A 72,089-nucleotide genomic window follows, 5' to 3' on the forward strand; every position below is an offset into this window, starting at 1 on the left:
TTCCATTTCCTCAAAGTTGGTCACAACTCTCAAATAGAATCTAGGGTTAAGGTAACAGATTCATACCTCAATTCAATGCCCAAGACGAACTAGATGCTAGATCTAGTGTTTTCCCCTTGATACTTCTTCTTCAAGCTTGGAATTCTTTCCACAATCCCAAGATTTAAGCTCCCAAAGCTCTGACTTCACACACCCAAGTGTTTGCGGCCGTAAACGATCTCTTATGATGTTAAGGGAGGCTACAAAGGCGTATAATGTCGTTTATATAGGGGGCAAACCCCAAAATTTAGGGTTTTTCCTTAAACAGCTCGGACTCCATGAGTCGGTCCCGTCCCGCGTTCCATGACATCACGACCCTACTCGACGAGTTGATCTCCCAACTCGCCGAGTCCAAGCATAAAATCTTTCCAAATCAAACCAGGTGTTACAGTTCGGCTACCGACCCTCCACCAATCAAGGTAGTTGTGGGTGAGAGTGGACACCCACTCAACCGCCATTTTATAGACAGTTTCCTTATACCCCCTTATAGATCGGCTTCATGAATGAGGCCTACTAACGGTAAAACTGACTCATCTTATACGTATATATAAATTAAACTTTAAATATTATAATGGTATAAGGGTGTAATTTAAACTTTTAAAATACTAGGGTTTTAGGATTTAATATTTCAAAATTAAACTTTTAATTAAACTTTTAATTAAACTTTTAATTAAACTTTAAATTCCAAAACTTAAAGGGTGCAATTTGAAACTTTTCAAAACTACTAGATCAAATTTTAAATAATTAAATTAGTCACATAATTTTGTCATTATCTTGAAATTTAACCAAATCCATCTATTTTGATAAGGAAATCAGATTATCATTCAGCAAATTCAATTTAAGGTGATAAAAACGAATTATGGTAATTATCCTAATCCAAAATAGATCAAAAAATTGAAAAATCAGCTAACAGACAAGCCAACTCGTCGAGTCAGGGCATGGACTCGTCGAGTTCATCCAACTCGTCGAGATCATCATAGAACTCGTCGAGTTTTCCAAACAGAAAGCGATTTTTGTTTTGCCATCGATTTGGACAGATCACTATAGCATCAAATATAACAGAAAAACATCCTAGGGTCTGATACCACTAATGGATTTTGAGCATAACAACATTCCTATGTGATCATGCAACCCTAATTGCTTTGTATGTAAGTTTTTCTCTAGTTATACATGCAAATAGAAATTCCAAAGCAACAACCCTAATACTAGCATACAGTTCGAAATCAATATGAAAACTAGGGTTAGATAATTACCTTGCTTGCTATCTAGTAATAAGAAGATTTTCCTTGGATGATCTTGACTCTTGAAAGCTTTAGTGCCTCAAGTGCTGCACCTATAATGAGGTCACAAACACCAATAATAAAGGATGAAGGAAATATGTGATGAAACGCTATGAAAATCAGCTAGGGTTTCTTATTGAAGCATAGAGCCGAAAATCACATGCCAAGGGGGTCTTTAAATAGCTGAGGCTGCTAGGTTTTTCAGGTGAAACCCTAATTTCCTTGCTTAGGCCTTAAGAAGTCTATGGAACTCTCACTCATGAAGCCGTGGACAAAATTATGTAGGGCCTCCTATAGATTTCGTCCACTCCATAGACAAGGAGTCCATCAGCCCAACTCTACAACTATCATTGATTTGCATAACCAATCCCCATTCTTTTAATCAGTTCCTTTAATCCCAAAATTAATTCCAAATTAATTTCTGATTAATACTAATTAAATAATATGATTTCTAATTAATAGATTATTCTTATAATATATTAATAAATCATTAATTAACCTCTTTCTCCAAAAGTCATCATGTCAAGTTGTTATGTGAAGGCAACCCAAAACGACCATGCTACTATCAAATCAAGTACATACCAATTATAGTTATGGGCTTAGACACCTATCCAGCATTTAGTTCCCCAAGGCTTTTTGGGTCCTTGGATATTAGTGTGGAATGTCGTGTGTAATGCAAAACTTAAAATCCAACTACAAACTTTCGTTTTGATTTTGTCAATTCAATCAACATCATCAGATTTATGTACATAAATGTAATAATTCAATGGCGAAGATTTAAATTTGATTTTCTCTTTTTCAAATTTTTTCTCCGAAAAATCAACTTATTTTGGTTGAATTTCTTGCCATTTTGAAGGATTCGTTAATGATTCATGTGACGAAGTACTACCACTCATGGATTCATTGAAGTAATTCTCATAAGTCTTTTGGACTTGTGCTTGAGAATATACTTTATATTGAAATTTCTTTCATTTTTCTTTAAACCAATGATTAAAAATCTTTATCTCATTTTTTCCTTTGACAAAAGAAACATTCAATTTTTGCCTTGAATCGGGATTTGGAAAATGTGGGCCATCAGGTTTAAATGGTACATTTTTCGTCATAACATTTGTCATTTTAGTAAAACCCATTTGTGAAAAATGTTTTTGTGATCTTTGCTGAAAACGATTTTGGTATCGATTTTGATATCCAAAATGAGACTCCTTTTGAAAACTCCTATGGTTTTTGAAAAATACTTTTTACCGTTGCTTTGAACATGGTTTTGATCCTTTTGAACTTGTTTCATTTTTTTAACCTTGGTTAACATTAAACTTTTTAGAAAATCCACTTTGAAGCATTTGAGAAATGCTATTTTGACTCTTGTTCTCAAAATTTTTGTTAACCACTTCGGGAACAATTTTTGAAGGTTCTTTAGAAGTATGTGTCACAACTAGAAATTCTATGCTTTTGTAACAATAATGATGATAACATTTGTAACTAAAACTTGAAAGTATGCATGATGTTTATTCAATGACAACAAAATTCCATCAAACACTCTATACAAACACTTCAAATAGTCAACAAAGGATGGGAAACCCTGAAAATCCCGGTTTAAGTCCGATATGGACTATGATTTTCTTATTAGGCCTAATGGACCAATAAGTCTCCAATTTGACTAGTTTGGGCATAGAACTCTTAATTGGGCTCTAATTCAACCCAGCTTCATTAGATTTAACATTTTGGGCCACATTAGGCCTAAAATGGAATAAACTACTCCAATAAGCTTTGTTGGGCCATAACAAATCTAATAAGCCCTAATGGGCCATAAAATTCATTCTTTTATGCAAATTGGGTCGTAAACTACCCTAAAGGCCCAATGGGCCGAAAACTTCTTTATGGACCTCATGATTTCGAACCAAGATAAGAAGTGGGCCAAATCAAATTACCTCCTTCCTCCTAGCCCAAGAATTCGGCCCAAGATAAAAAAAAGAGAGAAATGGATGATTAACTAATGCCTTGACACCTCATCTTTGTTTGGGGGATAATTAGGAAACTACTCAACATATATCCATGCAATTTCTCATATCTCCATGTAACTATCACCTTAATCCTTCTCTCCCTTCCCTTCTTCTACCTTCGGCCGAGAGCATCAACACACACACACACACACACTTAATTCACTTCCAAAAACTTCCAAAATCCTCTCAAGAACACCTTCATTCTTCCATCAAAATTTTGAGATTTGCAAGCATTCCAAGAAGGTTCTTCACTCATATCACAAATCCTTGGTAAGTTTTTACTTAAATCCATGGATTAACTTCTATATCTTATCAAAAATCTTCTCTTAATTCATTCAAATTCATGATCATGCTTCTTAGAACCCATCTAAGCCCAAAGATTTCTCAAGAAGCTTGCTAGGGCCGAGAATCACCTCAACCTCTTCCATTTCTTCTTCAAAACTGTGAGCAACAAAGCAAAGTGAGTTCATACCCCCTTGTTTTCGGTTTTTACTTGTTTTTGGGGGAGAATACAAGTACTATGTGTTGATCTATGTGTGTATGCTTGTTATATGTGATTTCTTTGGTTTATGTTGTGAAAATATGATATTATTTGCTAAATCTTGAAATCTATGGCTAAAGTGTGAAGAATACATAAACAAATAACATAACAAACAACTTACTTCAAAGATCTAAGGATCTTTAGGCTCAAGAAGTGAAAACAAAGTCAAAATCCTTATAAGTGTCATTTTTGCAAAAATAACAAAGATTTGGGTAAAATATGATATTTTCGGTTTTATAATGATAAAATGGTATTATTTACATAAAAATCTGACTTTTATGAAAATAACACTTTTCTAGGGGTCAAAAACATAAATTTTAGCTTATTGGGCTTTAATTTGGGCCTCACGAGTTTTTGGGCACAAAGTTGCCAAAAAAATGAAATGTTGAGGGACTGAAATGGAAAACTTAACAAACTATGAGTCTAAAACGTGAATAAACTATTTTTAGGGGCTGAAAATGACTTTGATGCAAAATTTGGACTAAAAATGCAAAGTTTTTGATTTTGGGGTCAAAATTGTAAAACTTACGGAATTTGAGCCAAAAGTGTAAACTTTTTACAACTAAGGGCTGGAAATGGCAAATACAATAGTTTTGGGCTGAAATTATTATTTAAATAAAGTATGGGTCTAAAATGTCAAGAAAAACGGTTTAAGGACCAAAAATGTCAATTTTCATAAATGGGGACTAAAAGTGCCATTTTTATAGATAAAGGGGCTGCAATGGTCAATCTAAATGTTTTTGGGCCGAATAGACAAATATAAACTTTTGGGTTAAAAATATCAAGTTTATAACGCATGGTTTTTAAAAATATATATATGTATGTATAACCAAAGCTTCGTTATAAATCAAACGTCAAAGTATTTTAACACTTCGAACAAACATTTAGCTCACAACAAATACCTACATTACGAACTTAAGATCAATAAATTATAAATGATTCAATGGTTGGGCTCAAATATCTTCTATTCGTGCTATTGGGCCTTTGTGGCCCAATATCATGATTATTGGGCCCAATATATTCAAACATGTTTATTGGGCTTCCGGTGACCCAATTACATACCCAATGGGCATTTATCAGCTTTAACATGCTATTGGGCCTTAATGGTCCATTTGCATTGCTAATAAGACCCTAAACATTCATAATATGCTTAATGGGCTATAACGTGTCTGTAGCATACTCTACAGCCTGTAATAACATACAAAGTTAGTGGGCCTCCGTTGTCCTCTTCTCTTCATCTGTTAGGCTTACCTTTTATTCAAGTAAACATAAATCGGGTTGTAAAACAATGTTATTCAATTTCATTTGGATTTAGTAAGAAATAACGGGTGACACCAATAAGTGTCGGTCGTAGTCTGTAGTTATAATCAAAGTCTCCTGGAGGGAGAAGGAGAGTTTGTGTATAGATCTATACGGGGGTGACTCCCCCACACCTGAGCTGTTCGCTACAGTTAGACTCGGCCAGTCTAGGGTGACAAAATCTTAATTCAAGACCGACATTCGATACAATGCCAAGACAGGCGAATTAGTCAATATTATGCATGGTTATAACGACTCACATAGAGATCCATTACCACCTAAGTAATCATGGGAAATCATCTTCATATGTTGTGACGATACAATAATACAAAACTATCATACTATTTATATCGGAAAACATCGGGTTTTCCGGGGGAACAACATTATTCACTTTCACTTACAACAACTATAATACAAGAAACTATTATGAAAGGCATATCACTTTTACATGTTTTGAAATCATACACGCGCATACTTATGGATCATCACACTTTTTTTGTAAACACTTTTTGTTACAGAAAATATCGGATTTTCTGGGTTTCACAATCATTACAAAACATTTTCACATCAAACCTGCTTATGAACTCACCAACATTATATATGTTGACCGTTTTCAAAATAACTTGTGTTCTCAGGTAACCGTTAGAATGAAGAATTATCAAGCGTGTTTCTGAACGTCTTTTGTGTGATGTCAATCGATAAACAATTTATGTTTTGGATTATGTTATGTAAACAATGTACTTGATGTGAACAATGACGGTTGTAATGTATTAATGCATGGTGATGTTTATGTTATGTTTCATGTATATTCATTGTGATGATATTTCAATTTAAGTCACACGAGCCCTCGGACGTTTCCGCCGTCTGGTTCGGGGGTGTGACAGTATGAATTTTAGATTTTTGAGAAAACTTCTTTTCTTGCTCTTGTGATGATTTTTGTTTTAATTTCTTTCCTTTTTGAAAATATTTTCTTTTCTTCCAATAAGCTTTCTTTTGAGCTTTTGTTTTGGAAATTGCTTCTTGAAAAACAGTTTTTTTGCACCCTTTTTGAAAGATTGAGCCTTTGCCTTTTGATTATTTAAATCATTAGGTAAAGACTTCTCACCATTTTTCTCTACCTTGCATTCGCCATTAGGCTTAGTTGTTTTCACAACCCAAACACCATTTGTGTTCTTTTTATTTTCTTTAGGAAAAGATTTTTGACTATTTTGTCTTTGAAAAACTTTAGACCTTTGATTCAAATAATTTTCCACAACATTTTGGTTAGAGTAAAAGCCTTCATCAGTCACTTTTGCATTATCTTCTTTTAACAATTCATTCATCTAGGATCGACATTGTCCCTATTCCCTGTTGTAACAAAAACTTGGTTGGGAAGTCCTTTAATGATTGTTTTATATAAAACTGAAGTTTGTTCCATAAAATGTTTTCCTTGTTCTTTCAAAATCTTTGTGAATTCCTCTATGTCCTCAAATATTTGAGCTTGAACAACCCGTGGAATTTATTTTTCACAAGAATCGTCATCACTATCACTTTCATTGTTCATTATGTCCTCGACAATAACTGATTCTTGAGAATCATCAGTTTTGGTTGTTTAAGATGAATCATTGTTTCACTTCGTTGTTGAATCTACATTCTCTTTGACTTTAGCTAACAAAGTGACATTAATGATAGACAATTTTGAGCAATCAACACATTCCTTTTCCTTAATTTCACTAATATTCTCAGCATTATCTTCAATATCAACAAAATTTTGTTGAGTACTTTGAGTCAAATTCTCAATCATGTTCAAAATTTTAATTTGTTCATTTTGGTCAAAGTCTCTCTCACAATAGCAACCAATTCATCAGCATTCAAACAATCATTAATGTTCACAACACCATATGCATACAAATCATTAGGAATATTATCATAATCAACAACTTTACTTTTGCAATCATAAGTAGTCTCGTCCACTAGTTCACGTTCGAAAGTAATAAATAGGAGTTGCTTCATATGTTGTTCTTTACATATGTCCGCTGAATGATAAAGGTCCATACAGACGCTTAGCGGTATTACAATAGATATTTCTTTGTTTTACCAACATCTTATTGTCCTTACGAATATAGTCCCTATCAATCATAATGTTTATAATTTTTAACTCTAAGCCTTCACCTATCTATCATCTCCTCCTGTCTACCATCCCCTATCACTAACCAAGACATATTTGTAAGTGTATAATACTTATCTGATTAAATCAATTTAAATGTCATTTCAATTATTATATCTAACACATAACTTTTTCAGTACAGATAATAAGCACATAAAACATGTAATTATCTAGATACTTCATATCTATGTGTAATATGAAAGTAATTATGTGCTCACTTTACTTAGGTGGGTGACTGGAGAATTTGGAAGCGTTCTGCCAAGCTCGTTGACATTGTGTCTTACGTGACCTAGATATGAATGTTACTAAGTTTAGTCTAATACTCATGGAAACTAATGATAGTCTAGATTCCTCACTAATCCCAATGTTTACATCAAGATCTATCAAATAAGGAACAACCAGGTAGGATCATATTGCAGTTAGGGTTCGTTTGGTATACATAGTATACTGTTTGGAAATCCCACATTAAACACCTCACTAACTCCATCCTAGATATCACTCCAGTAAGTAGATCGATCAGTATAATGACTTAGAATCACTGAGAAATATTAATTATAGGTTCATACTAACGATTATGACTATAACTCGTACTCACTCATGGAACTTCCACCAACCCTACAGCCGTGTGAGCATGCTAATCATTCATAACACTGGATTCTATAAACAGTCGAATACTTCATTCTAACCTAAGCCCACAACCAGAAGAAGAATAGGAAATAAGGCTAATTAATTATTCTCAGGCTATAAAATCTTAGTTATGTACAACCATGACACACACACCAACCACTATAGTATGATGTCAATTCCATCCAGCATACAAGAGATTCTCCTAGTCTATTAGGCATCACATATAGGGAAATTCTATGACACGATTCCTGAAGATCCCTATCCTACAAACTAGCATGCAATTCTATCATAATCATCATAAGCAAATAATAGTGTGGGTATCTTGGGGAATACTTTCTTGCTCCGACAAATTGTACACATCGCATCCATCATTGGTTAGTTTGAATATAATTTGGAAAATTTCACTGATCCTTAGTTTGATTATGGATTCACACAAATGTTCATCCAATTCTCTCAAACTAGGGCTCTGATACCAACTTGTAACATCCCAAAAATCAAGGCAAAATTTTCATTTGTAAAAACCATACCAAAGTTCATAAGATTACAAAACAAGTTTCCAAAAATCATTATCATGAATCAAAGTAACCCAAAACCATAAAAACATATAAAATCCTGGATGATGCAGCATACAAGAGATTCTCCTAGTCTATTAGGCATCACATATAGGGAAATTCTATGACACGATTCCTGAAGATCCCTATCCTACAAACTAGCATGCAATTCTATCATAATCATCATAAGCAAATAATAGTGTGGGTATCTTGGGGAATACTTTCTTGCTCCGACAAATTGTACACATCGCATCCATCATTGGTTAGTTTGAATATAATTTGGAAAATTTCACTGATCCTTAGTTTGATTATGGATTCACACAAATGTTCATCCAATTCTCTCAAACTAGGGCTCTGATACCAACTTGTAACATCCCAAAAATCAAGGCAAAATTTTCATTTGTAAAAACCATACCAAAGTTCATAAGATTACAAAACAAGTTTCCAAAAATCATTATCATGAATCAAAGTAACCCAAAACCATAAAAACATATAAAATCCTGGATGATGCAGCATACAAGAGATTCTCCTAGTCTATTAGGCATCACATATAGGGAAATTCTATGACACGATTCCTGAAGATCCCTATCCTACAAACTAGCATGCAATTCTATCATAATCATCATAAGCAAATAATAGTGTGGGTATCTTGGGGAATACTTTCTTGCTCCGACAAATTGTACACATCGCATCCATCATTGGTTAGTTTGAATATAATTTGGAAAATTTCACTGATCCTTAGTTTGATTATGGATTCACACAAATGTTCATCCAATTCTCTCAAACTAGGGCTCTGATACCAACTTGTAACATCCCAAAAATCAAGGCAAAATTTTCATTTGTAAAAACCATACCAAAGTTCATAAGATTACAAAACAAGTTTCCAAAAATCATTATCATGAATCAAAGTAACCCAAAACCATAAAAACATATAAAATCCTGGATGATGTGAACGATCAAGCCTTCACCTTTCCCTTGTCCTCTAATGTACCTGAAACCATAAAATCAAATTGTAAGCCAAATCTTAGTGAGTTCCCCTAAAATACCACCATGCAACATATAATAGCTTGCATACTGGGTCCATAGTTATCAGATTGGATTACTGCTGAGCCCACAACATGAGTCTGGTTTTCCCATCTGGCCCACAGCTCATATATAGATTGCTCCTAAGCCCACAACATAAGTCTAGCTGCCTTTCTGGCCCACAGCTTATGTAGGGCTTGCTCCCAAGCCCACACCATAAGTTTAGATTTCCTTTCCGGACCACATGTTATGTCTGGATTGCTCCCAAGTATGGTGCCTTCCGTACAAAGCAATATTTCTTCAACCCAATCACACTATGTAGACATATACAACAGATAAACATATAACCAACAAACAGATAATCATACAAATCTAATAGATCGCTACTACATAGTCATCCTAAATACCAGGATGCAAGACCTAGTGGGCTGAAATTGGTGCCTTTGACCTACAAATACAGCGACGAAAACTCACCCCATGGTTTGAAAAATAGCTGAAAAGATCACTGCTCCAAATATTGTCTCTACAGATCACTTATATAAATAATAGGGGCCCAAATCTGAAACTACTATTCAAATTACCCAAAATTCCCTTAAGTCAAACTTACTCAAGTCCATGGTTAAAACTTCAGAGTCTAAAATTCAAGGAGTCAACACAGACTGAGTACACCCTACGCACTCCAAGTCTACACCTATCGTACTAGGGTGCCTTCCAGATTACGGGCCCTCAATTTAGTACGTGTTGTGTACACACAAGGTACGCCCAACATATTCGGTTAGCTCCCATTTTCCTATTAAGTTATTATCCCCTCAAGTCATTACGTCCAAAACTCATATCCAATCCTCAAATAACCTCCTTAATCATAAAGTTTCCAACTTCATGACATTGCATGGCTAGGAAGTGCTCCAAACCCTAACTCACTACCCAAAACCCAAGCTTCATAACTCTTGCATGGATGGAAGAAAGGGACCAAGATCACATTTTTATGACTACAAACACTCAAAAACATGTGAAAGGATAGATCATTTGGTCTAATGAAATATTCATCAAGTTCAGAACTTTATATCTTCTGGAGGTTGCTATAGATATGAATGTTCTAGATCCACAAAGCTTGAAGCTCCTCAAATGCTCTTTAATGGACTCCTTCTGCTCAAGAACACACAAGAAACACACTAATGCCTTAAACTCTTTCAAATGTGGCTAGGGTTTTGAAATGACTGCTTTGGGACGTTGAGAGTGAAGATAAGGTAGACCCCAATGACTTATGGTCCTTTAAATAGGGTCTAAACTTTAAAAATTAGGTTTTGAATGATGCGGCTCTATGCCATGCGTACTGCAGGTACGCCCATCATAGCTCATTAAATGCCTGCATCCCAATTCCCATGCTACACCATGTGTTTGAACAAGTTACATCCAACATACTCTCTATTTTCGGAATAGCAACCATGGATTCACATCAGAACACACATCATAACGGGTACCCTCGTTCGCATCAGAATACTCCTTTTATATCCGATCACTCTCGTTCGCATCTAATCGCATCCGAGTTACTTACTTTCGCATCCAAACATTCTTATTCACATCCAATCACATCCGAGGTACTTCCTTTTTCATCTAAACACTCTCATTCTTATCCAATTGCATCTGGGGTACTTACTTTCGCATCCAAAAACTCTCAAACTTTTTACTCTTTAATACCCTAGATCAATCAGTCTTGGATAATGGGTGTTACACCTGCCTCCCTCTATAGAACAATATCATTGAACCAACCAGCACCTCAGCAAGATACCCATGAAATTGCATCCTCTTTCTACTACAACCATATTTAGACCCCCATAAACCACCACCCTCAAACCGGGAACAAACACATTGCGACCAACACCCTCTTTACCCTTTATATGATCTCAAACCAATGGTGCTCACCCGCCTGTTTTTGAACACAACCACCATAAACCAAGAAAAAAATTGGCTTGAGTTTTCTTTTAGATGCAAAGAAAGGATAGCAAAAGAAATAAGGTACATGAGGGATTATTACTAGGGTAACTAAATTTTCAAGTGGTCTATTAAATTTTATTTGGGCTAAGCATTAAATGGGCTAATTGTATTATAGGTTTAGCTAAAATCTTTAGGGAGAGAAATTAGTCTTTTAGAGATTTGAGTTCATAAAATTTATGTTAAAGTCCGAATCTAATGTATTTGTTACTTCATACAATCTTTTTTGAAAGTCGTATACACAAAACACTAAAATTACGAATATGTGTAATTTCCTATTGTGTTAGTACAACATAGTAAAAAAACAACTATTAACAATTTACAAACATGCCTACGTCCTCTACAAAGCTAGGAGGGAACAATTTATAGTTAATAAAAATTTTAACATAATTTAATGGGAAATTTTCATATATATCGTTGCAAACATTAAGAATTACGTATACATCCTTTCAAAGTTTATAATTACTTATATATCTTTCTTAACTTTTTAAACTCTCATATATATATATATATATATATATATATATATATATATATATATATATATATATATGTATTCAATCTTACAATTTAATAACATATAAGTCAAATTAATATCAAAAATATATTTAAAAATCAAAAATACATATAAAGTTACCAAAATACCATTTTGCAAATAAAAGATTAAATTAAAATCATGGTTAACTATGATTAATATTGGCAACGTGATTCTCCTTATCATACTCGACAGCGTGATTCCTCCTAATCATAAATCGACTGTAGTTTGGGTCTTCTTCATCGCATCTGCTTCATCACATCTTCTTCACTAGTCAAGTTCATTTTTCTCATCACATGTATATTTATTACTGATTTAATTAATTTTGGTTGTACGTTTAATTAAGTTTTGGAATTTATTAACTATAATCTCATTTTTTCTTCTGTAAACATTGTTTGCCACATGGACTGTTTTTGTAATGAATTTCTACCACAAGGACTGATTCTGTAATGAATTTCTGCCACGGGGACCATTTTTCTAAGCATTTTTAGCCGAATGGACCATTTCTATAAGCATTGTCTGCCGAATGGAGTGATTCTTTACTGAATTTCAGCCACGAGGACCATTTTTGTAAGCATTTTCAGCCACATGGACTATTTTTGTAAACATTATATGCCATAGGGACTGATTTTGTAATGCATTTCTGCCAATGGGGCCATTTCTGTAAGCATTTTTAGCCACAAGGACTATTTTTGTAAACATTGTCTGCCATAGGGACTAATTCTATAATGCATTTTTTTACCACGAGGACCAATTCTGTAAGCATTTTCAGCCACATGGACTATTTCTATAAACATTGTCTGCCATGGGGACTGATTCTGTAATGAATTTCTGCCACGGGACCATTTCTGTAAGCATTTTCAGCCACATGGACCATTTTTGTATACATTTTCAACCGCACGCTAAACTATCGACATGTTACCAGATTATCATCGCCTCGGTAAATTATGAAATAACAACAAACTTTTATTTTTTCTAAATTGCTAAAACGCATTAAACATAAAAAATAGCATGATGCTGGGAATGTTACAATATAGAAAATAAAATATACATAACTTAAATGAACATAAAGAAAATCCACTAAAACTAGGTGGAAAAAAACTAATCTAAAAAAATAGCACTCTACATTGACAAAAGAACAACAACAACATCAAATCCTTAGCATCTTCATTTGAAATAAAAAACTTTTGCTTGGTTTTTTCTTGCTGAGAGTTTGGGTAGAAATAGCAATCTTTTTGTAGTGGTGTTTCTGTAATAGTACTCTACGTATAAGATACCTTGCTATCTTATAAGGTAGAAGAAATTGGCTCAACTTGGGAAGTGAATTGATCCCACCGAGAGAGGTATCCATTTTCATAAGAAATATGTCCATATGCAAGACTATGTCAATGTTCTTTGAATCTTTAATAAGTTATGTGGTAGTGTTAAGGGAGCCATGTTGAAATTGAGTGTATTCATTTGATCCACCAACCTTATCATACGTCATATGAATAAAAAAGAAAAGTTATAATTGACTTAATTTACCGTTGTTGTGGATACTGTTAGGGCCAGGATCCTTACGATATTCATGATCCTCAAATATCCAGGATCCTCAGCTACATCAGGATCCCGGCTAATTACCGTTATTTTTTTATTAATATTTATAACGGTTATATTTTGTCTATAACTAAAACGTGTGCAGAAGTAGTCAAGAGAATACCAATTCTCAGCGAAGAATCATCTCAACTATGCTAAAGACCCGTAATACTTGGTCAAAGAACGTTCATGAAGATGGTTATAGAGGATCCCGGAAATACCAGACATCTTGTTGGCTAGATTAGACTATAAATTGACACTTGTAATCTGCACACAAGACATTGTTCTTTAGTCTAAGCTCACTCTACGAATTTCTCTACTCATTCTTATTAAGAACTCACTATAATCTTTATTTTATATCAATAAAATCATCAAGGCAGGTGATCAGTATCACCTCCCAAGGTTTTATGTCGGAGATCCTAGCAAGGATCAAGGGCTTTCCTTGTAAACCATTGTGTCGCCTTCTTTTACCATTTGCTATTACACAATCTGAACATCATAGTCTCTCATTCAATTTGGTTGATTAGTACTTGTGTAATTTTTGACCAAAACAATTCGTCGCCCACCGTGGGGCCGTGGTGTTCAAAATCCTCGTAAAAATCATGTCTACACAACCGATCCTCTATTCGTCCTCTGCTCCTTCCATTCCAACCAAAAACCTACCACCTCCTCCGAGTGGACCCCCCCCCCACTCAGAGGAAAACGCCTGACACTTCCAAGAAAGGCACCCCCTCAATCACAAATCCAGGAAGTTTGGGATCCTTAGGGCTCCAGGATCCAACTGCCTTAGTCACTACTGTAGAACTTTTCTCTATGATGAGGAAAATGACGCAACAGGTGACCCAACAACAGAAGGAGAATAGAGCACTACTCAAAGAAGTGGAGAGGATGAAGGCGGAATTTCAGAAATCTCAGGAAAGTACGCCCACAGTTGTGCAACCAAGGATGCTGGACTTCAATAATGCAGGATCCTCAGAAATCGCCAGAAGGACATGATTCCTACCACTATGGCGTCAGCCTGGGGGGGGCAACTATGGACAACCGAGCATCCATGATCAATGATATCAATGAGCCTTTCAACACTCCTAGAAACCTTGATTCTAGTAACTTCTTAAACAGCAATACTATTAATACTAACTATTCTAATGTTGATGCAGGAATAAACCCAAACATGGCCAGGGAACTTCGGCAATTAAGACAAATGATCTCTGGTGTACCCGGAGTGGTCCAACCAATACCAGAAGCGTCTCCTACAAGCCACAGGATCTCGATATTTGCTCCTATGATAGCAGATACTGAAGTTCCTAAGCGCTTCCAAACTCCCAGCATGAAGCTATACGATGGAACTACAGATCCTGAAGAGCATATAGCCCAATACAGAGAAAGGATGGAGATCATCCCCATCCCAAGGCACTTGAAGGATGCTTCCCTATGCAAAGGGTTTGGTTCGACACTTACAGGATCAACCCTAAAATGGATGCTAAATGTTCCCCCATACTTTATTACTTCATTTGCACACTTAGTCAATATCTTTAATAACCCGTTTTCTTGCAGCAAAACCTTGGAGAAGATCACTAGCGATCTCTACCGGATGGTTCAGGATCCAAAGGAAAAACTTAGGGACTTTGTTAACAGGTTTGGCACGGAAGGTCTAAGCATCCCCAACATCGACATGGCCACCGTCATGGAAGCCTCTAAAATGGGACTAAGAAAGGATTCACCCTTCTATGAAGACCTTGTGATGAACCCATGCAAAAGATTGGATGAAGTAAGGTGTCGGGCGTTGAGGTTCATAAGGCTCGAAGAGGATTAAGAGATCCAGAAGAGAAGCAACCCTTCGGATGAATATAAGAACCCCAACAGGAAGGTCGAATCCTCGACTCAAAGATCCTACAAATCGAAGCCCTATTCCAAACCGGATCATCACATGGTTAATGCCCTTGAAGATGGAGGAGAAGAGGAAGAGCTTCCTAAAATCACTGACTATTGTTTTCTTGTGGATGTTTCAGGTGTAATTCATGCTATGCAGGATCTTGGAGATAAAGCAAGATGGCCAAAGAGAGACAGCAAGTCCACCACTTGGAAAGACAAGTCCAAATGGTGTGCTTACCACGAAGACTATGGCCACATGACGAAGGACTGCATAGCCCTACAAAAAGAAATCAGCTACCTCCTTAGTAAATGACACCTCAAAGAGATCCTTGGGAGAAAAAGAGAAAAATCCAAGGAGAACAGCCAGGATGATCATAGGATCCTGGAGAAACCAGGATCTCCACCCTCTGATGCTAAGATAATTAACATTATCTCAGGCGGATCTAACATCTGTGGTACCTCTTATTCTCAGGCTAAAAGACACGCCAAGGTCTCTAAAACAAAAAAAGAGGATAGACCACAGAAGAATACCATGATTAGCAGTGAAAAAGAAATCACATTTGACGAGATGGACATTGAAGGAATTCAGGATCCTCACCATGATGGACTCCTGATAACATTGTACATGGCCAACCATTTCATCATAAGGATCCTTCTTGACAGAGGATCCTCAGTCAATATCGTACTCCTAGACGCACTGAAAAGAATGAACATCCCAGAATCAGAAATAGTTAGAAGATCCTCAATCCTCATAGGATTTAGCGGGGAAACAAAACACACAATTGGAGAAATAAAGCTACCAATATACATAGAAGGGGTAAACTCTATACAAAATTTCTTTATTATTGACACCTTATCTTCTTATAATATGATACTAGGTAGACCATGGATTCACGAGATGAAAGCGGTTCCATCGACATACCATCAGTGTATGAAGTTACCCACTCCATGGGGAAGAGTGAAGATCATGGGAGATCAACAAGAATCGAAAGAATGCTACAAAACCTCCATGAAATCTAAGACCAAACCCCAACAAGCATAGAAATTAAGGCAGGAGGCACGACATCTTCTAGAGACAAAGGAACAAGACGTAAAGGAAGTGCCCCTGGGCATCAAGGATCCCGAAGCTAAAGTTCTCATAGGATCCTCAATGCCTGAGCAGATGGAGTAGGATCTATTGAATTTCTTAAGAACCAAAAGCAAGACATTCGCATGGAAACAGGAAGATATGACAGGTATAGACAAGAGTATTATTTCTCATAAACTTAATATTGATCCTTCTTTCAGACCAATACACCAAAAGAGAAGGAAGTTTGCACCCGAAAGGAATCAAATCATCCAAGAGGAAGTAGAGAAGCTCCTCAAAACAGGGATGATCAAGGAAGTAAAGTTCCCAAGATGGCTAGCTAATGTGGTTGTCGTACAAAAGAAAAATGGCAAATAGCGAGTGTGTGTAGATTACATGGATCTTAACAAGGCTTGTGCTAAGGATCCTTTCCCTCTACTGCATATTGACTCTATGATAGATGTGATGGCTGGCCATGAACTACTGACTTTGATGGATGCTTCAGTAGGATTCCAACAAATCCAAATGGAACCATCAGACCAAGAAGATATTGCATTCATAACACCAACAGATATATATTGTTACACTGCAATGCCTTTTGGTCTTAAAAATGCAGGTGCGACATATCAAAGGTTGGTGAATCGGATGTTCAAAGACAAGCTGGGGGACACCATGGAAGTTTATATTGACAACATGGTAGTGAAGTCAATGAAAGCTGAAGATCACCTCGGAGACCTTAAGGAAGCATTTGACATCCTGGACGAGTACAATATGAAGCTGAACCCACTCAAATGTCACTTTGGAATGAAGTTAGGCAAGTTCATTGGATACATGGTAACCAAAAGAGGGATAGAGCAAGTTCCTTGGATACATGGTAACTAAAAGAGGGATAGAAGCAATCCCGGAACAGATCAAAGCAATAATGGAATTAAGATCTCCATTTTCAACAAATGACATCCACAGGCTAACCGGAAGAGTAGCAGCACTTAATAGGTTCATTTCAGGATCCTCAGTAAGGTGCAAGCCCTTTTACGATATCTTAAAAAAGAACAAGAAATTTCAGTGGAAGGAGGAACACGAGAAAGTCTTCCAGGAACTTAAAAAATATCTAAGCTCAACTCCATTACTAGTGAAGCCTATAGATGGAGAACCACTTATTCTCTACCTCTCAATATCCTCAAACGCGGTAAGTGACGTTCTGGTCAAGGATCTTAACGGGGAGCAACATCCTATCTACTATGTAAGTAAGAGTCTCCTGGATCCTGAAACCAGATACTCTCACCTCAAAAAATTAATTATTTACTTAGTAACTGCTTCTACCAAATTAAGACACTATTTCGAAACACACACATTACATGTAAAAAAACTATCCTATCAAGAATGTCATGAGAAAACCAGAAATGTCAGGAAGGATGGCAAACTGGTCGGTGAAGTTAAGTACATTTGACATCAGATACGAACCAAGATCTGCCATAAAATCACAAGCATTAGCAGACTTTGTGGCTGACTTTAGTGATGATCTACAAAACGAAGTAGACATGGAAGCCAAGCAACTCCTAGAATATGAACACCCGGGAAAATGGGAGTTGCTTACAAATGGAGCTTCAAATAAAAAAGAAACAGGCATAGGGATCATACTAAAGTCGCCACAGGGGGACATCATACCCCAGGCAGTTAGTTGTGAATTCAGCACTACCAAGAACGAAGCAGAATACGAAGCACTCATCATGGGACTACAATTAGCTAAGGACCTTCAAATCAAGGATCTTCAGGTATTTGTTGATTCTTTATTACTAACCAATCACTACAATGGATCTTATGCGGTGAAAGGTGAAAAATTAGCATTATACCTAGAGATCCTCAAAAAATTAGCTTCTAATTTTGAAAACTTTAGCCTAACCCAAGTTCCCAGAGAGGAAAACACAGAAGTAGATGCATTAGCAAATTTAGGATCCTCCCTTAGGATCCCACCAGAGAGGAAGATTCCTATAACTCACATAATAACCCAAACCATAGAAACCCTCTCCAACAAATTAGAAGATCCAAAGCATCCGACAAGCATAGCAACTATTGAACATCCTGACCCTAGGATCCTTCCTTAAAGGGATCCCGATGAACAAAATCCTCAAAGAAGTCCGCGATCATGGACCCAACCCATTATGGAGTATCTCCAAAATGGCACAATCCCGACATGAGAAAAAAGTGAAAGAGCATTTAGGACGAGAGTCTCGAGATTCATGTTAATCCAAGGTAAAATTTACAAAAAAATCTATGGCAGGTCCATACCTAAGATGCTTGGAAGACCCTGAAGCTGCAAAGGTCTTAAAGGATATACACAAAGGAGATTGTGGCATTCACACCGGGGGCAGATCCTTATGCTCCAAAATACTAAGGACAGGATACTAATGGCCAACCATGAAGAAAGACTCCTTTATACACGCTCAAAAGTGTGATGCTTGCCAATGACACAGCAACATCCTGCATCAACCGGCAGAACCTCTACATCCTATTATCTCCGTATGGCCATTCATGAAATGGGGGGATGGATATTGTAGGAAAACCGCCAGTAGCCTTAGGAGGAAAACTCTTCATGTTGGTGATGATTGATTACTTCTCCAAATGGATCGAAGCTGAAGCTTTCGTCCAGGTAAGAGACAAAGAGGTAGTATCATTTATTAAACGTAATATCTTGACCAGGTTCGGGATCCCGGCTGAAATCATATGCGACAATGGATCCCAATTTATCTGCAAAAGAACAAGAGACTTTTGTACAAGCTGGGGGATCAAAATGATAATGTCCACTCTTGTTCATCCCCAAGCCAATGGTCAAGCAGAGTCCAGCAACAAGATCATAGTTAACAATTTGAAGAAAAGACTGGACAAAAAGAAGGGAAGATGGGAAGAAGAACTTCCTTTCATTTTATGGGCAGATAGAACCACTTCCAAAGTGGCCACAAGTCAGACCCCCTATTCCTTAGTGTTTGGGACAGAAGCAGTAATCCCTACTGAAGTAGTGATCCCGATGGCAAGATACTTGTTGCAAGACCAAGAGAATAATGACAGGATCCTAGCACAGGATCTTGACACTATTGACGAGCTTAGGGATCTCGCGAAAATACGCATTGCTGCTCATCAACAAAGAATCACCAAGGCCTACAATAGGAATATAAGGTTCAGAAGGTTTCAAATAGGAGACTTGGTATTAAGGAAAACATTCCAAAACACCATGGATCCTAGTGCAGGAAAATTAGCTCCCAAATGGGAAGGACCATATCTTGTAGTTGCTGAAACAGGAAAAGGAGTATACTGGCTAGCAACACTCGAAGGAGACGTTCTGCCAAGATCCTGGAATGCCATACACCTCGAAGTATATTACATGTAAGAAGGATCGAATGATTCACAACAAAACCAAGGTACACATGTTCTTTACCTTAAAACTTTTATTATTACTTATTTTCTCCTCGAATACATTACTAACTTAAGCATCAGAGGGGCATTAGCTAGACTAAAGACCACCCTTATCTAACATTTGCTATGCAGAACAACGTACAGTTAAGGATCTTCAAGAGTGAAGATTCTGAAACATCGGGATCCTCACTATTGAAGATCCTGGAACGTCTGGATCCTCAAGATTGAACACCCTGAAGCACAAGGATCTTGAAACATAAAGATGTCAATACTTGGTAAAATCCATTATATTTAACAAGGTAATCTCTAAACTATCATGTGCACAAGCTAGAGACTGATCATCTCTCCCACGTCTAAGGGTACTTAATCCCCTCTAAGGTTTAAAGAGTTAATTACCTCTTTCACACGAACTGAGGTTTATACACCTCGCTTGGATGCATGATATCTAAGTGTCGTATACAGGTAAGGGGATCATTTCACAATTCAGTGGCTTGGCAACCCTCTTATCTTTGAGCACAAGTTGAAATCCTTAAGGTTTTTAACATTTTCATGTTATCCAGAAACGGGATCCTATCCCCGTGATTACTCCAAGTTTATAACATTTTCATGTTATCAGGATTTTACCCCAGTAACTACTTAAGGCTTATAACATTTTCATGCTATCAATGATTGGGATTTTGCCCTAGAAATTACATAAGGTCTATAACATCTTCATGTTGTCACACGTTGGGAATGTTCCCCAGAGAATACGATCAAATTGTAACATTTTCATGTTACCTATCCAATGAATTATATCACAAGTGGGGATCCTCCCCAGAATACAACATTAACATGTTATCTAAGTCTATAATCTAAACAGGTTATCCTAAGGAGAAATTTCCCTTACGAGATCCAAGATCCTTACTTTTAGGATCTCTGACAATAAGGATCCTTGCCCTTAAGGATCCTCATCGAACTTCATTGGTAAGGGACCTCAATCCCAACATTGAACCAAAGTTCTCTCCTAAGTTGGAATTTATCCTCAGTAAATTCCAAAATTCAAAGACTCATGAATCTTAAAGAGAAACTCGAAGATAATCAGCCATGCAGAAAAACCATAAGAGAGATGTAAAAGGAAAATGCTACCATATCATTCAAAAGAAAAAAGAGTTGCATGTCAACACAGCCAAAAGGATAATTGTCTTACATCGCTAACAAAAGCAAAAACTACTCAAACCAATTTGTTTGCAGGCCTAGACCTTAGTCTGGTCATCATCGGCCGTGACCTTCTTCTCCCCTCCTCCGGTCAACATCAACACAAGATCCTGATTGGAGACAGCAGGCTTATCGATCAGCTTGGCGAACGCCTCACACCATCCCTCCACGTCCCAAGAACTCCCATTTTCCAGATCCTCAGCCAGCTTGATCTTAGCCTGCAAAATAGCTATTGCAGCGCTCGTCTTAGCATCAACAATCACCTCCTCGAGATCCGCAAGATGCTCTTCTTACTTTTCGACTTTCTGCTTGCTCAACAACTCCAACCTTTGGAGAAGATCCTCGTTGGTGACCCTCCATGTCTTCTCCTTCTCTTTTAGAGCAAACTCGGCTTTATCAACACGGACCTTGAGGTCGTTGGTAAAATGAGAAATATTAGCGAAGACCTGGAAGAAACATAAACATCAGCATGAAAAATAACAGGTTTTATAGATTAATATGAATAATGCTTATACGTAATTCTTACAACTTGAGAAAACGAAGACAACTTCCCGAGAGCATCACGATGCTGAGGTTCTCTAAGCTGAAATCTACAGCCTCAAAAGTCTTTCGTTTTTGGGGTCGTAAAGCCTTAACTGTAAGATCTATATGAGATCTCTTGGGAGGAGGAAGAATGGCACCTTTTTCCTGTTTAGCTTTGATTGAACCACTGGTCATATCATATTCATGATCTTCCAAACCATATCCAAGAAAAATAATGTTACCAGTGGCCTTAGAAGTAGTAGTGGAGGAACCCTCTTGAAGACTGCAATATTCAAGCCTGAACGACCTCTCAACTGCAGGAAGTGTGAAGAATTTGGATATCTTGTCCTAATAATCGCCAGCGGCACGAATAAGCTCCTCAAACCTAAACGCTGCATCAAAACAAACAAAATAAGGGAAGTAAATTTCAAGATCCTTGATATCTAAATTTGTTTCCTACCCTTTTTAATCCATGATCTTGGCAGGGAATCCCCCTCAGGAATCGAATCGCGTCTCACGAAGAAATATTTTTCTTTCCAACCGCCATCGTTTTGTTTAGATTTAAAAATGAGGTGGGGTTTATTTGTCTTAACTCTTAACAGGAAACGAGAAGAACTAAAAGTAGAAAGATCATAGATGGAGGCCAACTCAGGTAATCCAATGTCCATATTTTTGGATTGATTCAGGTGATCAATACAAAAGAGAATCCTCTAAACCACAGACATAGTTTGGAAATAGGAGAATTGGGTACACAAAAAGAAATCACGAACAATACCAGTAAAAGGATAAGTTAAACCTAGAGTGAATGGATATTCAGGAAAACAAACCCATGTTGGAGACACAAAATCAGGTTGAACGGTAGCCTAGAAAGGACGAAAAACCACATCATAAGGGAAAGCCCTGATGGCTTTCAGTGATTCCATGTCTTCATTGTCAAAAGAACAAACCTCGTCATAGGTTAAGATTCCTTGATCATTAAAATCGTTCTCGGAAGGAATAACAATGCCAACTCGAGAACGACCAATTTTCTTAGCCATGACAAGGAAAATCAAAGCAACGGAAGAACAAATGAAAGGAAAAAAGGATTACCTTCACAACGAGATGATGGCGACTTGGAAAAGTAAAAAGAGGAGTTACCGAAAGCCCTCATTTATAGCAAGAAAAAGATGACGGAGATGATTTGACCATTTCTCGATTATTTCGATAAAGATAAGACTTATCCCTTAAAGACTAAATTCAAATTCCTTTTACCTATTTACATTAAGTTATTCCTTTAAAATTTACAAAACTAACCCTGATATTTTCAGGAATAACTTGGGGGCAATTGTTAGGGCCAGGATCCTTACGATATTCAGGATCCTTAAATATCCAGGATCCTCAACTACATCAGGATCCCGACTAATTACCGTTATTATTTTTATTAATATTTATAACGGTCATATTTTATCTATAACTAACACGTGTGCAGAAGTAGTCAATAGAAGACCAATTCTCAGCGAAGAATTATCTCAACTATGCTAAAGACCCGGAATACTTGGTCAAATAAAGTTCATGAAGCTGGTCATAAAGGATCACGGAAATATCGAACATCTTGTTGGCTAGATTAGACTATAAATTGACACTTGTAATCTGCACACAACACATAGTTCTTTAGTCTAAGTTCACTCTACGAATTTTTGTACTCATTCTTATTAAGAACTCACTATAATCTTTATTTTATATCAATAAAATCATCAAGGCAGGTGATCATTATCACCTCCCAATTTATGCCGGAGATCCTAGAAAGGATAAAGGGATTTCCTTGTAAACCATTGTGTCGCCTTCTTTTACCATTTGCTATTACACAATCTGAACATCGCAGCCTCTCATTCAATTTGGTTGATTAGTACTTGTGTAATTTTTGACTAAAACAGATACAACGCCTTATTAGTTCCTTTACAACAATGACAATTCTTACAAGACTTATTCCAACGAGTGCGAAAGGACAAAGAATACGAGAATGAGTAATTGTTTTAGATTTCTCTGACATTGGCGTAATGATTAGATCTCAAGAAAAAAGAAAATCTTGACATGATTGAAGAAATAGTCGAATAGTTGGTGTGTAAAACAAATTTGCAAGAAAAACTTGGTCAGTGATGTGAAGATAAGGACATTAAGATTACAAAATATGCAACATCATCAATCAATAATATGTACTAAAATAGACATTGAATACCATGAAACAAGATACAAGCACACTTTAATAAGTTGAAAGTTCAAACTACTCAATACCAAAGCCAACTATCCGACTGTTTATTACATTTGAATAATAATTATGAGTTAAAACCTGTGATAATCCGCCAGAAAATAGGGTGAAAGAGAAGTCTGATCATTGGTTGATCAACTGAAACTTCAATAATGCTTTTCCTATCTTTTTATAATTTGGATTTCCATCTTGTACATAGTTATACAGCCAAAAACGATACTATAAGCTTCAAAATAGTAAAAAGATAAAATAAAAGAAATTGAAATTCAGCCAAAAGGATTTTAACTAATGAGGGCAGACCTTAATAGGTGTAGTGCACAACAAACAGCTGGTTTTCGTTTACAGCTTACAATTTCAAAAACCTAAAATTGAATAAAATTATCGCTACACTACAAGTAAGGATAACTAAATTGAGCCTTGTTGAAGTTGATATTATCATCAAAGTGTATTAACTTGAGGGGTGATGCAGAAATCGTGTTCCCTTGGATTACCAGTATTAGCTTGAGTGGTTTGTCGGGACTCGAGGGCTTCTACTCCGAGCATTCTACCATCGAATGTCCGGCTTTTGACGGGGGTTGGGTGAACCTAGCTAGGTCATAATGGTAGGGAGTGGTCGGCACACTTTTTTTTAAGTTGCTGAGCATGAAGGGTAGCGTTGTGGCTTACCGGTGGTGGTAGTCGGTAGAGCGCTAAGACCATCTCTAACCCACTATCATTCCCCCCCCCCCCCCCAAAATGGAGTAAAAAATGGGGTAAATAGTATTTTATCTCCAACCATACTCTATTTTTTTCCCAAAAAGTATATTCGTAGTATATTCCATTCTTGCAACTTAAATAGATTGCCAAACACACCCCTTCTACTAATTTGGTTTTAACAAATATATAATCTATACTTTTTTAATTACATTAATATTAAATAAATAAGATTATATTTATAACACACTTATAAGCTTTTGTAAAATACGTTATCGTTTTTTAAAATTTCAATATGTATTTAACTTTTTATATGAATTTGATGAACAAAAAAACAAACTTTATATTTATAATTAATTAATATAATTTAATATATAACAAAATATTATAAGTATTAAATATTACATTTAAATTATAAATAGTATGTAAAAATAAACTAGAAATGTATAAATATATAAATAGAGAGACTAAAACCGATAACGTAAAGTTTATCCCCATTTTGGAAGAAATGAATAGTATAACACCATATTTGGTGTAATACTATTCATATCCCCCAAAATAAATGAGGGAAGGTTAGAGAAGAATGGGTAAAATAGGAGAAAAAATAGAAAATGGGAGTGGGTTGGAAATTCTCTAAGAGAGAAGGAGGAGGAGGGAGACCAGAAGAAGGGAGGGGAGATTGAACTTTGTTTTGTCGGTGGTTCTCAATGAACAGGAATGGCCGAGGATCGATCGAGGGAGTTCATTTTGATTATAATTCCTAGCAAAAGAAAATAGAATTAAACTTTGGATTTAATTTAGAAATGGTATTTTTGTAACTTTATATAAATTTTTTATTTTTAAATATATTTTTTGATATTAAATTGACTTATATCTTATTAAATTATATGATTGGATATAAATAAGAGTTTAATAGGTTAAGAATGATATATAAATAATTATAAACTTTGAAATGATATATACGTAATTCTTAATGTTTGTAAGGATATATATGAAATTTTCACTAATTTAATTTATAAAAAATTTCATTTATATCCATATAAACTTTCATAATTACGTCTATATCCTTATTAAATTTCAATTTATATATAACTCACATGTATACCAAAATACTTAATTTGATCATATTTAATATATCAAAAAAATAAAAATACTATCTTTAAATTGATTTTATTTATTAAAAAATAATCAACTTGTAATATTACAATATTGTTGTTTTCTCACATTGTTATTTTCGACCTATTTAGTTCATAAATCCTTACAAAATATTAAGATCCATATTGAAATTAGTTTTCCATGATTTTACTTGTATTTGAAGAAACAGGGAAAGAAGAAGAACAAAATTGTTTAGACGAGAATAATCACAAGTTTCAGAAATTGTATGAGAAAAAATATATTGTTTAGCAATTGATTAGGAACCATAGGGGAATCATGTGCGCCGTTGGCGCTATGTTTGTTTTTTTTCCTTATTTCAAGCTGTACCAAATGGTAGAACATAGTATAATATTAATCAAAACATATTACATAAACAGAAGGGTCTTCATATGACAAACAAATCATTGAAAGTATGTTGCTATTTAGTGTAGTTTACCCTAGAAAAGAACCAAAAAAGTAAAAATGTTTTGAGATGATTTACCATTTGTTGCAAGCCACGGCAAGAAGAAACAATATCTACAGAACCTTCCATGCTAGGTGTAGTCTGTGGAAAAACGATGCATAATCAAAATATTAGAACCGACCATCGAGATAAATTAAAAGTAATAAAAATCTTATTCTTTATTGGTGGAAGGATCCCATTCGTGTTCAACAACTGTGTTTGGTTCTCAAATTCCGACGAAATTGGAATCTGAGATTCCATTCCGGTTGAATTGTTTGAAAAAAGGCAAAAATTTTACTTAAAAAGACATAATTTTTTTTTCTTAAAAAAATTAGAGAAATTGGAGGGGATAATGATTTAAATAAAATATATAAATTAATTGATTTACTAAATTAAAATATATTCTAATTCATAATTAACTATTAAACAGCAAAAATAACACTAAAACAAAAAAAAGGTAGTTATTGTAGGATTGGTTCCACATCCATTTGTCCTACTCTCATTATAAGGAATTGCTTAGCAGCCAAACTCCCCCACTTCTATTAAAGCCAACTTATAATGTTTTATGTTTTTCATCTTTTTTCACTTTTCCAAAACACTAATTGATTAACTTCAACTTGTATTCTTTATAAAAAAACAAAAACAACCATAAAGTATTATATTTATAATAACTTAAATAGGAACGGAGGTTTACCAATTATAAATAACCTGCAAATGCAAGACATCTTCAACCTTTGTTCAATTCATCTATCTTGATGGCTGCTATGTACTCACTTTGCTTCAAGGAAGTAGAACAGGTATGCTCCCATGGTGAATCAAAATTGAAACTAAATAAAAAAACAAATTGTAATGGCAGTGGTAGCAGATGGTGACGATAAACTCATCAAAAAAATTCTTAAAGTATGTTTCATTTTTGTTAGGGTGAATACTAATGATCAAAAGAATATATTAATGCTAATTTTTCAAAATCCATAGAAACTACCAAAAAATATTTTGGATTTTCAAAAAAGGCCATGAAAATACTCAAAGAACAACAACCCAAAAAAAATATCAAATTGAAATGTACTGATGATACCTTTTATAGATGCTTTGAACGAAAATCCAAAGAAATTGTGATTCCAATGTTCATCCCCATAATCTAGTAGGTCAAATCCCAAGTCAAAATAAAATAAATATGCATTCTTTCAATAAGAACACAAACCTGTAAATTTTATAATCATTGCTAGCCTAATATTACAAGTTTACAACCTACCATATCAGATGTTGAACAAAGCATATTTCAGGAAGGCATCATCTTCTTTACATCAATAACAGAAATCCATGCTCTTTGGTGAATGTTTTGTTATCTGTATAAGATTGTGTGTAATTGAGTGAATTGGTAAAATAATAACATTCAGTGGAACTCTGAAATTGAAGAGCTACAATAGAGTAATTAATTACTATTGATTTCTATGAGAATTGGTTCCTATAAGATAAGCATCATGTTTGATAAGTATACACCCTTTCGGAATTGCTGTAATCATTGAAGTAACAGATTTCACACACCTGAAGCAACTTATGAGTTTACGTAGGCTTAGCTTGCTCATGGTTTGTTTATATTAATATATGTATGAATTTATCATTTATGGACTTACAGCTTGGCCATGGTGTTAGAAGAAGATATTATAACTTTTTTTGAGAAAAAAAAGATATAACAAACCATTTAGAGCTGTTTCTTTTTTATATAATGAGCTTAATCATTTCAAAAAAAAATTCTCAACTTTATACCCATTTCAATTTTTGCCAACTCATTAAGGATCTGATAATATGTTGTAGGATCTGATAATATGCTGTAGGAACAGGTTATCTCATTCAACATATCAGTTGTTTTAGGGTCAATTGCATTCTTGTCAGGATGATACCTAAGAAACAACATCAGAATAATAGAATTAGTTCATGAATAGCTTCAAAAGTTTTGATCTAACGCATGTTGACACTCAAAAGATGAAGATATAAGACCCAGATTTGTTTACAGATTGACATATATGTCAAAAAGGACAAAGAGCATAAGAGATTTGTTAAGTAAAAAAAATCAAATAAATAGGCATGAGTTATAGAAGGATTTTTGGATTCCTCAGCCCAACAAGATATTAATAAAAAATAATGATATTGGCATTTTACAAACACTTGGAGTCCATCGTTTGAATAGATTATGTTGATTGCTAACCTTTTCTAACAAATCGAATTTAGGATTGTATTGGGCACCACGGGTAGTAAGACATACCACCAAAACAGAAATCTCTACAGCAAGCAGCGGAGCCGGCCTTCGTCTTCTTCATTGAGTTCACACAAGATGGAAAATCCACGACTGCAGAGCACACAAATATTGAGGCCTTGAACTTGAAATTAGAAATAAGAACAAAGAAAGAGATTGGAGCAACGGTTGGATTATGATTGTTACTACCCAATTGTGATCAGAATCAAGAAGCCAACAACCAAAAGCCAGATGACGGAATATGATAGCGATGGCGAGAATATTGGCTAACATCCGGAAAAAAACGATGACCTTGCCTGTGCGTGTCATTCAGAAGCGGAATGGAAGCAAGAGAGAAGAGATCCTTCCTTCTGTGCATTCAATTGAAAAGTTCAATTTCAATTATAAAAAATACGTATATGTTTATGAGGAAACAAAACCTTTCTGTGAGGAGCCCTTAGTTGTTCTCCGAATGAAATCTTCGTCATCCTCTTCTTCTTCGTGATGATAATTCTTCACAGTCCGTACCATCAGCTCCGATTGCTTCTGAAGAAACACAAAATTCTATCATCACATAAATGACGCAATTAAGGCAAACAATCAAACCCAAAAGATACATATAAGCAAGGGTGAAGGTACGGTCATAAAACCTACTGTGTAAGCGTAGAGGAAGAGATGGAGCAGCAGCCGGTGTCGCGACAACGTGGGCGGCGATAACGTCAACCTTGCCTCTGTACCGAAATGTTAATTTCTTAGCTTTCTTGGAGGCGGTGGGAAGACTCATCCCCACATGTCCCAATAATGGTGGTGGCAAGGTTTGGGGCATGGGACGCATCAACACATGGACTAACACTTCTATTAGGGTTCACGAATTAGGGAGAGGTTGATAGAGATACAAGAGCTGCTGATAAGCTTCACTTAAAAACAAGCATGAGACAGAAGACCCGATCGATTAAGGCTGAGCGGGTGAAGCAAGTCGGTCGACCAGGAATCCGAAAAAAATTGTATCACTGGGAAGCTGGAGGTCGAAATGGAGAAAACAAAGACGGAGAAATAAATTAGAAGGAAGGTAGAAGAAGGTTGGAGAAGGGTTTCTTGCATTTGATTGGTGAGGCAAGGCAGTGGAAACATAAAGACGAGGCAAGGCGGTGGAAGATAATAAGGGAGGTAAGTGTAACATTTAAAAAAATTTGTGGCAAATGTTTAAAACCAGAGAAATCTGTGGCAGAAATCAAAATCCTAAAAGCTTTCTGTTCACCAACTTTTTAACAATTAATAGTATATATAATATGCAATCACTAGGTTTTATTATTGGATTTTGAAAGTGGGTGTTGTAGTAATTTAATTATAGTCTAATTTAATGATATTGTTTTTAATTTTTAAATATATCAGTTATCATTAAATTAAGTAATTATAAAGGTTTATAAAAATATAGACCAAATTATCTCTTTAATTTAATACATAAATGAATATAAGAAAAAGTTTGAAAAGGTTTCCAAAGTAGTTGGCGGGGGGTGGAAGATTCTCGGTTACACGAAAAGGCAATGATCACATGTAGAACACTAGAACCCAACATCAAAGTCAAGTACGACACGAAAGTAACTTTTATAACTCTATATTCCAAGTATAAATTTTGGAAAGTGTCTATTTTGTTTATTTTTTTCTTATAACTTTTTTTGTTATGTGAAAGTTATATATTATTTAAAATCAATAATTTCGATATTGAGTATTTGAGATATTATGTATCTTTGTTTTCTCATTGTTAATTAAACAACACTGTTAAAGTCTTATAGCTTTATTAAATTATATATTAATTAAATCGTATGTTATTGTAAATATTTCCTCATTGTTACCATAGCCACGTTTAACAACGAACGATATATAATATATCATGTGAATATGTTGATTCAAATACAAGAATAAATAGAAACAACATTTCTCTACATATTTTCCAATGTACGTGTCAAACTAGCTAACAATGTATATTGACCAAAGACTTCTCATAATTGAGCACATACATTTCTTGACCTTTCTTTGCTATTTCTTGGATTATGTCAACTTCATCAATACAATATAAAACCCTAATTTCATCCCACCTCCTACACCAACAAATCACCAATTTTCAAATAATACTTTCTTTCCTTCTCTTGCTTTTGATATGAACCGAAACAATATCGTCATGACAACAAAGATGTCTCAGTTGATGTTAAAGCAATTGGGACCCCGTTTATTCTCCACAACAAGGTTTTCACATTCCATCACCGCGGAATCCTCCAGGATTCCAAATGGAACCACTGTTGGAATTACTAGGGTTTTAAACATGCATGTTCGTAATTGGAGCACACATGCTTCTTCTGAATCTGGCACGGACAAAAACGAGAACAACAATACAAAAGCGATCTCAAGCTATTGGGGCGTAGCACCACCATCGCTCACCAAAGCCGACGGGTCAGCTTGGAAATGGAATTGTTTTCGGGTAAGTAGTCGTCCCATGTTAGTTTTACAGGTTAAATGTATATGTGTGGCCCCACATTAATGGTAGTGTATGATAAAAAAAAGTTCTTAAAGAATATTTAGAAATTTCTTTATTATACCTGTGACTAGACAAACTAACAGTAATTTTTTCTAATGTAACAGCCATGGGAAGCTTATCAAGCGGATACATCGATTGATGTCACGAAACACCACAAACCAGTCACATGGAATGATAAGATCGCGTTTTGGATAGTTCAAGCACTCAAGTATCCTACCCATTTCTATTTTCAGGTATGTATGTGTATAATATACGTAAATAATACTTAAATAACATTTGAAAAATAAAATGAAAAGAAAAATAAATAAATAAATAAAAGATCATCTACTTAAAGTAAGTACTTAAATTTCCAAATATTTTTCTTATTGAATTGTTTTTCTTTATTTTTATTAATTCAAAACCAAAAACCCACACATCATATTTGACCTAAAACATGTTAAAATTATGAAATTCTCAATGACACTTTATGCAACAATTTTATTGTGTAACATGTAGCAATTTTAATTTTTAATTTACAGAAAAAACATATACACCATGCGGTTCTACTTGAAACGGTGGCTGCAGTGCCTGGAATGGTTGGAGGGATGTTGTTGCACACAAAATCATTACGTCGATTTGAGCAAAGTGGTGGATGGATCAAAGCCCTATTAGAAGAAGCAGAAAACGAGCGAATGCATCTCATGACCTTCATTGATGTATATGAACCAAAATGGCATGAAAGAGCCCTAGTTTTTGCAGTGCAAGGAGTGTTCTTTAATGCATACTTCTTAGCGTATTTGGCATCACCAAAGCTTGCTCATCGGATCACCGGCTACCTTGAGGAGGAGGCAGTGAATTCGTATACTGACTTCTTGAATGATTTGGAGAAGGGAGTAATGAAGGACATTCCGGCACCAGCCATTGCTATTGATTATTGGTGCTTGCCGCAAAATTCGACATTGAAAGATGTAGTTAGGGTTATACGAGCAGACGAAGCACATCATCGTGATCTTAACCATTATGCATCGGTACCTACGCCTGTTATGGAATTATTATAGAAAAATATGTCGATATTAATCTCTATTTATAATTAAAACAATTCAATTTATAATTAATCTTTTAATAATATTGTTTTTTATTCAGGATATTCAATGTCAAGGACATGAACTGAAGGAGTATCCTGCGCCAATTGGGTATCACTAAAGATAGCGATCTACACAAGTTGTTTAATATAATCGATAATTTGAATGTAGTGGTCGTGGGTATAAATCCAGATTTAGAAATTGTCCAGATTTAGAAATTGCATGTGATTTTCTTATCTGATTCATATTTTGTAAAAAATTATGTATTTTAATTAAAAAACTGTACTTCATACTGCATATAAATTATGTTTTTGGATATAAATTATTAATGATGGTTTGTAAGTCAATATTATGTTCAACTTAGCATACTGATAATGTGTGTGATTAATATACTTAACATCACTTTTATTTACACATAAGGATAAATTGGTTACATGGTTCATTCAACTTAGAAAAAATCATATTCAATTCATACAACACTTCATAAATAGAAAACATAATAAGGAAAAAAGAAAAACGAACCTTACACTATCGGGTCTGGGATGGAAACGACATAGGAACACCGCCCCCTTTGCTTCTCGTTGCCAGTGTAATGCCCTTCAACGCCTTTTTCCTTATTTCTTCTCTCTGCTTTTCTTCTTTCTTAACCTTTCAACGACGTTTTTCATGGAGGAACATCATCCCCACTAGGAATTGTGGAGAGAACACAAGCAATAATGATGATGTGGTTGCATTGCGAAAGTCTAAACAAACACAAAATAACTAAGAACATAAGATTACATAACATCAACAATTCTTATCCAAGTAAGAACTAGTTGTTCTTTACACGTACTTAAAAAACAACCTCACTACATATTCACTTAATCACTCGTTACAATTAACTAATCTATTTACTCAAACAGAAGAAAGCTCAAAAAATAGATGAACGAACCCTTAAGAACATATGAACAAACCCTAATCTATACAAAGTGAACAAAAGATGTAAGTGTGCGTGAAAATGAACTCGTAGACCAAAAGCACACACAACACATATATACAACAGGCACAAATATGGATCAAAGCTCGGGTTCAACCCGAACCATACATAAAACGAATAAAACTTGCATGTCATTCCAAAGACTTTACATAAAGTGAGTCGCAGTCCAATGAAATCACCATGTTCTCAAAATTAGTCCTACAATTATCATAACAAACCAACCAAAACAAATATAACATAAATTACCCTAAATAAAAAATTATTTACAAAAAAAGACACGTAAAGGATATAACCAAGATAATTATAAGTTTAATAGAGACAATTATTAAGTAACTCTCTCTCTCTCTCTCTCTCTCTCTCTCTCTCTCTCTCTCTCTCTCTCTCTCTCTCTCTCTCTCTCTCTCTCTCTCTCTCTCTCTCTCTCTCTCTCTCTCTCTCTCTCTCTCTCTCTCTCTCTCTCTCTCTCTCTCTCTCTCTCTCTCTCTCTCTCTCTCTCCCCTTCAAACTTATAATTCATCACTCAACATTTTCCTTGAAATGGATCTACAAGACCCAAACACTTACAAATCCACTCGTGCTAAACAACACCCGAAGTCTTAGTAAAAATAAATGTCATATTATAATCTGAGCTAACCATAAAGTTTTCAACAACCCCTTTTGAAATTTTGCCTCTAACAAAATGAGTATCCACATTAAAGTTTCGTTTTTTCATGAAATATTGGATAAAAACTAGCTATATAGTTGGCTCATTATCACAAAAAATAGGAACAAGAGTTAAATTTTTTAACCCAAAATTAAACAAGATTTTTAAAATCAACATAATTTCACAGGATATAACACCAAGTGCACAATACCCTAATTATATGGATGAGCGAGAAACAATGTCTTTTTTTTCCGCTCTTCTATGAAATGGGAGTATCTCCAAAGAATACAACATAACCAATAACCAAACGTCAAGATACTAGACATTTTGCCTAGTTAGCATCAACAAAACTCTCCAAACTTAGACAATTAGATTTTAATATTGAAAATCCCGTACTAGTATTAGTCTTTAAATATCGAAGAAGGCTTAAAGCAAGATTAAAATGCGATTTTTTGGACTATGCATGAACTGACTTAACACTTGCACATAATAAGAAATGTCAGGTGTTGTAATAGTTAAGTATATAAGTTTCCCAACTAAAATTTGAAACAAAACAACATTTTGTATAAAAACATTTTTTATCAACATTTTGTATTAAAAAAAAACAATGACAATACAGTCCAAAGGAGCCTTAACTGGTATACAACCCAACATACCAAATTCATGTAGTAATTCAAGACATTGTTTTCTTTGAAATAAACAAATTCCATTTTGTATGTAAACAACTTCAATTCCCAAGAAATTTTTATTTCTCTTAAATCCTTAATTAGAAATTTAAATTTCAAAAAGTTTTTCACCTTACTAATTGCATTCAAACTATTACCTATAAGAATTATGTATTAACATAAACTAATAAGATAATAATGCATATTTTTTTAGATTCAGCAAACAAAGAGAAATCATTTACATTTTGCACAAAACCAAACTCAAACAGAGCACCACACAACTTTTCATTCCATATAAAGATTTTAAAAGTTTACAAAGTTGATTATCTCTTTTGTTATGATAACCAAGGGGCAAATATGTGTACATATCTTCATTTAACTCTGCTAATACAAAATTTTGGGTTTTATCCACGTAAAAAACACATTATTATAAACATATTATGTCGGGTTTTTTTTTTCATTCAACATGAAAGGAAAGGTCACATCATTGAATATAAGTTATGCTTTCGTTCGATTGTGGTGAGTATAACCATGAAAACTTGTTACTATAGGTCAAACTCATCATTATATGGTTGGGTGTTTTCAGAGATGTATCTATCTTATTTTGATAACCGTCATGAATAATATACTTATAGTAACATGTTTTCTCCTATAGTCATAAATGCTCACTTATAGTCACCGTTTATAAATATTATCGCGACTATTGTTTACTTTTGGTGACACGGATGTAATTAAGCTGTAAGGATAAGTTATCTTTACTAACACATTTAATGGTTTATCATTACTATATTTATATATACCGACAATTTAAAAATTACGACGTCACCAAAAATGATCTATACTAACGTGTTATTTCTTTTCTTATAATTATTGATAACTTTGCTGACATGTTTAATATTATATCTTGAATATTATGTACATTTACTCACTCACTGGACAATTAAACTGTGAGAATAATATTGTTATACTGATGCTTTTTTTTTCCTATAGAGTCATAAATGTTCACTTATATTCACCATTTATAAATATTATCACGACCATTGTTAACTTTTGGAAACACGAATTTAATTAAGTTGTAAGGAGATGTTATATTTACTATCAGATTTAATGTTTTATCATTACAATTGTTTACATACACCGACAAATATAAAATTAGGACATCACCAAAAATGATCTATACTAGTGTGTTATTTCTTTTCATATGATTATTGATAACTTTTGCTGACATGTTTAATATTATATCGTGAATATTGTGTACATTTACTTACTCATTAGGACGTCAATAAATTGGTTACAATGGAAAGAGGGAGTTAGAATATGCCCCAGAGCTTATGAGTGCGGAACAAATATATAAGAAAGTGCAATCTATACGGAATTAATGGGGGAAGAAGGACACTTCAACTTCTAATGGAAAATATGGGAAGTGTAAGAAGAAAAAGAAAACTTCAAAAGAAGATTGCTCGACTTCAGGGTGAAACAAGGAAGAGTACCGGAAGAAATGCAACATGTGGGTGAGAGTCTTACCGGTAGAATGATAAACAAGCCTAACAAGTACAAAGACGGACTGAAAGCTCGCCAAGATCTCAAAAGCTTTGGATTAAAACCAGAGTTGGTACAAAAAACAATAGAAGGTGGCCAGTGACTAATGCCTACATCAAGATGCACATTAAACCCAGCAGAAATAGACAAATTTTTGCAAACACTTAAACATTTAAGGGTTCTAGAAGGTTACTCTTCAAAGTTTTCCACTTTGGTGAGTAAGAAGGAGCATAAGCTTATTGGACTTAAATCGCATGACTATCATAAGCTAATGCAACATTTTTTGTCAATTGCAATACGATCCATAATGCAAAAATCCACAAGAGATGCCATTATTAGATTATGTATTTTTTCAATTATATTTCTCGTCAAGAAATAATAGTGGTAGAGCTCGATAAATTGGAAGCAGATATGCATGTCACATTGTGCTTGCTAGAGAAACAGTTTCTTCCATCTTTCTTTGATATTATGGTTGACTTAGTCATTCACCTTAGTAGGGAAGTAAGAATATGTGGTCCATTATGCTTCTGATGGATGTATCCATTTGAAAGATATATGAAGGTAATGAAAGGTCATGTCCGGAAAACAAAACAAATCAGAAGGGTGCATTCGTGAAGAAATGTTGCAGAGGAGACAATAGAGTTTATAACTGAATACCACAAAAACATACAGATTGTTGGTATTCCATAGGATAAGCATAATACAATTGACAATGTCGATGAAATAGCACAATCAACTGCATATCCTTCTCAACTATGTCCAAAACTTTTCATCAAATCACATTTCTTTGTATTGCAAAAAACCCCTGAAGTGCATCGATATATCGAGTAAGTATATTACTAATTGAATCTGTTACTTAATATGGATACATGTAAAAGTATGTTTAGTAATTAAACACTTAGACTGGAAAATTGTATAATACATTAAAGCCATATATAAAATATATGGATAGCTATATATAATACATTAAAATGCTGATGTATATATACATGCATGCATAAAGTATGTTAGGGGTCTTAATATATTAAACCAGGACTTTAGTCTTAACCAATTTACTCATTCTGTCCATATTAAGTAAAAAAGAAATATATTCTAACTTTACTGTTCATCAATGTATGCATAGGCGACACAAGATGCATCTGAAAAATATACATCCCGTGAAACGACAAGCATTGCTGGAGAAAGAGCACACTGAAGCTTTCAGCCATTATTTAAAATAAGAGGTAAAATAATGATCTAAGTTAATATCTCTTTTGAGAAATTTGCACATTTTTCCCTGTCATTCATCAATTGCTTGAACAAAATAGTAACTACTGATCAATTTGCCCCTTGATGCTTATCTTTTTAATGATATTTATTGAGATGGCGATCGACAGACATATTATTTTAGAGGAATTAAGGTGGGTTTCTCATGGCCAACAACACGTCATAATGAAATATGATGTATATCACATCAACGGATACCTATTTCGCATATAATCTCATGAAGGTATAGTTAACCAAAATAGTGGGGTCTGCATAGAGTCGACTGACATGCACATATCTAGAAAAGAAGAAGTATCCTATGACAACACCTTTTATTATGGTGTTCTAGAAGATATATGAGTTCTAGATTATCATATAAAAAAATTCCTATTTTCAAGTGTGGATGGGTTCATAATAAAAAACGAGTTCAAAAAGATCCTGTTGGTAGAACTAGATATATTAGAGCATAAGGACGATCCGTTCATACTTGCCTCACAAGCACGACAGATATTCTATGTGAGAGACACAGAGGATAATAAAAAGTCAATTGTGATCATGACACCATTAAAAAGTTATAAAGATACATGTGAAATCCATGATGAGGAATACGGTATAATAGTTTTACCACACAAAGAAAAATGTATAATGCCACCTGCAGATAAACTTGATATGGTTGTTGAATCCTGCAATGATTAATTTCGGTCGGACTGTAAGGGTACAAAAATAGGTATGGCCAAAAATAAGTTGTGAAGATATAGTGGGTGTAGGACAAAACCCGATACTATTCTTTTATCTTTTTTTATAAGTATTATAAATTATTTTGGTCTATTGTTCTATACCCAATATTTTTATTAATAATTGGTTTGATGTGTTTGGGTTTTTGTTAATATTTACATGTGTTAAAATATTATCTTGGTAACTTCTTCCTAGCTAGTACGATCCTTTCTTTTCCTCCATACACATGTGGAGTTGATCATATTTATTTATAATATGAGGTGCATGGGAAAAACAATATAAATAGAATGTGATTAATAATTTGAATGACTGACAAATTATAATATTATGTCCAATGATTTTAAAACCGGTTCGAACCGGGAACCTAGGACGAGCGTAGTTCAACAGTAACCGGTTTTATGCTAATTTTTAGACCGGATCTAAGCAGCCGATTTCTTTAAAAATCGGTGTGACAGATATGTTAAAAAAACGTTTGAACCAGTTTATTTGACTTGGATAGTTTGAATCGGTTATTGGACTTTGATAGTTGGATTTCACTTAGCCCATTAAGGTACATATCAAATAAAAAACTTGTTATAAAAGATGACATTTGGCCACCGTTTTCAACCTTCACACTACCTGTCACGAGGTTTTTCATGTAACAAATTTAAATATAAGATTTAATCACTTTTAATTAAAATTTATCTCGATATGTCTTTACGGCTCACTTAATACCCGACACAAGGTAAATGTACATATAACATAAAAAACCCGTTGTAAAAAGATGGCATTTGGCCATTTTTTTCAATCGTGGGACGACTTGTCACAGATTTTTTATGTTAAAATTTTCAAAATAAGTTTTGAATCACTTCAAATGAAACCTTATGTATCGCTAAATAAACGACATGTTATAAAAAGAGGACATTTGCCCACTGTTTTAGGCCATCACACTAATTGTCACTTCTTTTTATGTAAAACCCACGTGGATTTGTGAAGTGTAATGTGCAATGGTGACTCGTTTTCAATAAAATCTCGTGAAAACAATCATGCGAATTTGTTTATGACCTTTAGTGACGAGAAATATGGAAACTCAGAAGACCCTGTTTTCAAAAACTGACGCCATAACCCAGTTTGGTATTAGTGTTCACCATATAAAAAGCATTGTTTTTATAATGTGGGAACAATTTCCAATCAAAGTTAATAACAAGAGTTATTACAGTTCTTATTGCGACCATTTTAGCAACTTGTGAAAAAGCCTCATCATAATCTATCCCTTCTCTCTAATTTTAACCTTTGGGTACTAACCTAGCTTTAATTCTATCAACCTCTCCATTTGATTACTACTTTATCTTATAAACCAACTTACAACAAATAGGTTTTCTATCATGAGGTAAATCACAAATAATCCAAGTTTGATTTATCTTCATTCATTGCCTTTACCAGATTAAGATCCAAAAAAATGCCTCATAATATGATTAAGGTTCAACAGTTTTATTTAAATTTATAAACTTATTTTCATTTTTTAGAAATGAGTAATTTACAGATTTTTCAATTTCATATTTGTATTTACCTTCTATAATAAAATTACTAAATTTTAAGGAAATTTAGACTCATAATTTGACCTTCTAACATCTAATAAATGACTATTAATGGAAGTAGAATTATTATTTTCCTCAGAATTACTAGGAAATTCATAAGTAGCCAACTCAGGTTACGAGGTATGTGTTTCGAAACCAGGAGTACCTTCCTGACTAGGTATAATCGCACTCAAATCTAGACTACCATCATAACCAGTATCAGTTGCACTCATAGGTTGGTCAGCAGGTACTGCACCATCCTGATTGCTACTACCTAAATCACTATTAGCTTGATTATCATCAAGACTTTCAGATAGTAAAATTTCATCATTGGAAAATGGATCCCAAGGATAAATATTATTAAGATAACTGGATTCAAGAAACTCATGAATTCCATCAGACTTTGAAGCCAATTTTAATGTAAAAACTGATTCGTAAAATTTCACATTCCGAGAAAAGAAAGAAACACCATTATCCAGAGTAAACACTATATACCCTTTCTTAACATTTGAATATCCAATTAAAACACATTTTTCAAATATTTTAGAAAACTTATCATTGTTATTCAACTTTGTTACAAAATACAAACAACAAAACACTCTAATTTTATCAAAAAGAGGAGGATGTTTGTATACCAATTCATAGGGAGTTTTACCATTTAAATCAGAAGTGAGTTATATTAATTTAGAATACAATAGTCAATACAGAATCTCCTAAAATTTTATTTGGTAAATTAGAATAAGGATCTACACACATTCAATAGATGCAAATGTTTCCTCTCCATAATATTATTCTGTTGTAGAGTGTGAACATTGAAGTTTGATGCACTATACCCTTGCTCTCAAAGAACCTTTTCATTCTAGCATTTACATATTTAGTTCCATTATCAAATCTAACCGCTTTAACTTCTACACTGAATTGATTTTCTAAAAAGAACAAAAAATCATGAAAACAAGAAAAAACTTCATCTTTGGATTTCATTAAGTAAACCCAGGTAGCTCTTCTAAAATCATCAACAATACTAAGAAAGAACCTAAAGCCACCAGAAGCAACAACTTTATAAGGTCCCAACACATCCAAATGAATTAATTCAGCAAGAACATTAGACTTGTGTTCACATAAAGGAAAATGTTTTCTAGTTTGTTTTGCTTTATGACAGACTTTACATGGAATAATAGATTCATTATCAAAATTGAGAATAGATTTTAAACCATTTAATGCTTCATCTACATGATGTCTTAATCTATTATGCCAACTATGTTCAGAAACAAAACATTTAGTATTATTAACTAAAGAATTTGACCTACCCAAAAAATGATTTTCCAAATAATAGAGACCCCTAAATCCTTTACCAGTCTCTATAGTCTCCATGGATAGTGAATACTGAACAACACAATTATTTTCATCAAATATGACGTTACATTTATTTTCTTTACATAACTTGTGATTATACAAGAGATTAACATGAAAATCAGAAACCACAAAAACATTAGTTAAGGTGATAGAATTAAAAAGGTTCATGTTTCTAATCTTGTCAATCTCAGTAGTAGATCCATTGGGATGATCCATTCTAAGATTTAACTTGGAAATATCAACAACAACAATGAGTTGAGACTCAAAAGAAGTCATATGTTGAATTGTTCCTTAATCAACACCCTACTTCATATTTGTAACAAAAACATTATTACACTTCATACCAACCATGTTAGCATTACAAGACACGTCTTCTGAAAACCTTTCTCATTAAGAAGAGACATAACTTTAGGATATTGCTCACTTGTCAAAAAATGTTGATATGGTTTTTCAAAAGGCACAATTAAAGAGTTAAAAGTATCACTAACAGGGGGAGTTCCAGGCACATAGTAAGTTCTATTAATCTCAGACCTAGGTTTAAAAATTTTAGGATACGCCATAAGTTTGTAACACTTCTTTATATTATGACCTTTAACGCCACAATTTTTACAAAAAATATTGTGATTTCTTCCTTAAAATTTTCTAATATCATTCGGTTTACCAGCAAAAGGAGAAGATGACTGGCTCTTATTAAACAAACCAGAAAAAGAACCATGCTTTTGATTAGACTCTTCTCTAGAAATAAAATAGAACACCATTTTTACATCAGGTTAGGATTCCATAATTAAAATATGGCTTTTAACCTGATTAAAAGACTCATATTAACCACTTAAAAATTGCAAAAGTTTCATGAGTGTAGAATGATTTTTAGACTAAGTAGCATTCTCACAAACACATTCACTACATTTAGTTAAACCATCAAACTCTTTCTAAAGACCATTAAGTTTAATGTAATAATCAGTAACAAACAAATCACTTTGATTAATAGAATTTATACATCGATGAACATTATAAATGGTCTCATACAAAGAGTTAAGAGTCCTAGAACACACAATAACATTCACTCTTTCCTACTTAAGAGACCTAACAAGGTCCTTTTTATCGTGAATCTCAGTCCCATCTATAAACCCTATTTTATTTCTAACAATAAGTCTCTAGTCATAGAAATTTCCATATTCTGAAATTCTCATAACCAAGGAATTTTAAGCTAATGATGGTGGTACTATAATTAACAGATGGATGCAAATACAAAGCATCATCAAAATCCACATATTCATTCTTAATAGAAGATTATCCTAGTCTTAGTCTTCCAGTCATGATATGCTAATAATCAGACAAGAATAAAGAATCACTAATCTGAAAACATAATCACGGATATTCACAAGAAGTCTTTATAATTTAGTCCAGAATCATAACCATATGAGGTTAGAGTAGGATGAATTATAGACGTAAATAAACTAGATCAGCGGATAGCTGATAAATTAGAAACACCAAAAGGAGAATCGGAAAGAGCCTGCGAGACTTATAGTGATCCACAATAAATCGCATAAAAACAGCAAAGTAGTTTTGATAAATCTATTCTACAACAAATCTACCACTGATGACGAATAGGATTTCAAAAACCAGACATCAAATCAGTTAATAGCACCTTATTTGCACATCTCATGACGTTGACCATCATTGATAACTTTGGCCATTAGTTTTAACAAATTGTTCACCCTAAGCATTTACTATTATCACGAACGTTTACTCCCAAAAGACATGACAATAATATGATCATAGTTGATGGAAATAACCAATCTCAAGATTTGATAACAGGTCAGAGGAAAACATGGACCAAATCTAGATCAGAAGCACAAAAGTCCTAGGAAAAAACCCTAATAACCTAGACCTAAACCCCTAAACAGAATGAGACAACTCTCAAATCAAAAAACAGCAAAATTAGGCTCTTATACCATCTAAACAAACACAAAATATCTTAGAAGACAAGATTTCACAACATTAACACTTCTTATTGAAGCAAGAACTAGTTGGTCTTTACATGTACTTACAAAAAATCTCACTATAGATTCTCTAAGTCACTCATTACAATTAACCTTACTATAACGCTCATCGAATCTATTTAATTAAATAGAAGAGATATCAAAGAATAGATGAACGGACCCTAAGAACATATAAAGAAACCCTAATCTATATGGAGAGAACTTATGATGTAAGTGTGTGTGAAAATGAACGCGTAGGAAAAACACACACACACACAACACATATATACAAAAGGTACAAATATAGATCATATCTCAGGTTTAACCTAAATCATGTATAAAACTAATAAAACCCATGTGTCATGTAAATACTTTACAGAAAGTAAGTCGCAGTCGAATGTAAAAACATTCATCCTTTTTATTCTTGAGCTTGAATGATTAAACTATGATGCATGACAAGTACGATTCGAGATACGCGGCAATGGATTTGGCGTATCTGATCACCTTGCATTAATTTAATTCCATTGTCAAGATGTAGATATATGGTACAATCTCTCAATCCCCTCTTCAAATGGTTTTGGAAAAGAAAGGTACTGCCATACCAGTTTGAGAAGATCTTGAAACCCTTTTTAGAAATAATAAAGATGCTAAAGAAATCTAACTTGACAGTGAACTCCACAACATTTCCATGGCTGATTCTACAATCACCAACTAACATACTAGAATCAAGACCATTGCAAACCACCTTGAAGTCATTGATGCACCTATCCTATAAAAAACATGGTTACATAAACAATCAGTTTTCTCTCACCGAAACTCGGCTATGCCTCATGTCTAGTTTGTCATTATTATCCTCTTCCAACATTCTTGGATGCTTATTCTGGTTGCTCCCTAATTAACAAAGAATTGATCATATTTAAAATATAAAAATCCAAACCAATCATGTTAGTACCCCAACCTCACACCACTGTTCTTGCCACCGAATACCCGAGCTCCAACACCAACTTTGATCTGGCTACACTAGGGGAGGTCGAGAATGCGGGAGGAATAATAAAGGAAGACAAAACAAAGGTGGTGGAAGTTGTGTCACTGTTTCCTTGGGTCTATCATAATCAACAACTCCTCCACTAGGTTGGGAAAGTGAGTGGTATCTACTAACTTTAGCATTAGCCCAACCAACCTTTAACAATTGGTAAAACTATGAACTATTGAACGGTGATCTCTATTAATTGTAACCAATAGAAGTTATATTATCTAAAATTGCTTAAAGAACTAATTATGATTTATTTGAGAAATTGAAAAGTCTTTTGAACTAATAGTCGTGTATAATGTTTGAGTCCATTTTTATAATAAGTTATCACGAACTAGAACCTGTTTCATGAAAACTATGAAATAAAAACCAATTGAACACTAAATTGTAATTATTGTTTATTACAGCTTCGGATAACGAAAAAATGTGATTATGTGAATCTATTTGGAATCATCGTTTTTAAGACCATCAACGAGCTTGTATGCAATATTGTAAGAAATCAAGTTGAGTTATTTATGAACTAAGACGATAGAAAATGGATAACATTATTATCAAACGCTTACATGTACTGTAACACCCGATCCTTGCAGGTAAATCCCTTCCCCTTATTTTTATGTTTTTATGTTGGGTGTATGTCTATGTAGGTTGTTGATAGCCTTTTATGCGATGTGTGTCTATGTAGGTTGAAAACTGGAATCAGCTTTGGATCTAGAAGTTCTTTTCCCTCATCCATCTCCATGAATTATAAAGTCTCCACCTTGATGAGTTTTTATGATAGAACTAGTTTATTCTTAAGAATTTCCATGTTTTATCCCCATAACATTGGTTCTTAGGAAAGCTACTCTTGGCTATTAGGGTATTAAGTCATAAAAATGAGAGCCTGGTCACTCTCATCTATCCATGCATGAGTTTTTGAGCTTTCAGTGACTTATTGGACATAGGTTATAAGTCTGTGCCCTTGGTATGCAAGCAAATGGATAAAGTTAAAAAATTTATCCATTAAGACGTCCAACTAGTTTAGATCTGGAAGTTTGGGGGTTTAACTTCCTATATTAAGAGCTTAATGATTAAGTCACTGATTCAGGGAATACGGGGGACGTAAAATTCCTTACGTAGGGCGTAGCCTCATTTTTTCCTATTTTTGCCAACTTAGGCTCTATGCAGGGCATAGAGATGCTATGCATGGCGTAACCTGGCTGAATGTTGAGTTTTGATTTTTTGACCATTGACCGTTGACTTTGACCAAGTTTGAATTTAGGTCAAATGAAGTAATTTATGTTGTAGATTAAGGATTGATCCATGTTTGATGTATAGGTGACATGTAGAGCCGATATTTGGAGCAGTTATCAGTTCATCTATCTTCTAGACCTTGAGGTGAGTTTTCCTCACTATATTGGCGGGTCGAAGACACCAGTGTCGGTCCAATAGGTTGACTTATGTATCCTGGTACATAGGGTGATGCTATGTTGTAGTGCTCTGTTAGATTGGTAGATATGTGTGATTACCTTCATTTGTTGGTTATATGTTTATCTGTTGCATATTTTGACATGGTGTGTGACTGTGGGTGGGTTAAGCCGTTAAGGTGGTACTGCTTTCTACTGTAGGCCAATAAACCCGGGGCAATCTAGTCGGGAAACTGTAGGCCAGAGGGGCAATCCAGTCGGGTGATTGTGGGCCAGGACCGGTCTAGTCAGGCGATTGTGGGCCAGGGGTAATCTAGTTCGGAGCGTATGGACCCAACGTGTATGTTTGTATATGGTTTGTTCTGTGGGGTATTTTGGGGGAACTCACTAAGCTTTCGCCTACAATTTGATTTCATGGTTTCAGGTACATCAGATGATAAGGGCAGGTGAATGCGAGATTGTACAAATCATCTTGAGATTTATGTTGAGAGATGTTTTTGGATACTCTGATTTATGACTATGTTTATAGACAATGTGATGTACGACTTATGGTTTATGAAAACGGTTTCTAAAAAATAAAAAATTTATCATGATTTTTGGGATGTTACACGTTGGTATCAAAGCCCTGGTTTGAGAGAATTGGATGAACACTTGCAGGATTCAAGACTCAAACTAAGGGTCTGTAAAATATTTTTTAAAATTAACTCTAAAAAGACCGACAGAAAGGATGTGATGTGTATAATCAACCGAAGCCATGGAAAGTATTTCCCAAGATACCCACACTTGTTATTTGTATTGATGATATGATATTACTGCATGCTAGTTTATAGTCTAGGGATCCTCAAGAATTGTATGATAGAATTTCTTGATTTGAGATGCCTGATAGCCTATGAGAATTTCTTGATATGCTATATAGAACTGACATTATTACTGTGGTTTCTTAGTGTGTACATCATATTCGTATATAACTAAGAATTTATATGATGAGAGTGTTTGATTTAGCCTTATTTCCTGTTCCTCGTCTGGTTGGGGGCTTAGGGTAGAATCAAGTATTCGACTTTCTATCGAATTCATTGTTATGTATGATTAGCATTCATGAGCTGTTGCAGGGTTAGTCGAAGTTTCATGAGTGAGTGCGGTTGTAGTATGCCAACAGAAGGAATGATTAGCCACTTTTGATAGGGTGAGTGTAGGATGTATGCATATCTTAGTAGTTTGGGCTTGGTGGCCTTGTGGTTCGTGACGATCCTTTGACACAAATACGGGTAGGTGTGGAAGGTAGTATGGGCCCATAATACCTAAAGCACATGACCTGTATGCGTATCGAGGAAGTCACGAACCCCGAGGATTTAGCGAGTCCATAGTTATTTAGCAGTATGAATTATCGCTTTTCTAATGTATTTCGGTTTGTTTTTAAGTATGGCGATCACTAGAGGTTCGAGATCAGGAACTAATGGCCCAGAGAGGCCAGGATTGACTGATGATGAGATTCTTGATGTTTAATAAGCATTATGTTGTCGTCACTAAGGTATTTGGGTCTATCAAGACTGCCATGATATCGAGATGTTTGATGAGTGCTATGCTACCATCACTAAGGTTGCTACTACTGCAACCACTGCAGTTGTTGCTGCTGTGGGACTCCAGGGGAAAGGGATGCTTCAATATTAGGACTTGAGAAACACAAAGCCCCCCGGAGTGAGGCGGGGTCAAGGACTAATTGTTTCTATGAGGTGGTTATCTGATGTGGAGGGGTTGTTTCATTACTTTCTCGTGCCCAGAGGACTAGAAGGTGAAGTTTTCCTTGAACCTTCTTCCTTTGGGGTTAAAGGACTACTGGAAGCTGGTGACAGGTGCTTATTTTCCTACAGAGAAAGCAGCAGTTACTTGGGAGCAGTTTACTGATATGTTCTATGCCGAGTATGTTCCCTTAGTGGAGAAGGATAGGTTACCCAGGAGTATCTGGAACTGAAGCAGACGACGGAGTCGGTGACGGAGATCACCAAATGTTTACTGAGAGAGCCCTTTTCTGCCCTGAGTATGCTGCTTCAGAGCAGGGTCAAATGTCCCTTTACTTGAGCATGCTTAAGACGGAGATCTGCGAGTTTGTATCAACCAAGATGTATAGTTCTCTCTCCAAGCTGCAGTCTTCCCCTTGGAGGAGAGGTATTGAGATTGAGACTAAAATAAGAGAGAGGAGGTAGATCCCAGTTCAGACATAACCATCAGCGAAGCGGTTCAAACCTATTGATTCGCGATTCGGATGGAAGAGGGGACACACTTGTGACAAGTGTGGTAAGGCGCATGAGGGGGTGTGCCGATCAGCGACAGCATGCCGCAATTGCGGTAGGAAGGGGCATTATGCGTGGGATTGTCGTCTGCAGCCTCTACTGCTAAGCATCAGGATTTGTTACCACTGTGATCAGGTTGGCCATGTGAAGGCCAGTTGTCCATTTTTTGCTACGAAGCCAGTGCAAGCACCGAATCCGACCACTATTCGGATCACAGATGGGCGTCAAAGGAGGGCTAAGGTCCCGAAGGCCAGGGGTCGTGCTTTTCAGCTCACATCAGAGGAGGCCAGGGAAGCACCTGACGTTGTTACCGATATGTTTTCATTTATTATTTTGTCAAGTTATTTTCCTATATTCATATGACTGTATTTCTGTTTGGTAAATTCTTAGTGAATTCCTTGCTTGCTCTTATGCTTTTCAACCCAGGTGTGAGTCTTTCCTTTGTGTCTCAGTCTTTTAGTAGAGATTTCAATATGGCACTTAGGTAGTTGGAGTCTCCGCTGCAAGCTTCCATCGCCAACGAACACATGGTTTCTTCTTCAAGTGTTTTTTGGGATTGTACTTTGGAGATATTTGGGGAGTCCTACCGGATTGACTTGATTCCTAACCCCATGGGTGATGTGTGCGTGATTGTGGGGATGGACTAGTTGAGTAGATTTGGGGCCATGGTTGACTGTGAGAGATAGCTAGTGGTAGTTAAGACCCCAAGTGAGGGAGAACTAACATTTATAGCGAGGGTACTAGGGTTGGTTCAACTTTTTGTTCAGCTGACAGGGCTCGACAATATCTTCAACATGGGTGTTTGGGTTACCTCGCGTATGTGGTTGACAGCCGGGATGAGGGGAGAGTTTATGTTTTAGATGTGCCAGTAGTCAGAAAATTCCTAGATGTAGTCACAGAGGATTTACCCGGTGTGCCTCCCACGATGCATATGGAGTTCAGGATCGATTTGACTCACGGTGCGGCCCCGATTTCTAAGGCGCCGTATCGCCTCACAACACCAGAGATGCATGAGTTGTCCTCTCAGCTTCAGGAGTTGTTAGGCAAGTGGTTTATTAGACTGAGCAGCTGACCCTGGGGAGCATTGATTCTATTTCTGAAGAAGAAGGATGGTTCTCACTATATGTACATCGACTATCGGGAGTTAAACAAGTTGACAGTGAAGAATTGTTACCCACTCCCTAGGATTGATGATTTCTTCGATCAGTTGAAAGATGCTTCCTAGTTTTCCAAGATTGATCTAAGGTCGGGTTACCACCAAATGAGAGTCAAGTAGGAGGAGGTGGAGAAGATAACATTTCGAACTCGTTATGGTCATTACGAGTTCCTGGTGATGCCGTTTAGGCTTACCAACGCACCAGCAACGTTCATGGATTTGATGAACCGGGTGTGCAGACCGATGCTCGACCAGTCGGTCATTGTTTTCAATGATGATATTATGTTCTACTCCAAGACCAAGGAGTAACATGAGGAACATCTGAGGGAGCTACGTGGAGTACTGAGACGGGAGAGGCTTTATGCCAAGTTCTCCAAGTGTGAAATTTGGTTATCAGAGGTCCAGTTTCTGGGACACCTCATCATTCAGCACGGGATTATGGTTGATCCAGCTAAGATTGAGGCAGTGATGCAATGGGAGGTTCTGAAGTCCCCATTTGTGATTAGCAGTTTTCTGGGGTTGGTTGGTTACTATCAGAGATTTATTCAGATTTCTTCAAGATTATTGTTCCTCTGACCCGCCTAATTAAGAAAAGTGTGGATTTCCGTTGGGGGCCTGGGCAGCAGGCTGCCATTGAGACTCTGAGGAGGAAGTTATGTGAGACCCCGGTATGGACCCTTCCTAAGGGTACTACGGATTTTATGGTATTTTCTGATGCATCAATCACAAGATTAGGGGCGATACTCATGTAGTGAAGCAGGGTCATAGCTTATCCATCCACGTAGCTGAAGTCTCACGAGGTTAGGTACCCAACACATGACTTGGAGTCGGGGGGCCATGGTTTTCGCCCTCAAGATTGGCGACATTATCTTTATGGGGTATGTTGTACCATCTACACAGGTCACAAGAGTCTGATATATCTTATGGATAAGCCAAATCTAAACATGAGGCAGTGCAGATGTATGGACGTGGTCAAGGATTTTGATTGTGAGATTCTCTATCATCCTGGGAAGGCCAATGTTGTCACCGACACTTTGAGCCATAAGGCAGCTAGTACTCTCGTGCAAGATCTTCGTATGAAGATGACTATCGATTCAATACTTTTAGATTTGATTAGGGAGGATCAGGCCGAGGGTATCAAAATGGAGAACTGGAAGAAGGAGAGGATCAGAGGTCAGATTGATAGGTTTGCTACTGATAGTCATAGGCTTTTAACCGAGTGCGGTCGGGTTTGGGTTCCTTTTTCTGGCGGGGTCTGACAGACAGTGATGGAGGAGGCACACAATTCCAGGTTCTCAATTCACCATGGAGCCACAAAGATGAATCGAGATTTGAGACTTAGTTATTGGTGGCCATGCATGAAGCGGGAGATAGCATGGTATGTGAAGAGATTCTTGACCAACAGGATGGTCAAGGCAGAGCACTAGAGGTAGCACGGAAAGCTTCAGGCTTCGGAGGTTCCCATGTGGAAATGAGAATATATCACCATGGATTTCATCACCAAGTGGTCGAGGAAGGCCAAGGGATTCAATGCTATTTAGGTCCTTGTCAATCGTTTGACCAAGAGTGCTTATTTTCTCTCAATCCGGGAGGGTTCTTCGGCCGAGAAATTGGCCGATATGTATGTGCGTGAGATTGTAGCTCGCCATGTGGTAACAATTTCTATCATATCTAATTATGAGGAGTTGGGTACAAGACTGCTTTTCAATACGACTTATCACCCTCAGATTGATGGTCAGATTGAGCGGACCATTCAGGTGCTCGATGATATGTAGATGGCTAGTGCCATTGATTTCGGTGGGAGTAGGGACTCCTACCTTCCCGTAGTTAAGTTTTTCTACAACATCTATCATTCTAGTATCGGTACCTCGCCGTACGAGCTTCTCTGTGGGTGGAAGTGTTGTGAACTAGTTTATTGGGGATAGGTCGACCACTGGGTCATAGGGAGGACCAAGGTGGTGCTTTAGACGATGAGGCTTATCCAATATATCGTACAACTGTTACAAACAGCTTAGAGCTGAAAGAAGCGTTATGCTAATAGACAATGATCCGAGTTAGAGTTTTAGGTTGGAGATATGGTTTTAATGAAGTTATCGCCCTGGAAGGGTGTCATACGGGGCAATATGGTACCCTTATTTTTTGCACCGTTCTGAGTAGTGGCCAAGTTAGGCAAAGTAGCCTACCGATTGGATCTATCTGAGGAGCTTTGTCAGATTCACAGCACCTTCCATTTTCTTAGCTTCGGAAGTGTGTGGTTGACGATTCAGTGGTTGTTTCTTTGGATAACATTCATTTTGATGTGTGCCTAAATTATCTGGAGAGACCAGCTGTAACGTCCCATGTATAAGACCCAAAATATTTTCATTTTTAAATTAATAAAATAGTAAAACATCTCAATTTCATAAGCCAGGGTAAACATAGCTCTATTAATACATCATCGTTATCAGAGTAAATCACAGAATGCAGAAACATGTGGTGTGTGCTCTGCAATCATCCCCAACTCTTCCATTTGAAAATCGAAGTACCTAAAACATAAACTGAAAACCATAAGCACAAACCTTAGTGAGTTACCGAAGATACCACATACCATACATTCATAAATTACATATTGGGCACCCGCCCTCCAACGGGCCCTACCCGGTTCGAGTCCCACTCGGCCTCGGTCTCGTCCTGACACCGAGCCCCACTTGGCCTCGGGACCCCTCGGCATCGAGCCCCGCTCAGAATACAGATCTGTCAATCACCAGGCCCTGCCTGACATTCAGCCCCGCCCGATACACACTTAATGATATAACCATATAATCATATAAACATATAATCTTACTAGAATATGCAATAATCACAAAGACCATAGCATACCATACAGTCATCGGGCCCCGCCTGCCATGTGGTTTCGTAAGCAAAAAAACGTATACTGATAACTAGCATACAATATACTCATCAGGCCCCGCCTGGCATCGGGCCTTTCCCAGTAAGCATACCATCACATAACACATGCAAGAGTCAAGCAGACATCTAGCATCCTATCATATAAACCATGGGCCGGCATTGGTGCCTTCGACCCGCTAAACTCAGTGTGGAGACTCGCCGTGCACTTCTGAATCCCGCAGATAAATCTCTGGCTGCTGGCTCGTTAAAATCCCCTCGCTATAATCACAAAACATAATCCAAATAAATATTGGGATCCCAATTCATACTAAAAGTCTGAACTAGGGTAAAAGACCTTTTTACCCTCTCCATAACTTGGCCCAAGGCCAAGGCCCAATCCAACAATCCTATGGCCCAAACCTAATTAGCCACCCAAGGCCTAATTCATGGCCCAATTTTCCAAATTGGGCCCAAATCTCATAGTGGGCCTTTGAAAATTATTATCAATCCAAAACCTGATGGCCCAACGGTGCCCAAAACATCTAAGCCCAGAGGATATCCCAAAACGAAGTCCAAACACCGAAATCCATTCCTGTTGAGTACGTGGGGTGTACTCAGCTTGTACACTAAGCGTACTGGCTTAAGGGCTTTTACGCTACGCATATAGGCTTGTACGCCTAACATACTCCTCCATTCAACGCAAACTCAAATTTCTTCGTAATTAGCTAAGACATTGATCCCAAAACATAGATCTGGCTTCTTTGAGCTAGATAATAACGTAAATTTACCAACATTACATTCATGCATGGCTAAATGAATCTCTTAAGCTTTAAAAGGACTTAACATATGACTTAATTCATGCATGATACCCAATACCCCATAAAGTTGGCACCTTTATGCATAAGGAACTCTCAATGAACTTAGATCCAAAAGAATAAGTCCTTCAAATATCTAACTCATCAATCAACCCAAAAAGGGACCCAAAAGCATTAACAAATCAAGATTTATACGTGATACCTCTAGGAGCTTGCAAAGTGATGAATGATTCTAGATCTCTAAGTTCCCCACCAAGCTATGAACCTTCCTCCTTCTTCAATCTCTTTAAAAATGAGCAAAACAACACCAAATTCTCCTCAAGAGCTCAAATGCACATCAATGGAGGCTAAGGGATGATTTCTAGGGTTTCGGGGGCTTGGAGGATGGTAAAGAGGCCATCCTTAAAGACTTAAGATGCTTATATAGGGTACAACACCCTAAATTAGGGTTTCAACTAACTCCTCATACGCCCCACGTAATCCTCGTATGCCCAGCGTACGAGGCCTTACACTCCCGATCCACCCTTCGCAGTACGCTAGGCGTACACCAAATTACGCCTCACATACTACCCTTTACACTAGTACTCCACACGTACTAGAGTTTCCTCTTAAACCCTAAAACACTCCGAAGCCCATAACGTTTTCGTTATAAATCCGATTCCGATGATCCTTATATCCATGAAAAGGTAACGAGAAGCTCTACGCTTTTATCAACTCATACCTGCCATAAAATTTCCTAAACAAGAATCCAATTTCCATAAAACGCGAACTGACAGTTTACCGAAATACCCCTTGGCTCCAAAACACAAACCGAACACCCAGATCATCCAAATACATCACCCGCCTCCAAATGAGTCTAGATCTCAATTCTTCAAAGATCCCAAGCCTGCTGATACCCGATCTTTGACCATTTCCCCGAAAAAAGAAAATATTCAGAACAGGGAATTACAACACTCCCCCACTTAAATAAGATTTCGTCCTCGAAATCATTCATTACCATCCTCTGCACGCCAGACAACCGTGCAACACGGATACATCCCCGAGCATACCACAACCGTTCCAAGGCAACCGGAACCAACCTTAGCAGGTCTCTCCAAGCCGAAGATGAACGAATCGTTAAACCCTTTCAGAAAACCACCTCTACTTTCCCGAAACCTGAATTCTCGAATTGGCCTGACTCCCCGACAGACCGCTCATACTGAACCACTACCAGGTCGAATCGTCATTGAAGTCTAGACTCAAACAAAACGCTTCCTACTCTTGATTGACTTGATGCTTCTATTGGGAACAAAATGACTGACCATTCATTGTTGTAGAAGACTTATACTTAACAAAAGGCTCATATAATGCTTCGAGTAGAAGACTCATCCATGCAACGGTTAGACTCTGATGAGAGTTGCGCAACAGGGTCCAATCATTTACTCTGAGATTATTTAATCCAAATTGCAAGTGTCTTAGCATATTCTTCGAATAACAAGCGGCACCACAGACGAGTCTTAAATCACTAATACTACCTTGACTTATCTTGATGCCCCTCAAATATAGAACCAATCCAAAACACAATCACAAGGGCCTGATCTACCATCAAAACTGAATCCATTCTTTACCCCTGAACCCTTCAACTGATGCCCCTGACATGTGGATTCCTTAATTCGATTCTTGCTGAAAAGAAAATCCTGCACATAACCACTCGTGATTCCTAATGCGAGTTCCCACCCGAAAACCAACCTGGAATACATAAAGGTTCTCGACCCATTGCAGAGACTACCAGTCTCGCACCTGGTCCTACCACCAGGTTCCCAAGAGTCCAAGTAACAAGGCTACCCAACCTATATACCCTTTTGCGTCACACACTGACCACACACTCAGTCATGTAACCCAAGATCTATAACATTGACCCAACGGTCTCTAACAGGTCCCACCTGCATTGCCATATACACACGGTCCTCGCCCACGGGTCCCACCCAACTATACCACAGACCGGCCTCGCCCATGGGTCCCACCCATATAGAGCTACATAGGCCCGACTCCACCTCGTACCCCAATGGTCCTGAACCTAAAACAGAGAAATGTACCTCGACAATCATGTCCGTCGTGCCCAAGGAATGAACTGATCCTCCTCTAAACTCGTGACCACCTCATCGATAGGCTACCTCAACTGGTGAATGTTATATCCCATCACATTCTTATAATACTTCAAACCAACTATGGTTACCATCCCTGATTTCACCACACCTAAACCATCTCAACCCCAATTATCCCGAATCGAACCCAAATTCGACTGAAATCAATCAGGTGTTCAGGTCATGCTTCGAAGACCAAAGCCTTCATTAGACAAGAATAGGCAGTGAGGCTCTAACACAACCCTCAACATGGATCCATCCATAAGACTGCTATGCATAACAAAGAAGATGCCGACCAACTGTCGGAAGTTTCCCGAACTCCCACTTGCACATCCTCAATCCAAACGACCAATTGGGTCATCTCTCCTCCTAACCGGGATGTGAAACTTGCCGTAGTTCCACACCCAATCCAACTCCCATAAATTCTAATCGATTCTCCCCCACTTAAATTCAACGAAGATTTCTCATCCCATAAATCTGATGGACTCCCAACCCATCAAACCTCATATATCATGAACCGCGTATGACATGTGCTTACCAATACTAGCGTTCCATTACTAGCCAACTCTATGATCGCCCAACTCCTGAAATTCATATAGATACTCCCAGAGATTCCAACATCCCGATAATCCTAAATGATTACCATGACACCACACCAAATCCTTAAGTTCTTATGTTGGAGACTAAAAACCATAACCCTTGCTCTGAACTGGCGAATCTTCACCCTAACTTCCATCCTCAAAGAATTACTGAATTCTAACCATCTACCACCCATGCGAAATACAAAATTCCCCCATACACTTACAACGAGCAAGTAACTCCTGCAACCATCACCACCATCCTCTTACTACCGCTCCTCCCCTAGTAACAGTAGTGTTTAAATCCCAAAAGTTCTTCCATAGACGAATGCCGATCCCACCAGATCAAAAGATAAAACAACTATGCCTTGACTTCACTGGAGAACTAACCTGCTAACTCTGAAAAAAGATCCTCCAAACAATACCCCCTGGATTGATCCCATCCAGAACTGAAATAGCAACCGAACACATTGAAACCCGCTTAACAAGATGCGACCCACTAATGATTCATAAGAGACTTTCGGCATGCACAATGGCATATAACAATCCTTGATAATGTAACACAGACAATAGCAGAAAATAAAACCCGAGATATTGCTTACCCAAACCGAAGAAAAATTCCAAAGCAATACAAATTTTCGATGATAACCCAGAAGAAAGCAGAAGATAACATATTCGTAATAGCACCTGAAGTAATCCTGACCTCCCCCGACTGACACTGCAATCCTCAGGTCCTCCCAGCTGGGGCTCTTGCCCCATCCTTACGACCATAAGAGATCCTCGAAGAAACCGGAGTAGATGCACTCACTACTACACCCCTCAACATCTGACAGTCGGCCTTCTTGTGGCCCACTTGATTTCAGCGGAAACATAATGGACTTTCCCCGCTACAATCTCGCCCTGAAGGCCCCGAGATGACCATCCAAGAGCTGCAAAATCCCTTCTTTGACTGAACAAAATATCACCGGGGTCCATTCCAAAATACCTTGAGTAATCTCCGATGAGATGAACTCCCACATCTGCGCATCGATCGGCTCAGTACCTGCACCTGAGCTGATACCAGAACGTGAACCCCATTCTTGAGTGCTCAACACCATACCGAAAACAACATGCAAAAGATCAGAACATACCCATGAATCCTCATCTTACAGGCTTCCTAGATTCTCCAAGACTCTCCCCGATTCGAGTATGGATCCTGTGCTTTCAGTGGTACGGGCCCAATACTACCTTACACACCTACCCATACTTTCCTCAAGAATCCTCTCGAATCCTCTAAGTCATATTCTTAAATCCATACACCAAACACTCACTAACCAGCACAACAAAACCCGCTGAAGCATTCCCTAGGCTTTCGTAGGTTCCCACCCTGCCATCAGCTGCTGAAGAACTTCTCATAATGTCAACAAAGCTTAGATAAGCCTTCGAGTAAGAGACTCATCCCTACAACGGTTAGACTCAAACAAGAGCTGTGCAATAGGGTCTAATCTGTCACTCTAAGATTATCCAACCTTTGCCACATGTGACTTGACATATTCAGTTAATAGTTAACTCACATCACTTATGAGTTCTAGAAAGCACAAAGCAAGCAACATTCATGCAGTAACATTCCAATCCATAGAATAATCGGAAGCATCCAATCCGACATACTACAACTCATACTTGGAGCTCCCACTCCTGCTACTGATTACCTTACGCATACAAATTATACCCAATCTAGCATCCCATCCTTCCTAGGCTACAAGGCATCATATATCAGGCCAATCTACCAGTGACTAATTAGAACTAGCATGAAAGTCTACATGATCAAATAACAGTCATACAAAGGCATCACTCCTATCATTCTACCATGCACACACTGAGTATATCCTTAGCCCTAACTATCATGTGATTCATAGATTCATAAATTAAATCATATTATATAACATGTATGGGTTTTTTTTGGGAGAAACTTACTTGGGTCCGGTCGATTGCATGCACCACACCCATTCTTGTATTAGAAAACTTGTTTTCCCCTTTTAAATCATTTTTCTTTCTTTTTTGAAAATTTTTACCAAATCCTCAGTTTGAGTTCAGACATACCCGAGAGTGTGCCCGAATCCCTCAAACCAAGACTCTGATACCAACTTGTTACGTCCCACTTATAAGAACCAAAAACTTTTGATTTTTAAATTATGAAAATAGTACATCACCTTAATTTCATAAACCAAGGAAATCAAAGCTCTATTAATACATCATAGTTATCAGAGTAAATCACAGAATGCGGAAATATGTGGTGTGCGCTCTACAATCATCTTGAGCTCTTCCATTTGAAAACCGAAGTATCTGAAACATAAGCTAAAAACCATAAGAACAAAGCTTAGTGAATTCCCCAAGATAACACATACCATACATACATAAATTACATATTGGGCCCCCGCCCAGTCTCGAGTCCCACTCGGCCTCGGCCTCACCCGACATCAAGCCCCACTCAGCCTCGGGCCCCGCCTGGCATCGAGCCCCGCTCGGATTACAAGAATCACCAGGCCCCACTTGACATCGGGCCCCGCCTGATGCACACTTAATCAAATAACCATATAATCATGTAAACATATAATCTTACTAGCACATGCAATAAACACAAAGACCATAGCATACCATACAGTCATCGAGCCCCGCCCGACATCGGGCCTTGTCAGAATAAAAACATATGTCGATAATTAGCTTACATTATACTCATCAGGCCCAGCCTGGCATTGGGCCTTTCCCGGTAAGCATAAAAACATATACTGATAACTAGCATACAATATACTCATCAGGCCTCACCTGGCATCGAGCCTTTCACGGTAAGCATACCATCACATAACACATGTAAGAGTCACGCGGATATCTAGCATCCGAACATATAAACCATGGGCCAAAATTGGTGCCTTCGACCCACTAAACTCAGTGAGGAGACTTACATTGCACTTCTGAACCCCGCAGATAAATCTTTGGCTGCTGGCCCGCTAAAATCCCCACGCTATAATCACAAAACATAATCCAAAGAAATATTGGGATCCAACTCATACTAAAAGTCTGAACTAGAGTAAAAGACCTTTTTACCCTCTCCATAACTTGGCCCAAGGCCAAGACCCAATCCAACAATCCAATGGCCTAACCCTAATTACCCATCCAAGGCCAAAACCATGGCCCAATATTCCAAATTGGGCCCAAATCCCATAGTAGGCCTTTCAAAATAATTATCAATCTAGAACCTAATGGCCCAACAGGGCCCAAAACGTCTAAGCCCAAAACGAAGCCTAAACGTCTAACCCAATCACAGAATGGTACTGTCGATGACTTCATACTACCACTACTGGGACGGATCTGCTGCAGAAGGTCACCACAGTACCACCGCTACTCCTTCATCCAAGCCATTAAACCCTAAATCGGTGCTCTGATCCATCACCTGAAACGTACACGTACAGGTATCGATTTTCTCCAAACTAACATCCACTCAACCAGCGATGCGTTTGTTCCTCCACCATGAGTCGTCGCTAACCGAGGCATCAACATCAAAGAAGTCCTGCGTCGCTAATGTGTTCACCGGTGTTTGTGTTCTTTTCTGTGTTGACCTTGGAATTTTTTAAATGTATACAAACTAAAATTTTTGATCGATATATATATATATATATATATATATATATATATATATATATATATATATATATATATATATATATATATATATATATAAATCGATCATTGAGGAGACGCCTTTCTTGCACGTGACTCAATGTTATTGACATATTTAGTCAAGTATCAACCTTTGTTCTTTAACAGTTTCATTCGATTTTCTTTTTCAGGTTTGCTCATTAGTTAGGAGATTTGATCAACCTCAAAAGTCCAAACCATTTGTGAGCAGGTGTACTATGCATGGGGATCTTAACATAGGCAGTGTTCGACAGGTGAATGTCAAATCAGGGCTTCCTGCCACCACCAGTACTTAAAGGTTAGAACTTCTTGATGACAACGAACACATCCTTGGCATCAAAATCGTTGGTGGTGACCACAGGCTAAAGATATATGATCAAAATCAAATTCTCAATCTCTTAATCTCCATTTTTATATTCATTTTTTCTGAAACTTTTACAGAATTATTCCTCAATTCTGACTGTTCATCCAGAGATAATAGAAGGAAGATCAGGAACATTAGTGATTGAGTCATTCGTGGTGGATATTCCTGATGGAAACACAAAGGATGACACGTGTTACTTTGTGTAGGCGTTGATTAACTGCAATCTTAACTCTCTTTCAGAAGTATCTGAACGGATGGTTGTGCAGGAGGACCAGAGAGGTTAGCGTAACCTGTTGTGGTCTTAATAAAAAGCGTTACTGTTAGTGTTAATGTCTCATTGCATTTAAACTTTTTTTTTTCAAATTGAAGTATTTTCTGCATTAAGTTATGTAAATATAGCGGTTTTATGATATAGTAGAAAAAGAAGCAGCTCATTGTTTGCAGAGCATTGGTGAGGGCCTGTGAACATTGGTTCAACATTTGTGTGTCAGAGATTTATATAGTGAAATATATTTCTTCTTTATTTCCAACTATTTACTATATGTTATTGCAAACCATAGGATTTATGTATTAATTCTTTTTAATGTATTTGACATGTGGCAGGGGCATATAATCGGTTTAGGACAAGTTGTGTAATTGATTTTTTTTTTTACAGTAAAAATGGAGAAACAACAACAAATGAAGCAATCAGTTTGACAAAAGTCTAGCAAAGCTTCATGAAATTTTACTGCTTTTGTTATTGGTTGGTGTTTTTTAATCTGTTGATGCAGATAACATGTTCAACGGTGTATATAATGGAAAACAATACCATATGAAATCAATGCCAAAGAACTTGATTTCACAAACAGCCTGGACATTGCCAAGGTAAATCATGTTACATTGCCAACATCTACATTTGACAGGAGTCTCAACTTGCATTACAACAGGGTATGACAAACCTGTCTTTTCAATAGGGTAATATAAACTTTTAATCTGACATCAAAAAATAACAAAATACTTTTAAAGCTTTATAATTGGTTTTAAAACTGTGTTGTTATTTCCTGGCCAAGGTTTAAATGTGTGTTACTATTTCTTCCAAACGATTTGCAAGTGCTTATTAAAATATTTTACATTTTGTAAAGTTTGTTTGGAAAATAGAGTAGACATGTGCATGAGATTTCGACTTTCTAGATTTCAAGCAATTTTTTAGCTTTTACAAATAAATCAAAAACTAGCAACGTATTTTTAACTATGGTAAAAGACCAAAATACCCTTTGAAAATCTGAAGCTTCTTACCTAACTTGCCTCAGTTCAAAATGGAGGACTAAAATGATGAAAGTTTTATATTTAGCTTGTGCTAAAACACAGCTAAAGTAAGAAAGTTGTCATATATACGGGTTGTTCATTTATAAAAGAGTTAATGTCATTTAGGCAACAACTGATAGAAATAAAATTACAGTTAGTTACAAAATTGGTAGCTCAACTGATTGGAACCTGCTTTGTATATATATATATATATATATATATATATATATATATATATATATATATATATATATATATATATATATATATATATATATATATATATATATATATATATATATTTTTTTTTTTTTTCTTTGTGGTCTAACAGGTCCATTTCCTTGAAGATGACAATTATCTAATCTAAGAAAAAGACCAGGTTTGTATAAACCTTTCAAAATACAACATTCCATGGTAACACTATTCTAATTTTATTTTCGGCCGAAGTAGGTGATCAATTTTATAAAAAATCTTGAATCAGCACATTAATGATTTTAAGCTAAAGTCCTATTTTTATTTGAAATTTTGTAAACTGCCTAAAAAGATTTGTGCCTAAATGATAGTTGTGTGAATTTACCTTCATGTTTATTAGAAGTTAAAACAACCCACTGAAGAAATAAGATTGGACCCCATTTGCCTTTGCCACCTATTTCATCAAAGAAAATGTTTCCTCACCATGGAGGGGGATTTCGCTAACTTTTACATCTTCTTTACTCGTGGAGTGGTCAATCGATGAAACAGATGGCAAATGCAAATCGGTGGATTATTTCCATTAAATCTTTTCTACAAAATCCTATAATTAACAAGAAAAAAGCCTTCTTGATCATTGGGTAAATAAAAAAAAAAACCATGAAATATTAATTTATTAATGAGTAATCTGTTTTTGCTTTCCTTATGCAGCAAAGGTTTTAGGGGTTGGCACAGTTACAGCTTAGTTGAGCCTCTGCCTTTTTATCTTTGCAACAGGTATCACATAAGGTGAGATTTGTGATTAAAAAAGGAATGAGACTGAGATGACAACAACCCCTATATGTGCTATGTTGTTATTTGTAGAGAAGGTTATAATAGAAAGTAGTAAGTAGGCAACAGTTACAATTGATTATCAGTTGATTATTGATCAATAAGTTTATACATATTTTGTTTTTATAATTATTTACATGTTTTCTTATGATTTTGTGGGGGTCTTTACGTTGTTAGACTTTTTACACGATGTCAACAACCGACACCAAAATACCACCCTCCCCAACGGAAGAAGATGCAAGAGATCCAGTTAAGGAGAATATGGTCGCCACATCGGATAATCTGATACAACAAAATCAGTACACCAAAAACAAACTCCACATCGCACACCAAAAAAGAAAATGTAATATCTAATACCATATGTATGTCAACTATGTAATATTTCCTACCATACATATGGTGCTACAACCATATGTATGTCAACTATGTAATATTTCCTATGTCTTGATGTTGATATCAACTATGACACTGTTCAAAGCATAAACAAATAGTCTATGAAGATAGACCGAAAAAAAATCTCACACCTGACCCCGCAACGCGGGGTTACTCACCTAGTTTCCATAAAACCTGAACTGAAACTTTCCGAAATACCCCTTGGCTCCAAAACACAAACCGAACCCCCGGATATTCCAAATACATCACCCGCCTCCAAATGAGTCCAAATCTCAATTCTTCAAAGGTCCTAAGCCTGCTGATACCCAATCTTTGACCACTTCCCCGAAATAAGAAACGATTCGAAACAGGGCATTACATCAGTGGCTATTCTAGATAGAAAAATGAAGACCATGCGCAACAAAGTGGTAACTTTGGTCAAGGTCCGATGGCAGCATAGGAAGGGTTCTGAGTGGACCTGGGAGCCTGAGTCAAAGATGTGTGAGCATTATCTGGTTCTATTTTCAGCTAATAATTTTAAAGAAGAAATCTAGTTCAAGTGGGGGAAATTTATAACACCCGATCCTTGCAGGTAAATTTCTTCCCTTTACTTTTATGTTTTGATGTTGGGTGTGTATCTACACAGGACATAGATAGCCTTATCCGCAATGCATAGAAGGGTATCTTGGAGGTCGAGTTTTACTGATCTACGCAGGGTGTAGATCTTGGTACATAACGTATACCTGCCCAGAGTCCAAACCCTAATATTTGGGTTTTTAGCCTGATTTAAGGGCTCTAACTCTCTTGAGGCCCTTCCTTTCTCATCCTCCATTCCCCTAAACATTCCATTTTAAACCCTAATTCCTTTTGGTGTATTTTTGAGCCTTGAGAGTGTTTTGTGTTCATTTTGAAGAAAGAAGAAGGTGGTGAAGTTGCTTGGATGCTTGAATCTGCTTCGAATCCAGAAGTTCCTTTCCCCCATCCATCTCCAAGAGGTATAAAGTCTCCACCTTGATGAATTTTTATGATAGATCTAGTTTAGGCTGAAGAATTTCTAGGTTTTGTCCCCATAACCTTGGTTCACATGAGTATGAGCTACTCCTGGCCATTTGGGTATCATTTCCAGTAAATTTTGAGAGTAGTCAAGTCATAAAAATGAGAGCTTAGTATGAGAGCTTAGTCACTCTTATCCATCCATGCATGAGTTTTTGAGCTTTGAGTGACTTATTGGACTTTGGATATTAGTTTGTGCCCTTGTTATACATGCAAATCGATAAAGTCAAAGACTTTATCCATTAAGATTTCCATCTAGTTTAGATCTAAAAGTTTGGTTTTTTAACTCCCTGTATTAAGAGATTAATGATTAAGTTAGGGTTTTTGGGAGTATGTGGGGTGTAAACTTTATTGCACAGGGCGTAGCCCCATTTTCCTCATTTTTGCCATCCTAGGTTCTACGCAGGGCGTAGAGCTGTTATGTTGTAACAACACAAAAATCGTGATAAAATTTTCATTTTTAAAATCAGTAGTTTCGATCATCAAATTGTTCCCAATCATCCACAAAGTACAATATCAAAATCATTAGAGTAATAGTATCCAAAAGGTGCGCAAATCATGAAGGGAGGATGTTGTTCCATCACACTGGCTCTTCCCTTTTGTACCAGAAGTACCTAAAACCATAAAACATAAATTGTAAACACAAGGCTTAGTGAGTTCCCCCAAAGTACCACATACCAAACATATAACTAGGCCTAGCCCTGGGGTATACTTTAACCCAATAAACTAATATGGACCCCACCCTGGGGTATATTTCAACCCAAACATATCATAGTGGGCCCCATGCTAGGGTGTATATCAACCCGACATACAATAGTGGGCCCCGCCTTGGGGTGTATTTCATCCCAATCATACAATAGTGTGCCCCTCCCTAGGGTGTATTTTAACGTGATCACACAAAAAACATATCACATAGCAGCTAGCATTCTACATAACCGAATCATGGGTTGGCATAAGTGGCCTCGACACATGGATATAGTGAGGAGACTCACCTCACGAATAGACGAAATAGCTGCAATAACACGTTGCTCCGAATACCGAATCTACTGGTCACCTTTACATATAACTGTGACCAATACTTAGACTATAGTTCAAAATACTCAAAATACCCTAGTTCAAACTTAGTCAAATCATGGTCGAAGTCAAAAGTCAAACGAGTCAAACTGGTCAACTTGGCTGACTACGCTGGGCATACTCAACTCGTACACACGGCGTACTCCGCATTGACCAGAAGTCGGGGAGCTGACCATGTACGCACAACGTACCATTTGGTATGCCCTGCGTACGCTTTTGTCACCTTATGATCCAAATAAGTGCTTAATCCCTTAAGCCCTTTCATCCAAAATCCAGATCTAGTCCCCAAATGATGTCCTTAACCATAAAGTTTCCAACTTTGCGATATTGCATGTCTATTAAGTGTTAATATCCAAAAACCTTAACTTTTTAACTCATCAATATATCCATAAATCATGCATGGAAGGGAAACAACATCCAAGCTTGCATTTTTATGACTTAATACATCCTAAAATATCTGAAAGGACAATTTAAAGGTCCTTGAGTATTCCATACTCTCCAGGATCAAGATTTGGGACAAAAAGGTGCAAAATCCTAAGCTTGAACAATATCCAAAGAAATGTACATCAAGGCTGGAGCTTTACACCTCCAGAATATGCACAAGGTTGAGTAGTTGTCGATCCAAAGGCTAGAGAACAACACCACTCCTTTGATGATCTTCCTTCACAAACAAGAATGCACAAAACTCACTCAAAAACTTCAAATGTCGCTCTTAGGGCTAGGGTTTTTGATCTTAGGGTTTAGAGGGATGGAGGGTAGATTTAAGAAATGATAAAAGACCACAATGTTCTTTAAATAGGATCCAAACCCTAAAAAGTAGGGTTTGTACCCTGCTTGCTTACGCCTAACATACATGCACATACACCCGTCATACGTGTGAGATCCACGATCCTCCTTTACGCACCTATGTCTGACATACCTGCCTTGTACGCCCAGCGTAGGGACCATTTTTGCAATTTCTTTTAAAATTTGGGTCACAAAGGACATACCTGCAACACTGGTGTTGCAAATATTCCCCACTTGAATCAGAGTTCGTCCTTGAAGTCCGTTGCAACGAATAAATCAGGGTAGTGCTCTCGCATCTCTGCCTCAGGCTCCTACATCCATTCATAACCCTTCCAATGATGTCATTGGACCTTGACCAAAGACACTACTTTGTTCAGCAAGGCCTTCATCTTCTTATCCAAGATCGCCAATGGTCTCTCAACATAATTCAGGCGATCATCAACCTGAATATTATCCAAAGGGACTACCGCCGAATCATCGGCCATACACTTCCAGAGCTAAGAAACATGGAAGGTGTTGTGGATTTGAGTGAGCTTATCAGGAAATCTAGCCGGTATGCAACCTTGCCCACCCGATCGGTAATCCTAAAAGGACCAATAAATCAGGGGCCTGGCTTGCCCCACTTCAGAAATTAAATAACACATTTCCAAGGTGACACCTTCAGAAGCACTAAGTCCCCCACCTGGAACTCGAGGTTCGAACATCGTCGGTCTGCATAACTCTTCTGCCGACTTTGCACGACTTGCAACTTGTCGCGCACCTGCTGAATCAACTTAGATGTATTGAGTACCACTTCAGTACTTCCCATGACCCGATGCCCGACCTCGCCCCAACAAACTGGGGTCCTACACCTCCTCCCATATAACATCTAGAAGGGCGGGCGATCAATATTGGCATAATAACTATTGTTGTAGGACAAATTCGCTAGTAGGAGGTAAGTATCCCAATTCCCTCCAAAGTTTAACACACACACCCACTACATATCTTCGAGCGTCTGAATCGTCCGTTCACTCTGTCCATCGGTTTGGGGATGATATGATGTACTGAAATGCAACTGAGTACCTAACTCCTCATGGAACTTCCTCCAAAACTTGGAGGTGAAACGAACATCTCGATCTAAAACCAACAAAACGGGCACCCCGTGCCGAACCACCACCTCCAGAATGTAAATGTCAGCTAGCTTCTCAACAGATATACTCTCAGCAATCGATATGAAATTTGCACTCTTGGTAACCCTATCAAAAATGACCCAGATAGAATTAACTCGACATGTCTTCATTGGCGACCTTGTGATGAAATCCATGGTAATCTATTCCTATTTGCATATGGGAATGGGTAATGGTTGCACCTTGCTGTGGGGCCTCTGATGTTCAGCCTTGACTTTCCTGTAAGTCAAGCACCGCTGGACACACTATGCTATCTCCCTTTTCATACAGGACCACCAATAACTCAACTTCAGATCTTGATACATTTTTGTGGCCCCCGAATGGATTGAAAACTTTGAATTATGAGCCTCTTCCAGAACAGTCTGCCTCACCCTACCAGTAGTCGAAACCCAAATTCCGCCACACAGAGTCAACAACCCCTACTGTCTCTGACAAAAAAATGGAATTTTCCCTCAGATCCTCTCTGTTGTCTAATTTTTCTTTTTGAGTCCTTCCACCTGATCCCTCTTGATCGAATACAACAAAGGAGAAATTATAACCATCCTTAGACATAAATCCCCAATAGGTGTGCTCATTGCCTTATGGCTCAAGTCATCCTCCACCACATTGGTCTTCCCAGGGTTGTACAAGATCTCGCAATCATAATCCTTTACCACATCCACACATCTCTGATGCTGCATATTCAAATTCGGATGATCCATCAGGTACCTCAAACTCTTGTGGTGTGTGTAGATAATACACCTAACCCCTACAGATAGTGCCTCCAAATCTTGATGGAAAAAACCACGCCCCCTAAATCCAAATCACGTGTAGGGTAATTCGCCTCATGAGGCTTCAGCTTCCTTGAAGCGTAAGCAATCACGTGACCCCTTTGCATAAGAACAACTCCTAAACTCGATATAGAGGCGTCACAATAAACCACAAAGTCATCCATACCTTCAGGAGGCAAGAGAATCAGGGCCTCGCAAAATCTCTGTCTCAGCGTCTCAAAAGCCAACTACTGATTGGGCCCCTAACGAAAAGTAACATTCTTCTTCATCAAGCGGGTCAATAGCACTATAATCTTGGAGAAATCCCGAATAAATCTCCGGTAATATCCTAAGAGACCTAGGAAGCTCCGAATCTCAGATGGACTCCTCGGAACCACCCATCACATCACGGCCTCGATCTTGGCCGGGTCGACTAAGATACCCTTCTGGTAGACGATATGCCCCAAAAATTGCTCCTCGCGCAACCAGAACTCACATTTGGAGAATTTGGCATACAAACTTTCTCTCCTCAGGCTCTCCAATACCTCTCGTAATTGTTCCTTGTGCTTCTCCTTGGTCTTGTAGTAGACCAAAATATCATCTACGAATACTATCATCGACCGATCCAACATCGTCCTGCAAACTCGGTTCATGAGGTCCATGAATGCTGCTAGTGCATTGGTGAGACCGAATGGCATCACCACAACATCGTATAGACCATAACGAGTCCTGAAGGTCGTCTTCTATACATCATCATCCCCGAACCTCATCTAATGGTAGCTTGATCGTAAATCAGTCTTGGAGAACCAAGATGCACCCTAAACCTAGTCAAAGAAGTCATCGATCCTCAGGAGTAGGTAACGGTTCTTCACCATTAGCTTATTCAACTCCCAGTAGTCAATGCACATCCTGTGTGAACCGACTTTCTTCTTCAAGAACATGATCGGTGCTCCCCGAGGTGAGCTACTCAGCTAAATAAATCCCTTGTCTAGCAGCTCCTGAAGCTGCGTAGACAAGTCCTGCATCTATGGTGGTGCCAATTGATATCGTGCCTTGGTATTGGAGCTGCGCCAGGAACCAGATCAATCTGAAACTCGACCTGCCTCTCAGGGGCACTCCCGGTAATTCCTCAGGAAATACATCGGGGAAATCCTGCATAATGGGCATCCCACTCAACTCGTCCATGCCCTCAACTTGAGTGTCTACACCATAAGCTAGGAACCTAGAACAACACTGTTGGAGATATCTCCTGGCCCTCACAGCTGAACAAATAGAGCAGGTCGTGCGAAGCTCCCTCGCTAGGAATAACCAGTTCTCCCCCACTTGGGATTCGAACTCTCACTATCTGGCACTCACAGTCAATCATGGCCCCATTGGGACCTAACTAGTCCATTGTGATGATAACCTTCGATCCTTGTAGAGGAATCACCACCAAGTCAATAAAGTACCTCTCACTGAACAGGTTTAGGACACACCTACAATGAACCCTCAAAGCACTCAAAGAACGATCATCAACAATCTCGACCTCCAACGGATAATCTAGAATTTTGAGAGCATTACTGAACTACTTACTAAGCGCAAGAGATATAAAGGATCAGGTAGCACCCGAATCAAACAACACACAATAAAAGGTCCATATACAAGATCAAATATAACATGAGCATAAATAAGGAAAGAAATAAATGATATGAATAAATCACGTAACAATAACCACATCCGGTGTTGCACGGTCATCATCAGTGGTCAACTGAAATGCCCTGCTCTTCACCACATGTGTCTCGGCCTTGATCTGGCGGCCATTGGTAATCCTCATGGTGGATGGTGTAGGCACTATCACTGCCCCTCCTATCAATCTTGGACAAACAACCTTTTACGACCAATATCGTTGCAATGAAATCAAATCAAAGCACTCTGGGGCCAGCCCCTACTCATGTGACCCTGCTGACCACAACTAAAACATACTGAACCTATCAATTGAAACGCCCCACTATGTGGCTTGCTAAACTTGCCGCAACGGCTCTGGCCCTGCTGGCATCTGATGCGTAAATAGGAAGTATTAGGCCTCTTGGTCTGGCCCACTGTTGTCTGCACCTGCTCCAGCTTTCATTTCATCTAAAGCTCCAGCTCAATCTCCTACTCATGGGTCTTCTCAATCATATCATTTAGGGTCTTGCACCCTAAAAAGCTGACAAACTCCTTGATATCATCTCTCAACATGTCATGATATCTCGTCTTCTTTATCTCCTCATCCGCAACATGTTGCGGAACCAACAGAGCCCTCTTCCGGAACTTGGCGGTGATCTCTGCTATAGTCATAGTAGTTTGGCGAAGGTCCTGGAACTCGCTCACTAGCGGATGCACCTCGATCACTAGTGCAAACTCCATCTGTAACCTCGTAACAAACTCCTACCATGTCATGATCGTCATTGTCGCAGACCATACAGATCGGCCAACCCCATACTACAAGTCACGTGCTCGATCCCTCAACAGGCATGATGCAAAACCCACCTTTTTCCCCTCAGGGCAAAAACTCGTTTGCTGAGCATTCTCCATGTCAGCGATCTAACATCGGCTAGCGATGTGGTACTTAGCCCTAAAGAACTCAGGAGCTCTACAAGCCTTGGACTCCCGAAACGACGGAGCCCGTGCTCCTAACTAACCCTCAACAATCTCTGCACAGAAATCCCTGAGTTGCTCCTCCATAAGTTCCATAATACCCTCCTTAATGGTATCGGGCATCATAAGAGTAGCATCCAAGATACTACGAGTAACCTCGGCTGCTATGAGCTCTCGCAGCCTCTGATCAATTGGTTCTGCGCCAGAGCCAGAACCTGAACCTGAACTTGAGACAGAACCACCTCCTCGAGTGATGACCACCATCCTCAAACTGTAACACAAATATATAAACAATCAACATATAACTCAAGAGAACTCCCTCGATACATGTCTCCTTAGAGTCTCAAGTTCTGCTCTTGTCTCTAGTACAGATCATGTGGTTCCATTAGTACGGGACCAATACTACCTTTCACACCTATTTGCACCTTCCTTAAGGGCCATCCTGATTCCTCTAAGTCACCATACTAGAACTATATATCAATCCTATGCTAAATAGCACACGTGTGCTAGGATTTCCTAGGAATCATCAACTCCCACCACTTGTAGTACTGAGAACCTCAATTAACACCGTTGGTTGCCTTATGCATGCAACTTATACACAAAATGTAATCATATAGACTATCAAATGATGATTCTACCAAAAGTCGATAACCAAACAAGGAATAGGAAATGAGGCTAAATCAATCATTTTAGGGCTATATGATTCTAATCGTACACAACTTTGAAAGCATACACTTAGCAATTAACTGATCCGATGTTAATTCCATGAATTTTTGTTTAATACGTCCACGAAAATGTTTTAACAAATAAGCGTCGTTGTCGGGGACCCATTAGTATTCGATCCTAATTCCATGTGCTACCCATTAGGATTCGACCTTGCTTCCACGTGCTGCCCATTTGTTTAAAACGTCCACAACAATGTTTTAATAAATTAGCGTCATTTTTGGGGACATGGTGTTACTAATTGTTTATGTTGAGATTTTTGTGAGCATGTACATCTATATACAAAAAAAAAACAAAAACAAAAACAAAAAACAAAAAGTGTGGCTCATAAATGAACACTCCTTACATTAAAGACCAACTTTCTGAACTAGCCCATTTAGTTATGATCATCGGAAAGAACCAAAGTGTGCAGCCCACACCTATTCCTTGTGGATTTTGCACCCAAATGGACATCATACCGACATGTGTCCATATTTACAACGAGAATGGGAGGAAGTACATGAAATAGGAAGCTACTACTAGCCAAACCAATGGACTTATGATCAATATCAACATGACCGATGGTGGGATCACAACCAAGCTTGGGGAAACAACCAATAGCAAAACCCATACCAAGCTTGGGAAAATTACCAATACCAACCAACTCCACAGTTCGAACAACCATATCCTCCAACTCTTGAACCAACTGAAATGTCGAGCATGTACTTAGAAGACATTGTGAAAAGCATTCCCACTACTACCCTAATCTTCTAGGAAACAACCAAAGCTAGCCTCAAAAGCATAGAGCAACAAATTGCATAACTTACTCAATCTGTGAGTATAATGGAAACTCCAAGCGAATTACCATCGCAACTGAAGGGGACCCAATGCATAATGTTTTTGTTGTCACCATGAATGATGGGAAATTTTTTGATGACCCAAGATTGCAATTTGAAGACAAGGAAGAGGAGGAAGAAGAAGAAGAAGTGGAGAAGGATGTTAATGAAGTTGTAGAGGATGAATTAGAGGTTGAGGAAAGAGAGGCTGAGCCACCCACTATAAACGAGATACTTCTTTCACTGGTAGACCAACCACAAAATCCAGAAACGATAAATTTATCAGACCCTTCAAAGGATATGTATCCCGAGAAGGAAGACACCCAACCTTTCATCAACTTGACCATCCTATCAAAGAAGGAAGAGTTGATCACCTTACTAGACAAGTACAAGAAAAGGGTCGGTTGGGCGATTGCTTTCATCAAGACTCTAAGTCAGATACAAGATAAGTGTCCTATTGGAGGAATTAGTAAAAAGTTTACTGAATTGGAGTGCCCCAATATTCAAAGAATAACACATTCCAGGGGAAAAGTCGAGCTAACGACTTTAAAAAGGGGCGGCTTTTCGAGGCAAATTGATGCGTAGTTTTTACCTTTTTGCTTTGAATAAATGTCAGTCACAGTTCTATTCAAGCTTGGGGAAACCAAAGGGTCTTCTACATTGTTGAAAATAAGATTTTTTGTCGGAATCTTCGTCAAATAAGTTAGAGTTTTATGCAAATATCTCATGTACATTCTTTCCTAACTACAAACTTTTGCTTTTATATGTTTTATTGAGCTGCACATTCCTCACTAAGCATTGAGGATATTGCTTCACTTTAAGCTTTAGAAGTCAAAATTTTCACCTTTTTTTGTTACAAATTTTAAATTTTACAATTTTCAGTTAAAGTTTTCATTTTTCTTTTTTGTATTTTATTTTCTGCAATCCATGCATAAAAAATCAGTGAAAAGTCCAAAAATATTTTTATTTTATTTTCTGTTTTTCCACATTATAAAAAATATCCCAAAAAGGTTTTATTTTTAGTTTATTTTCTGAATATATATATATATATATATATATATATATATATATATATATATATATATATATATATATATATATATATATATATAGGAACAATTACATGATATGATTAAATTTTCTACATTCGATAGCCCTATAAAGATGGAAGATGAAAGTCTGAAAAGACAAGTTGATATTGTATGTGTAGTAACAATTTTCATAACTAGGGGTATGCAAGATATCGTACGTTGTGAGTCTAATGGTACCAAACCCTAACACTTGTGTATGAAACAAGAGAACATATCACAAAGACGAATGACACAAAGTTGTCACAAAGACACAATTAGGGTTTTACCCTAATACATGAATATATACTAATCTATTTTAGCGAATCCCTTCAATCAATGGA

At 37.0% G+C, this 72,089-nt stretch overlaps 2 protein-coding genes and 1 pseudogene across 2 annotated transcripts; all 3 read left to right on the plus strand.

Annotated features, from left to right (window-relative positions):
- The first annotated feature begins 14,430 nt into the window (after positions 1-14,430).
- LOC145112099 (uncharacterized) lies at positions 14,431-16,519 on the plus strand. The gene is made up of 4 exons (XM_079048313.1): positions 14,431-14,524; positions 14,763-15,373; positions 15,635-15,782; positions 16,356-16,519. Exons 1-4 carry the CDS (start codon positions 14,431-14,433, stop codon positions 16,517-16,519), a joined length of 1,017 nt encoding a protein of 338 aa, XP_078904439.1.
- Positions 16,520-30,512: 13,993 nt separating this feature from the next.
- LOC145116052 (ubiquinol oxidase 2, mitochondrial-like) lies at positions 30,513-32,320 on the plus strand. The gene is made up of 4 exons (XM_079052416.1): positions 30,513-30,911; positions 31,073-31,201; positions 31,487-31,975; positions 32,091-32,320. The coding sequence occupies exons 1-4, from the start codon at positions 30,594-30,596 to the stop codon at positions 32,148-32,150; spliced, it is 996 nt and encodes a 331-aa protein (XP_078908542.1). The 5' UTR covers positions 30,513-30,593; the 3' UTR covers positions 32,151-32,320.
- A 26,149-nt stretch (positions 32,321-58,469) lies between these two features.
- Positions 58,470-61,379, plus strand: LOC145112100 (abscisic acid receptor PYL9-like; annotated as a pseudogene).
- Positions 61,380-72,089: the final 10,710 nt, after the last annotated feature.

This window comes from Lactuca virosa, chromosome 5 (assembly GCF_052849685.1).
Source record: "Lactuca virosa cultivar CGN04683 chromosome 5, Lactuca_virosa_CGN04683_v6, whole genome shotgun sequence".
Taxonomy (NCBI): domain Eukaryota; kingdom Viridiplantae; phylum Streptophyta; class Magnoliopsida; order Asterales; family Asteraceae; genus Lactuca; species Lactuca virosa.

Excerpts from the sequence above, each read along its gene's own strand:
- LOC145112099 (XM_079048313.1), top strand. The coding sequence starts at position 14,431 with ATGACGCAACAGGTGACCCAACAACAGAAGGAGAATAGAGCACTACTC. Across the intron at positions 14,525-14,762 it reads ATTTCAGAAATCTCAGGAAA|GAATAAACCCAAACATGGCC; the intron begins GTACGCCCACAG and ends ATGTTGATGCAG. Across the intron at positions 15,783-16,355 it reads AGAAATCAGCTACCTCCTTA|GTAGACCATGGATTCACGAG; the intron begins GTAAATGACACC and ends ATATGATACTAG.
- LOC145116052 (XM_079052416.1), top strand. The coding sequence starts at position 30,594 with ATGAACCGAAACAATATCGTCATGACAACAAAGATGTCTCAGTTGATG. Across the intron at positions 30,912-31,072 it reads GGAAATGGAATTGTTTTCGG|CCATGGGAAGCTTATCAAGC; the intron begins GTAAGTAGTCGT and ends CTAATGTAACAG. Across the intron at positions 31,976-32,090 it reads ATCTTAACCATTATGCATCG|GATATTCAATGTCAAGGACA; the intron begins GTACCTACGCCT and ends TTTTTTATTCAG.